Source organism: Erinaceus europaeus, chromosome 9 (genome assembly GCF_950295315.1).
Source record: "Erinaceus europaeus chromosome 9, mEriEur2.1, whole genome shotgun sequence".
In the NCBI taxonomy this organism is placed as follows: domain Eukaryota; kingdom Metazoa; phylum Chordata; class Mammalia; order Eulipotyphla; family Erinaceidae; genus Erinaceus; species Erinaceus europaeus.
In genome coordinates, this window is record NC_080170.1 from 92,074,999 (window position 1) to 92,147,087 (window position 72,089).

Below are 72,089 nucleotides of genomic sequence, written 5' to 3' on the forward strand. Positions count from 1 at the left end.
TCCAGGTTTTAGCTATTACGAATTGTGCTGCTATGAACATAGGTGTACACATATCTTTTTGGTTGGGTGTTATGGAGTCTTTGGGGTATATTCCTAGGAGAGGAATTACTGGGTCATATGGAAGGTCCATGTCTAGCCTCAACCATTCCCTTTAGTAAGTTCTTTCACTTAGTCACTATTTGACTGCCTAGTCACCCTAGGCACCAAGTTGCTAAGAGCATTCCTATGTCTTAGGATCCACAGATGTTATTCAAACAGCCCAAGATCTTTCTTTTCATGAAAACAGAAGAAACGCTTGCAAAAAAACCAAACCAAAACAAACAAACAAACAAAAAAACACAGTTCATCTTCCACCCTCTTTATCTGCCTCCCGACCAACTCCTGTGCTCCCCTATATGCTCTTCTGTACTGTTGCCCCTCTTCTTGGGAACTGTGCATATAAATTATCTTTTCAATGAGAATCACTTTCTGGTCAGTTTGCCATATATAGTTCACACTGTTCATTAACACACCATATTTTAAAATAGTTGGTGATGTAAAAACACGATCTGTGCTTCCAGGTTCCACATTTTTTAAATTTTTATTCTTTAAATTTTATTAGTGATTTAATATTGATGTACAAAAATTACAATATAACAGAGGTACAACTCTGCACCATTCCCACCTCCAAAGTCCCGTGTCCCCATTACCTCCATTGTAAACTTTAGAAGTTCTCCCCAGGTTGCAGATGTGGATTAACTATTATTTCTGAGAAGCAACCACAGGCCTAGTAGGATTGTCAGAACAAACTTCTATGAGAGTAGGAAAGAGGAGTAACATCATGGGGCATGTTGGGGTTTGGCAAAAATAGACTGCCCATGAGAGGTCATTCTCCCCAAGTCATGATTGTTCTTCTAGTTGTCCACAAACTCCTCTCCAGATTCTCAGTTATTGCAATTTAATCCTCAAACACATACAACAAAGGTTTATTTTTTGTGACAATTACAATTTCATATTTCCTCAAAAATCATCATAGAGTTTGCCTATCATGCTCAAACTATGTAACAGTACTATATATGATTAATGCATAAGATGTGACTCTCAGCAGTTCATAAAATAATATACATATCAATTTTGTAATTTATAAGTGCTTTATATAAAAAAGTTACTCATTTTAAAATTGAAATAAGTAAAGAGTTATGATCAAAGCATTATAGGAATAATATCTGAATGTCTGCTTTTGATAGAACTGGAAAAGTTAAGAGTACAAGGTCAAGATTTCTGTTTAGTGTACACCTTAAGGAAATAGAATATGTAGTAAAAGTTTTAATAAAGGAAAAAGAGATATTAGTTCCAGGGCCACAAGGGAGGCACCTGGTTGAGTGCATGCATTACAATGCACAAGGACCAGGATTCCAGCTCCTGGTCCCCACCTGCAGGGGGAAAGCCTTGTGGGTGCTGCAGGTATCTCTCTGTCTCTCTCCCTTTCACCCCCTTCCCTCTTGAATTCTGGCTGTCAATATCCAAAAAAATAAAGGTAATAAAATAAATTTTTTAAAAAGAGAACTATAAAGTTAAAATACATATGAATTATGATTAATGAAAGTCAAACATAGAAAACCTCACCAGTTGAATCAATTGCTTCTTTGGTATGTTAACTATGTTTTTCATTTTGTATATTCAAGTGCTTTGCTATATTGCAGGAACTCTCCTTCCTGGAGCTAAACAATAGTTAAAGATAACAAATAATTCACCCAGGATCAAGCTTTTCAAGCACAAACTAACCAATCCAGATTCCACACCTCAACCATTGCCTTTAGTAAGTTCTTTCACTTAGTCACTATCTGACTGCCCTAGTCACCCTAGGCACCAACTTGCTAAGAGCATTCCTATGTCTTAGAGTCCACAGATGTTATTCAAATAGCCCAAGATCTTTCTTTTCATGAAAACAGAAGAAAGGCTTGCAAAAAAAAAAAAAAAAAAAAAACACACAGTTCATCTTCCACCCTCTTTATCTGCCTCCCGACCAACTCCTGTGCTCCCCTATATGCTCTTCTGTACTGTCGCCCCTCTTCTTGGGAACTGTGCATTTAAACTATCTTTTCAATGAGAATCACTTTCTGGTCAGTTTGCCATATATAGTTCACACTGTTCATTAACACACCATATTTTAAAATAGTTGGTGATGTAAAAACATGATCTGTGCTTCCAGGTTCCATATTTTTAAATTTTTTATCCTTTAAATTTTATTAGTGATTTAATATTGATGTACAAAAATTACAACATAACAGAGGTACAACTCTGCACCATTCCCACCTCCAAAGTCCCGTATCCCCATTACCTCCATTGTAAACTATAGAAGTTCTCCCCAGGTTGCAGATTTTGATTAACTATTATTTCTACAACTGTCTATATTTGTATATATTTGCCTATTTTTTTCCATGGTCCCATCTTCTCTTCCTTTTTAAGTCACACATACACCTCTTACTACATCCAAATATCCCTCTTTTTCCTCTTCTTTTTCCCGGTCTTGATGAAGTTGGAGGTCAGAGCTCTCCATTCACTTTCTCCCTATTATTTCTCCCCCACTGGGAATATGAACTATACTGGAGTACATAAAGTGGGAATTCTGGCTTCTGTAATTGCTTCTCTTTTGGACATGGGTGTTGGCAGCTTTATCCATAAATTGTGTTTTCCAGTACTAGAGCATTTCCCTGGTCTCTCTTTCTTTGCTTCCCTGTGGCCCTGGAACTAATACCTCTTTTACTTTATTAAAACTCTTACTACATATTCTATTTCCTTAAGCTGTTCACTAAACAGAAATCTTGACCTTGTACTCTAACTTTTCCAGTTCTATCAGAAGCAAACATTCAGATATTACCCCTATAATATTTTGATCATAACTCTTTTTTTTAAATATTTATTTTATTTATTTATTCCCTTTTGTTACCCTTGTTGTTTTATTGTTGTAGTTATTATTGTTGTCATTGTTGGGTAGGACAGAGAGAAATGGAGAGAGGAGGGGAAGACAGAGAGGAGGAGAGAAAGATAGACACCTGCAGACCTGCTTCACCACCTGTGAAGCGACTCCCCTGCAGGTGGGGAGCCGGGGTTCGAACCGGGATCCTTATGCAGGTCCTTGTGTTTTGCGCCACCTGCGCTTAACCCGCTGCGCTACAGCCCGACTCCCTGATCATAACTCTTTAAGATAAAATAATGAGAAAGCTGAAACATGGAGAGGGTGGTGTTGGCAGTTTAATCTATACCCCTAGTCTGTTTCTATCTTTTCCTAGTGGGGTAGAGCATTGGAGAGGTGAAATTCTGGAACACATTAATGAGATTATCTACCCAGGGTGGTCAGGATAGAATCATAGTAGTATCTGCAATTTGATTGCTGAAAGACAGTAAGATATAAGGCAGGACAAAGTGCTTAGTAAATGGAACCAAAAACTAGGAATATAGCAGATGAGAATAGGGATCTTCGGGTGGAGAGAAGCTAGGAAGTCTATTTTAGATATGTTCCTAGGGGCCCATGACTTAATCTTCTAGCATTTGCCCTTCTTCCGTAGCCAGTCAATAGCGTCAGGTTGAGCCTGATGTAAAGTTTTGAGACCTCCTTTGAATCTGGAGAGGTGGCAGTCGTTGACTATGTGGGCATAGTCTGTCTGTAGCCGCAGGGGCAGTTCGGGTCATCTCTGGCTCCCCAGCGATGGAACATAGTGGCGCACCGGCCATGGCCTGTTCGATAGCGATTGAGGAGGGCCCAATCATAACGTGCTAGGTCAAAGCCGGGTTGACGTTTGCAGGGGTCTGTGATGAGGTGTTTGTTCTTTACCTCAGCTGACTGCCAACTCTGTTTCCAAGAGTCTGGAACAGAGAAGTTCAGTGTAGGCGTAGGAGACCAGATTGGATGATGAGACGTCAAGCGTTGGACAGGGTGGGCGAAGATATTCGCGTATATTGGCAGGTCCGGTCGAGCGTAGATGTGGGAAATGAACTTAGATGATGCCGAATCCCGATGAATATCTGGTGGGGCGATGTTGCCAAGAACTGGCAGCCATGGAACTGGGGTGGAACGGATGGTTCCAGAAATTATCCTCATGGAGGAATATAATTTGGAATCGACCAAGTGGACATGGGGGCTACGGAACTGTACTGGGGCACAGTATTCTGTAGTGGAATAGCATAATGCCCGAGATGCCTTAATAATCCTTACTTAAGCTTGATAGCTTAACATGGGAATTGACAAAAATATTGTCTAGGAAGATGGTGTTAGAGTTGAGAAAAGAGCTATAAAGTTGGCTTGGGGGTGTGTGTGGAGGTAGTGCATACAGTACACAGCAGTAACGACCCTCACAAGGATCCTGCCTGGTTCAAGCCCTTGGCTCCCCACTGACAGGGGGAATAGCTTCACAAGCAGTGAAGCATGTTTATAGGTGTCTGTCTATCTTGCTCTCTCCCTCCCTGTCTTCCCCTCCTCTCTGAATTTCTCTCTGTTCTATCAATCAATAAATAAGTAAATACATAAATACATAAATAAAGGATGCCAGGAGCAGTAAATTTATAGTGCAGGTACCAAGCCCCAGTGATAACTCTGGAGGCAAAAGGAAAAAAAAAAAAGAAAGAAGGAAAGAAAGAAAGAAAGAAAGAAAGAGAGAAAAAAAGAAAGAAAGAAAAGAGAGAAAGAAATTTCGATTAGTGCAGAAAGTAGCTAAGTAGCTCCAAAACTTGAAAAAAAATCTATGAATAAATTACCTGTTTACCCCATCTACCTGATCCGGGGCCCATATATATTCATATTGAGCACAGGAGCCTGGCTGTCAATGTGAGCTCAAAGTCTGTGGTCACAGCTGGCAACACTGTAAGTGCTCCTGTTTCAGGACCTGTGTTCCTAGAGTGGAAGGGTAGGATGATGCTTTTCTACCATTTTTAGTACGTATTATGATTATTGTGTTTTTGAGGTCTTTGCTCTAAAAATTCAGGATTTATTTTTTTCTGAAAGATTCCTAAATATATATAGACTACTATGTCACCCTAACTATACCCATTATAAAACTAGACTTCAGAAAAAAAAAAAAGACAGTCACTTCTTTCTTTGAAGCTTACTCTGTAGTGGATGCTATCTTAGACTAGTTTCCCAACTTGAGTTGCTTTTTTTTACCTCTTCTTTTCTATGCTGGTGTTCTTATGATTTCTTTTATGATAGTTACTAAAATTTAAGAAAGATAAGTGGGGTTAAATCTTTGAAACTAGAAGATACAGTTATGTATGTACTAGGTTCTAAAGAAATGTCTTCTTTCTTTTCATCCTTTTCATATGAGAGCTTCTCTTAATATTCTGCCCTACTTTGTTTTAATGAAGAATAGAATATGCTTTTGTTGTAAGATTAAGTAAAGTAATGCATGAACCGTTTTTTAAATATCTATTCTAAGTATTAAATACTGTTAGTTATATCTTTATTTCCTTTATTGAGGATTGCCTCAGGAAATTGTGGTGGTACATTAAAAAACAATGACTATATTTAGAAATATATCTGAATTTTCCTATACAGGTAACAATTAGAATAAAACAATGTCATATATTTCTATTACTAATACATAGTTCTTAAGGTGAGAGAGAAAACTGCTAATACTAAAAAGTAACTGTAGATTCAGGTCCAATTGAATGGTAGATACTAGTAGAATCTTATATTTGCACTATAAAAAGATGTAACTTGGAAGATATAGAAAGTCAATGTGTAAATAAAAAAAATGGGTTAACGGGGGCTGGATGGTGATGTATTGGGTTAAATGCACATAGCATGAAGTTCAGGGACCTGCTCAAGGATCCTGGTTCGAGTCTCCAGCTCTCCATCTACAGGGGACTCGCTTCACAAGTAGTGAAGCAGATCTGTATTTGTCTTTCTCTCTCTCTTTCTATCTTCCCCTCTGTATCTATTTCTTTCTTTCCTATCCAATAAAATGGAAATATGGCCACCCAGAGCAGTGGATTCATAATGTAGGCACTGAACCCCAGCAATAACCCTGGAGGCAAATATAATAATAATAATAATAATAATAATAATAATATTTATATTTGGGTTAATGGCTTCGTTTTTGTCTTCATAAAACATTAAGAAAAGTACCAACATGCTGATCAAGGCTCAGTATTCAGAGACTAGAAATTCCCTTGACATTCTTCCCAGGGTATCTGAGGGAAGAAAAAGGACAAGATCTCTTAACTAATGAGCAGAACACACAGGCTTCAGTGTTTCCCCTTTCTTAGTTTTCTAAGGCTGCCATGACAAACTATCACAAACCAGCTAACTTGAACAACAGAAATCTATTGTCTCACAGTTCTGGAGGTGAGTATTGAATTGTCATGATATTGAGAGGGTTAGATTTTTTTATTATTATTATTTATTTCTGAAGGTTGCATGAGAAAATTTATTTGTTGACAACTTATCTTCACTTGCTGCTTTTATTTGGTAGTATTCTCCCTGTGTGCCAGTGCCTATGGGGGACTCCTGTTTTTAAAAGGAATTTGGTGATAGTAAATTAAGTTCCACTTTGCTGACATTGTCTTAATTAAATACATCTGCATAGAAATAATTTTCAAATAATACAGCATAACAAGACGGGCATGCAAAATACAAGCATGAGACTCCAGTGTTTCAGGTTCAGTCCCAGGTACCACTATAAGCCAGAGTTGAGCTGTTCTTTGTTAACAATAGACAAACAGTGGTGAAGCAGGTCTGAAGGTGCCTACCTTTCTCTCCCCTTCTCTGTCTTTCCCTCCTTTCTCAATTTCTCTCTGTCCTATGCAATAAAACTGGAAAAATGGCCACCAGGAGCAGGTCCTTGTACTTTGTATTATATGTGCTTAACTCAGTGTGCCACCACCCAGCCCCCAATTTGTTTCATTTTGTATGCAAAGCTTTATAGTTGAATCATATGAAACTGATGATGTTCAATGACTTCTTACCAACAAAAGTTGCAATATCATGTTTCTATACATGGAATAGTTAAGATTCTGAAACTAAACTTAATATTCCAAGTAATTGATCTGGGACCCATATCACAGCCTTGACAAACCGTGTAACAGTTTATGCCTCATATTTTTAACTGTAAAGTGGTAAGTGATAGTACCAATTTCATTGGGCTTCTGGAATAAACTAATATAGATGAAAATTTATGAGAAGCTATAGTGCTGTTACTGTGCTAACTGCAATGGTTATTATTTTATTTATATAATAATGATTTATCTACTATCAATTTTTCAGTATTGTAGTTACTTTATAAATATTTGTACAAAGACAAAACTGATTGGGGGTAGGGCAGTAGCTCAACGGGTTAAGCGCACATGGTGCGAAATGCAAGGACTGGTGTAAGGATCCCGGTTCCTCGGCTCCCCACCTGCTGGAGGGACGCTTCACAAGTGGTGAAGCAGGTCTGCAGGTGCCTATCTTCCTCTCCCCCTCTCTGTCTTCCCATCCTCTCTCCATTTCTCTCTTTCCTATCCAACAACAATGACATCAGTAACAACAACAATAATAACCACAACAACTATAAAAAACAACTAGGGCAACAAAAGGAAAAAAATAGCCTCCCGGAGCAATGGATTAGTGGTGCAGACACCAAGCCCTAGTAATAACCCTGAAGGCAAAAAAAAAAAAAAAAAAAAAAGAAAGAAAAAGAAAAAACTGATTAAAAAAAACGTCTTCTCATATATGTCTGAACACAAAGCAATTTTAATTTAATTTAACTTTAATCTAACTTAATCTCTATAGCAATAATAACATTCATTGCTTAATTTTCTCGTTTTAAAAATTGCAAAATTTTAACTCCTAATAAGTAAAAGGTCTACTCTGGATTGTAATCCAAATTAGCCTATTTGTCACCTGCAGATTTTGACTCTCCCTCCTTCTAACTAACTGTAGATTTCTCAGTTTTCAGCCTCTGGCCAGTCTCTGCCATACTTTAATGCCTGATGAGTTTTCTTAACTGGAGTTTTTTAGCAGTCTTTGAAATTGAATAAGAGACTTATTTAATGACTGTCTATTAGCCCAAGACAAATTCTATATTTGTCTGCTAACCTCTTATACTAGGATGATTCAATTCACGAATGAAATTATGGACACGACTGAAGGAAATTTGAATTTAAATTATATTATTTCTAGAACATTCCTGTCCACTTTAAAATTAATAGCAATCGGGCTTTATAATCTGAATCCCAGGTGCTCCTTATTTAATCTACTTCCTAAATCCAGGATTTAAGAGCAATGCTTCCAGACAATGATTTATAACTATGAGAGTAGTTCAGTCGTCCCATTTCTATACATAGCTGAGAAAATGGGATGGGATTCATCAGATGGATTTTAGAGATCATCTGGCCAACTGCTGTCAGTTTACACACAAAACTCAGAATAATGTTTTATTGGGTTAACAGAGTATGAGAGATGAACTATAATTAGTACTCTGGTGATTGCTCTGTAGGTCATATTTGCTTTTCAAAGGATAAAAAAGATTGATTCAGATTTAAAATATTGAAAATTTCAGTAGAAAGCACATTTATTGATAGGCAGCCTTCAGATTCTTTTAAAACATTTTTTTCTTTATTATCTTTATTTATTTATTGGATAGAGACTGTCAGAAATTGAGAGGAAGGAGGAGGTAGAGAGACAGTGAGACACCTGCAGCACTGCTTCACCACCTGTGAAGCTTTCCCCCTGCATGTGAGAACCATGAGCTTGAACCCAGGTCCTTGCACATTGTAACATATGCGCTCAACCAGGTGCTCCACCACCTGGCCCCAGCCTTTAGATTCTTAAGATGAATGAGGGAGGCAATATGAAGGACAATGTTCTGGTAACATATGAGCTGGAAAATACACGGCGGTATACATCATTTACAGAAACTTCAGGGTATGTCTTAAAAATCCAGAAAAACAAAAGCACTTATATTTAAAGTTATATATATATATATATATATATATATATATATGTGTGTGTGTGTGTGTGTGTGTGTGTGTGTGTATTATAGATAGACTATGATAAAAATAAAAAGAAAGTTATTTTCTTTTTGTATTCTTTTTTAAAAATAAAATTCAAACCCAGGGAATATAAAACACATATTTTATCATCAAAGCACCTCATTAGGTGTTGAAAATACCTAAGAGCAACTCAATTTTTTTTAAAAAAAGAATGTAGACATTTATAGCAAGATATCATGACACTTAAAATGTGTGTCTACATCATAAGTATCAAAAATATTCACTTAAATCTTTATTGACTCTCGTGAACTAAATGACTGTTTCTCAGCTTTTGATATGAATGATAATGAGATGTAATCATGTATCCCACTTCTGTTTGCTTTATTTCTGTGTGTCTGTGTTTGTGTTGTTTTGTTTGTCTGTTTTTAATAGTTAATACTTTCACATCTGAGACAGCTATAGGAGGTGGTTGTCCAGAAATCAATTGTCTGAATACTAAGGATATAGGCTAAGTATTGGGTGAGAGAGTGATGGATTGTCAGGAAAAAAGAGGCCATCACAAATCATCTGAAAAAGACAGATGGATTTTCCATTAACTGGGAGAAGCTGGTGGCTTACAAAACCTAGGAATAGTGTAGATTGAAGTTTTTTTTGTTGTTGTTTGTTTTTTCCTCTTTGTGTCTAGGAATATAGTTTTCTTTTTTAGGCATTTTGAATCTCTCTGTGACTTAAATCATACTTGTCTTTGGTAGCATTATTTTTCATTATAAGGTTTATGCTCATCATAAAAAAATTGAAAAAAATCTTGGAAAAAAATTCCAAATCATTTATATTCTTACCCTTTAAATGATCTCCGTTTACATTTTAGCATGCTTTCTTTATGAATAAATTTTATATAATTGAGAACAAAACACATGTGCAGGTTTTGGTATCATTCTTTATGAAGCTGAATAAATGTTTCTCAACAACCGCATTTTTAAAAGTGTGCCTCATTTTAGCATAAGATTGTATATGCATTTATTTAATTTGTTTGCTTTGTTATTGTGATTAGAACTGTAGTAAATCGTTGCCTATGTGGCCTACATCTTTCCTTAGGATAGTTAAATATTATTTTTAGGCTTTATTTGATGAAATTGAGGGAATGAGAAAAGTCGAAGCACTGGAACATGCAATGTGGGTATCAAACTTGGGGTCTCATATATGCAAATACTGTTCTCTATGCACTGAACAGCTAGCTATAGGATGTGAATATTTTTAATTGTCTTGATAGATGTTAAGTCTCGTGAGAGATATAGAATCACGTCTCTCTTGACAGGTGATAGCAATCTACTCCTTAAAGTAGTAAGTAAAAGATCAGCCAAGTTAGTTAACTGTAAAGAAGCAATGTAAATGGATCTGAGCCAGGACCTGAGCTAGGAGTAGGCAGGGTGCTGCCAGTACCTGAGGAGAGAAAGAGGCTTGAAAGAGAAGTATGGGGGTTAATATCAGGATTGTCCTTGTCTGGAGTGTTGTTTTTGTTCTGAACTCTGATTATAGAAGGGATGATTTTCTTTTATGTCATTTCTATTATGTAGTAATTATATGTTACATAGAATTAAGAATATAAGGTATACAGAAGTTTTCCCCCAGTATATGGTTTCATTTTACATAACTATAGTATCCAAACCAGGACATTGAGATTGGTATAATCCAGCTGCAGAGTTCTATGTCTTTCATCCTGATTACTGCTACCAGTCAAAATATAACATTATTCCATCACCACAAAGCTCTCCTTTGTGCTAATCCCTTGCAGTTACTTACATGAATGTCCCTCCCACCAATGATCCCTCACCTCTGACAACATCCTTATGATATGCTTATGCATGATTAGTATGAGGACTGCTGACAAATACAGTAAAAATAAGTATGAATGAGCTCATCTGGTACTCATGCAGTGGGAAAAAAATTAAAGCATGAACTGCTTTCGACACAGGACACCTTCAAATTTGAATGGAGATGTAGTCAAGAGTGAAGCATGGGACTGGAAAGATAGCTTACCTAGTAAGGCACACACTTTGTCACACATAGAGACCCAAGTTTACATTCTGGCATCACATGGGAGGTACAATGGTACTGGAGGAAGCTCCAGTGCTGTGATCTCTCTCTCTTACTTTTTTTTTTTTTTGCCTGCAAGGTTATTGCTGGGTCTCAGTGCCTACACCAGAATCCACTGCTCCTGGAGGATATTTTTTCCTTTTGTTGCCCTTGTTGTTTATTGTTGTTGTTGTTATTGCTGCCATTGTTGTTGGATAAGACAGAGAGAAATCTAGAGAGGAGGGGAGGACAGAGAGGGGGAGAGGGAGATAGACACCAGCAGACCTGTTTCACTGCTTGTGAAGCGACCTCCCTGCAGGTGGGGAGCCAGGGGCTTGAACCGGGATCCTCACACTGGTTCTTGTGCTTTGTGCTATGTGTGCCTGACCCCCCCCCCCCCCTTTTATCTATATCTCTCTATCTGTGTGGAAAAACACCCTGGGAGTGAAGCCAATATCATCCTGATACCAAAAACACACAGGGGACACACAAAAAAGAAAACTACAGCCCATTATCTCTGATGAATATGATGCAAAAATATTGATACAAACTCTTGCCAACTGGATACAGCAATATCATAAAAAGATTGTACATCATGACCAAGTTGAATTTATCCCAGGGATGCAAGGCTGGTTTAGTATATGTAAATCGGTAAATGTGATCTCAATAGATGCAGAGAAAGCCTTTGACAAATCCAATATCTGTTCATGATAAAAATGCTACCAAAAATGGGAATAGGTGAAACATTCCTTAACCTAGTGGAGTTCATATATAGCAGACGTACAATGAACATTATACTCAATGGTGAACAACTGGAAGCGTTTTTACTTAGATCAGGTACTAGACAGGGCTGCCCATTACTACTCAACACAGTGTTGGAAGTTCTTGCCATAGCAAGCAGGCAAGAACCATGAATGAAAGGGATACAAATTGGAAGAGAACAGGTCAAATTGTCACTATTTGTAGATGATATAATAGTATAATGGATTAAATTTAGCTGCAGAGAAGGTCAAGTTTTGTTTAACAATATATCTCTGACACATGTAATAATCATGGGACCATGTGGTTAATAAATATTTGAACAAAAGCCAGACAATGTTTCTTAAATAATAGAGATTACCTCTGTTATGGGATGAATTTGAAGCTAAACTATTGTTTTAACTGTAGTGATCTAATGCAGCTGGACTCACTGATCACCGTCCTTCTCTATGAGATGAGTCTATAGATGGATTTTTCAAGTACTTCCTCTCAGGCTTTATTAACAGGGAGTCCTTGGAAGCTTCTGTTTTCCGGATTCATTTAAAAAGTTGGACATCAGGGATCGAGTGGTGGTGCACCTGGTTAAGTACACGTTACAATGCACAAGGACCCAGGTTTGAGCCCCTGGTCCCCATCTGCAGGGGAAAAGCTTTGCGAGTGGTGAAGCAGAGCAGCAGGTGTCTCTCTGTCCCTCTCCCTATCTCCCCCTTCCTACTTGATTTCTGGCTGTCTCTATCCAATAAATAAATAAAGATAATTAAAAAAAAGTTGGACATCATGAAATTGTGGTTTGCTTAACTGTTCTGTGGTAAGTGTTCTGGAACCAAGGTGAGTTGTAGGATTCCGATAGGGATACCTAGCTGTGGTTTGCTTCATTGCCTCTTAAATAATGGAGTGAACATTATTCTCAACTCAGGTTAAGGAAACTGCAAAAAGGATGCATATGTTTCTAGGTGTGAAAAATCTAAGATAGTCAGATAAAGAAAAGACTATGAAAGTTGGATAAGAGCAAGAGACTGGCCCAATTAATGATGGCCTGTTTGGTCAATATCCACCTGATCATCTGGGACCTTAGTTAGGGAATCCTTGGATTCTCATACACATATGATGGGCCTTGACCTCTAAAAGGTCCCTCTCTCCACTACCACTGATCACTTCCATAAGGAACAGCATCTTGTGGGCCATCCCAGGACCTTGGTTCTACCATAAAGCAAGGGAGGCTGGGGATATCCTGCCCTGCCACTTGAAAAAGACTGGTGCTGAAATGAGTATAGCCTGCAATGTTCCTCAGATGTGACCATGAACTTTGTGATTTTCTCTCAGCTGTTTAGACATTATCCTTTGTTGAGCCGAGACAGAGTTAGGTTTTGAGGATCTGTCTTCTTTGGGCCTTTTTGCTATGCTGTCCTGCTAATTTGGTCTAAATGCAATCAATTGCAGAATTTATGATGCCTTCTTTAGGCACTTCAACCACTATTGAGCACTTTGACTTTGAGTTATATGATTGCTCCTTGTTTGTGGATACATGTACACCTGTATCCAGTACCCTAAACCCTAGCCTATTCTGGTATCTGTTACTTAGTTAAATGAGATGTCATCTAATTGGATGTAGGTAGTTCCATGTGTTAGGAAACATCTCAAAACCTGGAGAGAATTTTCCTTCTGTCATGTTTAGCGTTGTCCCTGTGTGCTGCGAAGGCTCATCCATTTGGCCTGTCATTGGCAAGGATTTCTTATTATTCATGAATTATCAGGATCCAAAGTAGGATACAGATATTTCTTTATTTTTACCTGAAATAGTCCTTTCTGTTTATGACATATATCTCATAGGATCTGGGTATCCCCTCTCCATTTGATTTCTTTTTCCCTTACCTGTTCCCTTGTTTTCTCTATCAATCTTGTTCTAATATTATGTGTTTTTATTGGCTAGATATATCTCACACTTGTTTTTGCATTTCTCAAGAAGTACAAATTACTAGACAAATAAGCACCATCTTGTTGATATCCAGCAGCTTTTGTAGAAAAATTTCTATAAATAATTAAGTTTAAGGATACCCTCCTGGGAGCCAGGTGGTGGTGCACCTGGCTGAGCGCACATGCTACAATGAGCAAGGACCCAGGTACGAGTCCCTGATCCCCATCTGCAGGAGAAAAGCGTCACGAGTGGTGAAGCAGTGCTGCAGGTGTCTCTCTGTCTCTCTTCCTCTCTGTGCCTCCCCCTTCCCTCTTGATTTCTGGCTGTCTTTATCCAATAAACAAAGATAATACAAATTTTTGAAGAAAAAAAAAGATACCCTCCCCACCAAGAATGAGATTAGGGAAGAATAATAAAATGAAATAGGTATATGCTGAGCTCCTTATCTCCAGCACTGGTTAATTGAGATTCTCTTCATGATCCATTAGCAGTTTATCATTGCTACTTGGTGTTACTTCTGACCCTACCAAATCCAGTGACCATTCTGTTCTCATGCTATGTAAAAATAATAGTTTCACCTCTGTATTTTTAAGTATACATTTTATAGAACCAGTTATCCTTTAAATCTCTTGCTAGAGCATAAACACATGAATTATCTATGACTACCTTAACAGAAATTTGTGTTTAACAGTGAAAGTGTACTTGTAAAGGCAGAAAGGGACACCATACATGAATGTGCCAATGAACTTTACTGTTGAAGTGTCTTTGTAGACCTTTGAGAGCCACTAACATCACGATGTCATGATATTTAGTTGCTTGGAAAAACATCTGAGATTAACTGCCTGAGAGTATTGCTCTTATTCTTAAGTGAGTTATTGTAAAAAAAAAAAAAAAAAAACTATGTGGTAGGCTGTTTACAAGGAAGAAACAGGATGCTGGAATAAATGCTTAAGAAATAAGGCTTCCAGAAACTGTGCTCTTAGGGTTTATTGGCTTTCTCAGAAGAAAGAAATTATGCAAATATAAGTTGTCTATTCAAAAGTCTATTTAAAGTAACCTCCAGAAGTATTATGTAGCTTTTGTTTTAAAAACATAATAGTATATAAAATGTACACACATACACACTCATTTCTATTTAGCTTTTGTCCTTTCTTTTTCATAAGGAGTTTATTAAATTGTTTTCTGATATTTACTTTTCTGTCTATGAGTCCTATATCTTTGGAAAAGCATATCTCTGGACATTTTCAGAGTTCTATACCCCAAGAAACTGGAATACATATTCCTTTCGAATCTACATGGAACATACTCAAGGATGGATCACATTCTAGGCCACAAAGGCAGTACTAACAAATTCAAGAGCATTGAAATCATCCCAAGCATCTTCTCAGACCACAATGGAATTAAACGAACACATAACAACAAACAGAAAACTAGTGACAGTCCTAAAATATGGAGACTCAACAACACACTGCATAAAAACTACTAGGTCAAAGCGGAACTCAAGGGAGAAATTCCAATGTTCCTAGAATCAAATGAAAATTATGACACTAGCTATTAGAATATTTGGGACACAGCTAAAGCAGTACTTAGAAGGAAATTCATAGCCATACAAGCACACATTTGGCAACAAGAAAAAGCTCAATTGAAATAACTTCACTGTACCTTAGAGACTTAGAGGAAGAGGAATAAAAGAAGCCTAAAGCAACCAGAAGGACTGAAATCACTAAAATTAGGGCAGAAATAAATAACATTAAAAATAAGAGAAACATGCAAAAGATCAATGAAGCGAAATGTTGGTTTTTCAAAAAACTAAACAAAATTGACAAACCATTAGCCAGACTCAATAAAAAAGAAGATTCAAATATGATTGTAAATGACAGGAAAGATATCACAACATACACCACAAAAATCCAAAATACCATGCATGCCAACTATGTCACTAAGCTGGAATTCTGAAAAACATTCCAAAACTGAACTGAAGAACTAAAAAACATGAATGGACTAATCACAGACATATAAATCAAAACAGTTATTAAGAACCTTCCAAACAATAAAAGGCCAGAACCAGATGGCTTTACAAATGAATTCTACAAAACCTCTAGGAAACAGTACCTCTACTTTTAAAGCTTTTTTTAAAAAGATTGAAGAAAAAGGAATACTCCCTTATACCTTCTGTGAAGCCAACATCACCTTGATACCAAATATAGCTAGGGATACAACAAAAAGGGAAAACTTCAGACCAATATCTCCGATGAACATAGATGCTAAAAGTACTTAAGTTTTCAGATGAGTAAACTGATTGAAATTTAACATTGGGCTTAAATTGTTAGTGCATATCTATTACTAACTTTTTTTTTGAGATATTAAATCACTTATAACCTTAGACCTTAGACCAAGGAGACCAGAACCAATAGAGTATGAGGGTAATGTTTTCTAGGAAGTTTAAGAGAGTTTTCCTCACTTTAAAGAAAATTCTATAACACGAAAATTGTTATATCTGGTTATTTTTCCTAAAACTGGTGTCTTAAGGTAGAGTTAATGTGGAGGACAAGTGGTTTGAAAAGAAGAAAAAAAATTGGACTATTGAATCAAGGAGTATAGAGATCCCACTCAGTTGTGGAAGCTTAATGTTCAAATGCATGGAGTTATATTAAGTTCTCCCCCCACTCCTTGATTGGTTAAGGATGAAAACAGGAAGTGATTTAACTGAGTCTTGTTTACACTACATTAAAATTGTAGTGCTGTGGCCTCTTTTCTCTGTTTCATTCCTTCTGAAAAAAAGTTTTTAAATAAGTGATTTGCCTCCATAACATTCTCAACGATTTTTTAATAGCTACATTGCAAAATGAATACTATTCTTTGAATATGATGATCTGAAAAGGAAACATCAAAGGTATATTCTGTTATAAGTTTTATTGAAGTTGGCACAATTAGCACATTGTGGTTCCTTGTCCTAGACCAAAGTACTTTCATATTTTATATGACTGCTAATAAGTCACAACTGGTTCAATTTATTCTTCCTTGACTCACAAAGTTATGTTACTTTCTTGACTTTCTCTTTTTTACAATTATTTTACTAGCTTTATTTACTGGCTAAAGACAGCCAGAAATCAAGAGGGTCATGAAAGAGAGGGGGAGAAAAAGAGAGACATCTGTAGCACTGTTTCACCACTTGCAAAGGTTTCCCTCTTCAGGTGGGCTCAAATCTGGATACTTGAGTATTGTAACATGTGCACTCAACCAGGTATGCCACCACTTGGCCCCCTGGCTTGATCTTTTTTTTGAAAATTTATTTTAATTTATTTATTATTAGACAGAGACAGAGGAAATTTGAGATGGGAGGAAGAGATAGGGAGAGAGGTAGAGAGACATCTACACCTTGAGCATTATTAAAGCTTTCCTCTATAGGTGGGGACAAGGGGCTTGAACCCAAGTCCTTGCACACTGTAGTGTGTGTGCGCTTAACGAGGTGCTCCACCGCCTGGCCCCCCGACTTGGTTTTTAAACATGATGTTCTCATCATTTATTCTTCCACTCTCTTGTCTATAAAATCCTTCTTTAACTATCTGCAAACAAATCAGTTCCCCTACTTCATCATTGAAATCACTTTGGAAATTTAAAATAAAGAGCAGCTGATTCTCTCATGCTTGGATATTTTTGTAAGATATTCAAATTTTATAACAAAAGATACATTTACATAAAGCCATTTTCATGTAATTAAAATTTTAAACTATTATCAAATAGGTAGGTATATTGTTTCTCAAAACACTAACATCATATTTATTTTCATCTTATTCAATAGAAAACATGTAATGGTGGTCCGAGAGGTGGCGCAGTGATAAAGCTTTGGACTCTCAAGCATGAGGTCCTGAGTTCGATCCCCAGCAGCACATGTGCCAGAGTGATGTCTGGTTCTTTCTCTCTCCTCCTTTTTTTTTTATATTTATTTTATTTATTCCCTTTTGTTGCCCTTGTTGTTTTATTGTTGTAGTTATTATTGTTGTTGTCGTTGTTGGATAGGACAGAGAGAAATGGAGAGAGGAGGGGAAGACAGAGAGGAGGAGAGAAAGACGCCTGCAGACCTGCTTCACCGCCTGCTAAACGACTCCCCTGCAGGTGGGGAGCCGGGGTTCAAACCGGGATCCTTATGCCGGTCCTTGTGCCGGTCCTTGTGCTTTGCGCCACCTCCACTTAACCCGCTCTGCTTTAGCCCGACTCCCCTTTCTCTCTCCTCCTATCTTCCTCATTAATAAATTAAAAAAAAAAACTTTAAAAAAAAAAGAAAACATGTAATACTTCAAATTTGAGATAGATTAAAAAAAAATTTTTTTAATATTTATTTATTTTCCCTTTTGTTGGTTGCCCTTGTTGTTTAACATTGTTGTGGTTATTGATGTCATCATTGTTGTTGGCTAGGACAGAGAGAAATGGAGAGAGGAGGGGAAAACAGAGAGGGGGAAACAAAGACACCTGCAGACCTGCTTCAACGCCTGTGAAGGGACTCCCCTGTAGGTGGGGAGCGGGGAGCTCGAACTGGGATCCTTACTCCGGTCCTTGCGTTTTGCACCACGTGCGCTGCGCTACTGCCTGACTTCCTTGAGATAGATATTTTCAAGAATAGTAAATACCTGTGGTTTCATTGTGGTCAAATACAGTATTCATTTGTATTCCTAAATGTGAAACATTTAAAAATTAATTTATATAATTATTTTTTGAGATGTATAAGTTGAAGGGTAACAAAATATCCATATATTTTCAAGTTCTGATTTAATATGTTTTCTGGTACATTTTTTTCCCACTATAATTCATGCTTCTTCGGTGGCACTGATTATCTTGCATTGTTTTCTAGCTCTAACTTCCCCACGTTTTTTTTTTTAACTTTTATTTGTTTTGGGATAGAACAAGGAGCCTTGCACATATACAATTTCACTGCTACGAGCCACTTTCTCATTCAGACAGAGATAGAGAGGGGAGAGACACCGCAGCATTGAAATTTTATTCCATTGTAATAGCACCTCTCTTGGGAGGCTGGACTTTGAACCTGGGCTATGAGTGTGGAAATACAGCACCCTACTTAGTAAGCGATCTCTCTGGCTCAGTATTATTCTTTTAGGTAAGGTTGTCTCTATTTGCAGAGCATTTAAGAAAAATGAAGAAAAATATCAGGGATTTGGGCCATAGCTAGCGGCTAAGTGCACGTGGCACAAAGTGCAAGGACCTCTGTAGGTGTAAGAATCCCTGTTTGAGCCCCCAGCTCTCCACCTGCAGGGGAGTCGCTTTACAAGCAGTGAAGCAGGTCTGTAGGTGTCTATCTTTCTCTCCCCCTCTCTGTCTTCCCCTCCTCTCTCCATGTCTCTCTGTCCTATCTAACAACGACAACAACAATAAAACAATAAGGGAAACAAAAGGGAATAAGTAAATATTTAAAAATGTATCACACCATAGTAATTTAAAATATTTTTTATTGAGGGCATTGCTGCTTTACAGTACAATCACTGACATATGCATACAATTACATTATGCAATAGGCTCCCAAAGTTTTGTTCCCGCCAGCTCCATCCCGAGTAATTTGCTTTTGTGCAATACACCTATGTTCAGTCCATGTTTCATTTTGTGGTCCCCCTCCCCAAATCAAGTAGCATATTTTTAGACAAAGCAATGTTATTTTGTCTCTAAATGATTTCATAGTTTCATTTTTAACTAAATAAACAAACAAATAAACAAAAACAAGGATTGCTTTTGTGGGTTCAGAATGAGTTGCCTTATCTTTAATACTTTCATGTCTTTCTCCACTCCCCCTTCTTTTTTTAACATAAACCAGACTTCCTGAAAATTTAGATTGTGCCCATTAAAACTGAGCTGTACTGTTAAATAAACTGGGGAAATGCTACAGGCTATTGTTCCCTATTGATATTAGTGAAGTACATCTTCATATAAATTGAGTCAGAGAATCGCTGTCTTAAAGAGATTTTGTTTCACCCAGCCTTTAATCATAGGACCATTTCTTTTCTGTCACAGCTGTGAATATACCCTGGTGCTAATGTTTCGTTTAACACTCTTAAGGAAATCTTTTCCTAAATAAGTCTTTCCATCAATATGAAGTACCACTGGAGCTTCTCTAAGGGAATATAACTTGTATAACCATTGTATTATTTTTTTACACGCACACACACACACACACACACACACACACAGACGTTTTAATTGGGAATTGCTGTCACATGTTGTCATGGGAATACTTGTTGACAAAGCCATAGAACCACATCTGATGTCCTGGTCCTGAAAACACGGAAACTTGAGTGGCTATGGAGTTTTTTCACCAATTAATTGCATTTTCTGTCTCTGACTTCATAAGATGGGAAAAGGTAAGATTTGTATCTTCTTTTCAACTCTATCAATTTTTACTGAATATCTTAATTATAGAGGTGGAGAATTAGTCAAACAATTAATGTAAACTGAATGGTAATGATTATTTCAACAAAACCAAGGGGCTTTTCCTTTATGCTAGAGGTCATTTTTAAGGCTCCCTACCACTACACACACACACACACACACACACACACACACACACACACACACAATTGTTATAAGCAAAACATTCTAAGCTTGACTGGAGATGGGAAACAAAGAACATAATGCCAAAAGCTGACCTTCTTATAGCCTTGAGATTCTGAAGATGTGATGTGTATTCACACAAGCTGTCATTAGATGATCTATTGCTTGTTAAAGAAAGAGTCTATTTTCTGACCCCAATTCATTCAATCCTGGAACAGTGTTTCACATTAGAAATTTTAAATTGACCTATCATGTTACCATTAACTTCCTCTGTATATATATATATATATATATATATATATATATATATATATATATATATGCTGTTTCTTAGTTTATTTCAAAGAAAATACTTAGGTGTCCAGTATCCTTTTTCCCATTAAAAAAGCATGTCATATCATTCACTTTTTCCCCCCTCTGTGCTTTTCTTCTCTAATGTTAACTATCCCTTGAGAGAGGTTTTACATTTTGAGATTCATACTCAATAAGGATGTTACTAATGCCGTTTGTAAATTTTATTTATTTATTTTTATTTTTTGTTTTTAACTAGACAGTTGTGTGTCTGAACAGTGCACTGCTCTGGCATGCTTGGGCTGGGGATCAAACTCGAGGTTTCATGCAAGCATGTCCTAACAACTGTCTCCCTGGCCCCTAGTGAAGCATTTCTCTGAGAATTCTAAGTGTCTGATTTTTAGAGATGTGTTTTGAAGTGAATCTTAAAATTAGAAAGTATATCCCAAGATTTGTTTTTCTTTTTAAATTTTAAAATATATCTTAGGTGTTAAAGTTAAAGGCACAAAAAATAAATAAATTGAATTTAAAGAATTTAATTTTGTCTATTTACCTTTTAATAATTTTGGATATACAATCATTCATTTATCTTACTTATTTTCTTAGTCACTAACTCATAAACATTTATAAAATTTTGATTTTTTTCAAACAAAGTTTCTATTGTAGTTGGTTAGATATGCTGCCTCTATTGTGACTTCAAATACTTCAACTCTTCTTCTGCTGGAATTTATCATGCATTTTTTGCCCCTTAACCTTTGTACCTGCCATTTTGGGATATAAAGACTTACCTTTTAGTACATAATCAAAAGGTATGTTCTAATCCCACCTTTTTGAATTCTGTTGTTTCATTTCAATATTTTATAATATTATCTTTGACATTTCACTTTTCCATATAATTTGATACTTAGTATTTTTTTAATTTTAATTTAATTTTATTTATTTATTCCCTTTGGTTTCCCTTATTGTTTTATTGTTGTAGTTATTAATGTTATCATTGTTGTTGGATAGAACAGAAAGAAATGGAGAGAGGAGGGGAAGACAGAGAGGGGGACAGAAAGACACCTGCAGATCTCCTTTACCACCTGTGAAGCGAAGCCCCTGCAGGTGGGGAGCCGGGGCCTCAAACTGGGATCCTTATGCACGTCCTTGCTCTTTGTGCCACCTGCGCTTAACCCTCTGCACTACCGCCTGACTCCCTATATATAGTATTTTATAATTTATTTGTAAAATATTTGTCTTCCTGGTTACATTGTTACACAAAGTCATAGATATCATAAATTCCTATTCTTTAATCTCCCATAGCACAGAGAATACAGCAGATACAAAATTAAGTCTTGTTTATGGACCTTTTTTATTTGTTTGGGCAATGCAAAGTAATTTGAAGGAATAGACTTACTGTCAGAATAACCGAATTAAAATATCATTCCTAACAATTATTTTGGATGAATTGCTTAAATAAAAAAAATGCAAATAAAGACAACACTTTACTCAGATGAGAACATCACACATCAGAAAGGAAAGAAACAACAAATATTAGAGAGGCACTAGGGGTAAAAGAACACTTTTGCACTGTGGGTAGGAATGTAAATTGGTCCAACCTCTGTGGAAAGCAGTCTAGAGAACTCGCAGAAGGCTGGAAATGCACCTACCCTATGATAATACTTCTGGAGATAAATCATAAGAAAACAAACACATCCATCCAAAGAGATCTATCTGTATATATCTATGTTCACAGCATAACAATTTGTAGTAGCCAAACTTGGAAACAACTTAGATGTCCAATAGAATATGAGTGGCTAAGAAAGTTGTTATGTATATAATACATATTTTCATATCTGATGATATATCTGTATATATATACAGATATATCATCAGATATAAAGTGATGACTTTACCTTCTTTACCTCATCTTGGATGGAGCATGAAGAAATCATGTTAAGTGAGATAAACTAGAAAAAGGGTGAATGAGATGATCTCAGTCATGGCCAGAAATAAGAACAGAAAAGAGAAATACAAAGTAAAACTTGGACTGATTTGGTATATTCCACCAAGGCAAAGGACTCTGAGGAAGAAGGACAAGGAGAAGGGTGGGGGGCTCTCAGGTCCTGGTATGGACCTGATGATGATGGACCTAATTTAGTGCAAAGATTGTTTTGTAGACACCTATCATGGCAGGATGGGAAATTGCACTCATCTGCCAACTACTGTACTATCAACCATTAACCTCCCCCCTTAAAATTGTTATTTGTTAAATGAGGCTACTAAGGGACCCCCCCATATACAAATATCATATCAGTTTATTGTGGGAAATGACAAAGTTCATGTGAAATATATTACACAGTGGTGCCAGATATTGTAAAATATTAATGAATAGCAATTGAATTATTAACAATGCAGCTAAAGCAATATAATTTTTTATCTATGTGAAATTTAACTGTTAAAATTAATATTACTATAAAATAAACAAGAATAAATAAACTAGGTAGATTAAGTAGGGGAAAGCATGTGTAAGAGTTCAAATTCAATACTTCACTCTTGGTAAGTCAAGCAAGTAATACCTCTACTGTAGAACAGAGGGAAGCTGTTCAGTAATGTCTTAGGGAGTTGTGTTAAGTAGTAACACTGATCACACCTCTATCAGTTCAGGGTTAAGGCTCGATATTATCTATGTAGTTCATGACTTCTGTATTTGGAAGTTAGAGAAGAGTTCAGATGATGTTTTCCTTTTTGAAGCACCTGCTCTTCATTCATAAGAATTTATCTTTGTGGTATGAACCTCTGTCTAAATAAATTAAGTGTATTTTTTTTATTTTCATGAGACTGATATTATAGAGACCAGACTCGGCTCTGGTTTATGGTAGTGCTGGGGACTTAACTGGGGTTTTTGGAGCTTCAGGAATGAAATTCTTTTTGCACAATCATTGTGCCATCTCCCCCACCCTATGTCTAAATAAAACAATCAATTTAAAGATCCTACTTTAAGATCTTTGAAACATATATACCCTCAATTGAAGGCCAGAAACAACACATAATTTGAGTATCTTCATCAGGAAACAAAGAAATCAGAAATTTTATTTAGTTTTTGCCCCTAGCTAGTTTTAATTTCTTATCTGGTGACATTTTAAAAACTACAGCCCAAACAGGGGAATTGTTATTCACTTTGACAATGATCTGAAACAGTATGATCGATTTCATTTTTCAAAGATTGAGCACTTCATCTTCTCATTTATCTTGTAAATACTACTCTTGATCACAAACACAGCCTTCCATATAATTAGGATTTTGGAGGGAGAGTCTATGTTTATATTTGGTTATATACTGCTTTTGAATTTAAAAGATTTGTTAAAGTTCTCTCAGATGCTTTTGGGAATTTTCTTTTTTTTTTTTTTTAAATTATCTTTATTTATTTGGTAGGGATCACCAGAAATTGAAAGGGAGAAATCTGGATAGTCAGAAATCAAAAGTGAGAGCTAGAGACAGAGAGACACCTGTAATACTGCTTCACCACTCGCAAAGCTTTCCTCCCGCAGGAACTCAGGTCCTTGCTCATTATAACAACTGCACTTAGCCAGGTTTGCCACCACCCAGTCCTGGGAAGTTTTTTTTTCCCCCCTATTTTCTTTTTGAATAAAACAGCTTTACTTATCCATGAACCAATCATAGAAGTGTTTGAGGATGAATAGCAGATCTCCTTGGATGACTTTATGAAAACATAACATAACCTCCTTTTGCTTTTGTGGCACTGGAGAAATAAGAAGGTAGTGCCTTTAAAAAAAAATAAAAGTTGGGAGTTGGGTGGTAGTGCAGCGGATTAAGGGCACGTGGCACAAAGCACAAGTACCAGCATAAGGATCCAGGTTTAAGCCCTTGCTCCCCACCTGCAGGGGAGTCACGTCACAGGCGGTAAAACAGGTCTGCAGGTGTCTATCCTTCTCTTCCCTTCTCCCCTCCTCTCTCCATTTATCTCTGTCCTATCCAACAGTGATGACATCAACAACAATAATAATAACAACAACAAGGCTAAATCAACAAGGGCAACAAAAGGGGAAAAAATAGCCTCCAGGAGCAGTGCATTCATGGTGCAGGCACAGAGCTCCAACAATAACCCTGGAGGCAAAAAAAAAGTTGTTTATAGATAATAAGAATAATATACTTTAAGTCTTTCCTTAAATGATAAACTATCTCTATTCATGTCAAGTTTTAGTGAAATGAAGTAATCAAAATAAGATAAGCCAATACCCTCACAATCTTCATTGATTGTGTGCGCATATGTGTGTGTTTCTGTGTTTGCAAGGTGTAAAATGTCTGTATTGTGCTGAGTTGTTCATCTTTTGTCATTGTAACTTAAGGTTTCTTTGTCCATGAAAGAATGATGTTTAAAGAACCTGTATCTCTACATGTCAGTAAGTTCTCTAAAAACATCTTCAGTAAACCATCAAGTGAATAAATATGTAAACTTAAATTTAGGAATGTTGCTATCTATTTTAGTGTGAAATACTTTGTATAAAGAAGATGATGAATAAATATTTGTCAACTGATTTTTCTTTTCTTTTTTATTTATTTAAGAAAGGAGACATTAACAAAACTGTAGGATAGGAGGGGTACAACTCCACACAATTCCCACCACCTGATCTCCATCTCCATATCCCATCCTCTCCCCTGATAGCTTTCCCATTCTCTATCCCTCTGGGAATATGGACCCAGGGTCCTTGTGGGTTGCAGAAGGTGGAAGGTCTGGCTTCTGTAATTGCTTCCCCACTGAACATGGATGCTGACTGGTCGATACATACTCCCAGTTTGCCTCTCTCTTTCCCTAGTAAGGGGGGGGGGGTCTCTGGGGAAGCAGAGCTCCAGGACACATTGGTGGGGTCGTCAGTCCAGGGAAGTCTGGTCGGCATCATGCTGGCATCCAGAACCTGGTGGCTGAAAAAAGAGTTAACATACAAAGCCAAACAAGTTGTTGAACAATCATGGCCCCAAAGGCTGGAATAGTGCAGATGAAGTCTTGGGGGGGTGGTTTACTCTCTTCAGTCTCTTGTGTACTTCTGCTTTCAGCTATATATTTTTCCCTGGTTTATGAACATGTGTGAACCTATGCTCTATCTCAGGAGACCTGGTCTATATCTAGATTTAGGGACTTTATTGGGGAGTGGACCACCTGTAATGGAATTAGAGAATACTATGAAAGGAAAGGTCTCACCTGAGTGATGAAGCTGAAGGGTTGTCATTCCACTCCTGAAGTCTCTGGACACAGTCTGAAGTGAAGCATGCTGGGGTGACACTTGTTGTGTTGATTAGGTTGTGATCGGCAGATGCAATATTATTTGATATGAATTGAGAGAAGCATGCAGGAAAGTGGGACCCACCCTAAGGTTCCAGAACTGGGGGAAATATGGCTTTATAGTGGAAATATGAGGTTCCTGCTGTCTTAGGGTTTAAGAAGACAATGGATAGTTATTGTTATCTCATTATTTGGTAACTGGGTTAACTCTGAAAAGTCCTTTTGTTAGGGTTTGCTGTATAACACCCAGCAACTTGTATATAGCAGTGCCACTGGTTGTTTCTGTTCTCCCTCGTCTAGGCTTTTGAGAGAGTCAACATATCAAAGACTCAGCCTATGTATTCAAAAGACTCGGTCTGTGTTTTAAAAAGTTCTAGACATATGATCAACTTTTCCCCTCTCATATTAATTGAATAGTGGTTTATATGACTACACTTTAATAGGAGTGTACATAAACACCATTTCCACCACCAAAAGACTGTCCCATCTCACCCAACCACCCACTCCCATCCCCCACCCCCAAAAACCAGTTTATAAAGGCCTGAACGGTTTTTAGCTATTCCCATAATCACATCTATGTTTTCATTTTATAACTCTTTAATTTTATAAAAATAAAGTTTTTGTCTGATATTTAGACTCATTTTCTTGTAAATTTGTATGACCTACTATCCTATCATAGAAAATTGGCTAAGAAAGGGAAGTCTTAGATCACCTCATTTTCCTGTATGAACTTTATTGACAACATTGATATTACGTGGGAAACTTGTCTGAAATGCTAACTCCGGGGGCCGGGTGGTAGCACAGCAGGTTAAGCACAGATGGTGCAAAGCCCATGGAATGGCATAAGAATCCTGGTTGGGGCCTCTGGCTCCCCACTGCAGGGAGGTCGTGAAGCAGGTCTGCAGGTGTTTTTCTTTGCCCCACTCTGTCCTTCCCTCCTTTCTCTATTTCTCTTTGTCCTATCGAACAACAACAGCAATCACAACAATAACAACAAAAACAACAAGGATAAACAACAAGGGCAACAAAAGGGGAAACCAGGAGCAGTGGGTTTGCAGTGTAGGCGCTGAGCCCCAGTGATAACCCTGGAGGGAAAAAAATGCTAAGCAACAGGAAAGGTAACATAATAGTTATGCAAAGGACTTTCATGCCTAAAGCTCTGAAGTTACAGATTCAATTCCAGCTACCAAGAGCCAGAAATGAGCATTGCTCTCCTCCCTCCCTCCCTTCCTTCCTTCCTTCCTTCCTTCCTTCCTTCCTTCCTTCCTTCCTTCCTTCCTTTCTTTCTTCCTTCCTTCCTTCCTTCCATCCTTCCTTCCTCTTTCTTTTCTGTGTGTCATTCTCTCATAATGTGTGTGTGTGTGTGTGTGTGTGTGTGTGTAAATTTGCCAAATTGCAGGTCCCACCTCTAAACTACAAAATTAAACTTGAGAGGTGGATCCAACAACTGATGTTATTAAAATTCACTTTACAGAGGGGGGTGATTTAATTGGGAATGGTTGTTTAGTTGTCACACATGTACAGTTTCTTATCTCTGCATGATAGGTGCCTGCACTCCTTACCCACAACCCACTTGACACCTCACTCTACTGTAGTACACTGCATTTCCAGCCCAGCTTTGAAGTTTTCTGTCACCAAGCCTGAAATATTAATCTTCCAACTCCAATAATCTGGTGAGGCATTTCCTAACACATGGGACTACCTTGCTCCATTTTAAATGGCACACTCTCTAACAAAGTTATAGACCCTAGATATAGGCTAAGGCCTAGGAGGTTTGGTAGATAAATACATATAACCAGTAAGTTAGGGACAACTATATACCTCAGAGGAAAGGTGCTGTGGTTAGACTTAGACCTAGTTAGCTCAGCAAGCAAGTAGAAAGGCCTAAAGAAGTCACCATAGATTGTTTAATAAAATATTTTTTACTTAGGCCTAGGCATCCTCATCTCATAATCCTCTACTTCACTTCCTTCAGTCATTCCTTCTACTTAAATAACTACAAAAAGTACATATCTCCTAATTTCTTTTGACAGTATCAGCATTATTGTCACCTATTGATAATTTTTAGAAGAAACATTGTATACAATTGGTCAAGAGATATACTGGCTACACACACACACACACACACACACACACGATATATATAAACTAAGGGACAATTACTGTCCCTATGACAGACTAGATTAAAATCATGACAGTACATGCAGTATAATTAGCATAATTTAAGGTTAACTTTGACTCCACTAAGTCCTAGGTATGTTTCCTTCCTAATTTGAGGACAGACGCCACAAGACTAATTTGGTATGGATACAACAAATAACACTGAATGGTTTAACAGCTGGAAAACGTCTAAGCTCCTCAGATAATGAAAGGACTACAAAAGCTGGATAAAGGCAAGAGACTGGCCCAATTAATGAAGATCTTTTTGTTCAATACCAGGCTACCCTATCATCTAGATCCCTATTCAGGGGATCCTTGGATTCCCACATAGATATGCCCTAAACCTGGAATAAATGTAATATTCCATCATTACATTTCCATCAGGACCATCATCATAAATCCTCTTGTGAGCTTCTCCATGATCTTGTAAATGTCAGGAGAAGATAACCAAAGAGCTATAAACTCCAGTTTTATCAGGATCCAGAGAGAGAAGAAGGGGGAGAGGAAATAAAGGAAGAACTCTCAAAGGTAGTAGTTGTGACTTAGGAAGAGAAGGGTAGGTCTATAGGAAAAAAATGGGCAAATATATATCAATATAGAAATAATAGTCAGGGGGCCAGGCAGTGGTGCACTTGGTTAAGCACATAATACATTAAGTGTGCTAAGACTTGGGTTTAAGCCCCTGGTTTCCACCTGCAGGAGGAAAGTTCTACAAGAGGTGAAGTAGAGCTGAAGATATCTCTCTGTTTCTCTCTCTCTCTCTATTTCTCTCTCCTTTCTAAATTTCTTCCTGCCTCTATCCAATAATAAATAAGTAAAAATTAAAAGAAAGAAAAGAATTAATAGTCAACCCATATCTGTGACTGTGGGAGAATTACTGCAGTTTCTAATGGAGGGAATGGGGATGTACAACGCTGGTGGTGGGAACTGTGTGGAATATACACCTGTTATCTCATAATTTTGTAAATCAATACTAAATCACTATTAAAATAGAAAAAGTGCTCTTAAAATTATTCTGAGACTTAGCTAATTTAAGAATTGATAATCATATATAACCTCTCTTTTTAAATTTTTTATTATATTTATTTATTTATTTATTGGGTAGAGACAGCCAGAAATCAAGGGGGATAGGGTGATAGAGAAGGAGAGAGACAGAGAGAAACCTGCAGCATTGCTTCATCGCTCACAAAGCTTTCCTCCTGCAGGTGGGGACAGGAAGTTCTTTTTTTTTTATTTAAGAAAGGATTAATTAACAAAACCATAGGGTAGGAGGGGTACAACTCCACACAATTCCCACCACCCAATCTCCATATCCCACCCCCTCCCCTGATAGCTTTCCCATTCTCCATCCCTCTGGGAGCATGGACCCAGGGTCATTGTGGGTTGCAGAAGGTAGAAGGTCTGGCTTCTGTAATTGCTTCCCCGCTGAACATGGGCATTGACTGGTCGGTCCATACTCCCAGTCTGCCTCTCTCTTTCCCTAGTAGGAAGGATCTCTGGGGAAGCGGAGCTCCAGGACACATTGGTGGGGTCTTCAATCCAGGGAAGCCTGGCCAGTATCCTGATGGCATCTGGAACCTGGTGACTGAAAAGAGAGTTAACATACAAAGCCAAACAAATTGTTGAGCAATCATGGACCCAAAGCTTGGAATAGTGGAGAGGAAGTGTTAGGGAGGTACTCACTGCAAACTCTAGTGTACTTCTGCTTTCAGGTATATATTTTGCAGTAGTTTATACATATGTGTGAAGATATGCTCTCTCTCACAGAAACTGGTATATATCTAGGTTTTGGGACTTTGTTAGAAAATGAACCACCTGAGATGAAATTAAAGTATACTATGAAAGGAAAGGTCTCACCCGAGTAATGAAGCTGAAGGGTTGTCATTCCACATGTGAAGTCTCTGGACACCGTCTGAAGTGAAGCATGTTGAGGTGGCAATCGTTGCGTTGGTTAGGTTGTGGTCGGCGGATGCAATATTATTTGATATGGATTGGGAGAGGCATACGGGAAGGTGGGCCCTATCCAAGGGTTCCAGGACTGGGGGATGTAGGGGCTCTATAGTGGAGATGTGACGTTCCTGCTGTCTTAGGGTTCAAAAAGACAATCGATAGTTAATGTTATTATCACATTATTTGTTAATTGGGTTAACTTTGAAAAGTCCTTTTGTTATGGTTTGCTGTACAGTACCCAGTATCTTGTATATAGCTGTGCTATTGGATGCTTCTAATCTACTTGGTCTAGGCTTTTGAGAGAGTCCACATATCAAATACACAGCCTATATATTAAAAAGATTCAGTTTGTGTTTTGAAAAACTTTGAGACATACAATTGTTTTTCCCCCTCTCAAATTAATTAACTAGTGATTTATATGACTACATTTTGCTAGGAGTGTACATAAACACCATTCCCACCACCAAAAGACTGTGACCCATCCCTCCCACCGACTCCCACCCCCCACTGGCCCAGGAAGCTGCATGTCTATCCCTCACCACAGGGTTTTTACTTTGGTGCCCTACTTACAATTTGGTCAGGTCCTGCTTTTAGTTTCCCTTTCAGATCTTCTTACTCAACTGCTGTTGTTGAATGGGATCATCCCATACTCATCTTTATCTTTCTGACTTAGCTCACTTAACATAATTCCTTCTAGCTCTGTCCAAGATGGGTCAGAGAAGGGGGGTTCATTGTTCTTGATAGCTGCATAGTATTCCATTGTGTATATATACCACAGCTTTCTCAGCCACTCATCTGTTGTTGGGCACCTGGGTTGCTTCTAGGTTTTAGCTATTATGAATTATGAATATAGGAGTACACACCTCTTTTTGGTTGGGTGTTATGGAGTCCTTGGGGTATAAGCCCAGGAGGGGAATTACTGGATCATATGGAAGGTCCATGTCTAGCCTTCTGAGAGTTTTCTAGATTGCTCTCCACAGAGGCTGTACCAATTTACATTCCCACCAGCAATGTAAAAGGGTTCCTCGGGACAGGAAGTTCTAACATGGGTCCTGTGCATTATAACCTATGAGCTCAACCAGGTAGGATACTACCCAGCCACTCTAATCTCTATTTTACTATAATGAAACTGAGATTGGTGTTACCTAAGCTTTCATATCGCACATGATTTCAAGTACTACCTACTACTTCTGAACTCCAAATTAGTGTGTCAAGACTTCTCTCAAGACTCATACTGCCAACTTCTTCCTTGACACTTCTACTTGAATGTTACATGTAAAATTTACAGGTGCAACCTCTAATTTCTGCAATGTTATACGTCTCAGTAAATGTGTACTCTTTTGCCCACCTGTTCTATCAAGAAACTTGAGGATCTTCTTTAGTACTTTTCCATCATTCTTCTTTATTTAATTCAACAAAACATTTATTCTACTTCTGAAATTGCTCAGTATCATTCTCTCTACTTCTCAGTTGCTTCAAATTTGGTGATAGCTAGTATCATGTTCCCTTTTGCTTCTTTAGTCCCTCTTTTTATCCTTCTGGTATTGTCTTGAGGATCCACAGTGATCTTTAAATAGTGGCATGCCAACTCTGTGTGTAATAATTTTCCAATACACTTAGGATAAAATAAGAAATACCTCAGAATATTTATAGAGGAACCCAGATCCAATGACCCTATGTAGTTTATCTAATTAACCCAATGCTTTATTTTTAATGCTTAGTCATTGCAGGCTCTTTCTAATTCTTGGAAGTAATATTTTTTGACAAATATTCTTTCTATTTTGAAAAGTTTTCCTTCTTCTCTGTACTCAACCCCTCTCTACTTTCCATTATCAACCAATAATACATGGTCATGCTTGATGGTGGCTAAAATGATAGACAACTAATGTTTTAAGAAATAATTCTGCTGGTCTTCACTCTTAGACAAAATTTCCTTAATAGCTTACAGGCAGTGTCAAATATATATATATATATATATATATATCTTCCAACTGTAAAATTATAAAACTAATTAATGTGCAAACTATAGAAATACTGATTTAAATGTCCCTTTCTCAGAGAGGCCTTCTCTAATTACCAGTTCCCCTTTGTAGAATGTGTTAAGAACTTTGCTTTGAGTTTACTGTACTTATTTATTTATTTGCCTCCTGGGTTATCACTGGGGCTCGACGCCAGCACTATGAGTCCATTGCTCCTGGAGGCTATTTTTCCCATTTTGTTGTCCTTGTTGTGGCTGTTACTGTTGTTATACCCATTGTTGCTGTTGGACAGGACAGAGAGAAATCTAGAGAGAAAGTAGATACCTGCAGCCCATCCTCCTATTGTACTTACTCTATTTACATGAACATATTTAATATTATTCAGCCCTGCTTGACTATAAGCCTTATGAGTAGAAAAAAAAAATGCTTCCTTTATTTGCTTCAACTCCATCACTAAATAGTGTCTGACATTTCTTTGGTTGATGTTTCAGAAACTATTGTTGACTAAATTAATAAAGTAGTTTTATAAGGGTTTAAGACTAGCATATAATAGAAGTCAACCCAAAAACAAGCTCATGTGACTTCTCATTCTTTTTTTCTATGTTTTCTTTGTCTAAGAATGTTAGAATGTGGAGAAGCCAATCAATATCTTTCAGAACTTTCACATCTAACCATATATAGTTCTAATCAAGATTGGTTTCATCTGATAGAGGATTACATTAGTAGACTGTGAGTTCTAATCTTACAAGTAGCAGCCCCACAACATATGGGTACATACTGCTTCATTTCTGGTTGTTAAATTCTAGATTGGTTCTAATGTCTCCTGAGAATATTCTGAATTTCTTAGTAAAAGAAGCACTACTGAATTTTTATGAGACATGTGCTTTGACATGAGTTTCAGTTTAACACTTGTGCTATTGAGAGTCATCACGAAATAGTAGCTCTTTAGTTAAGTGTTGGTATCAAAAGATCAGCTAGTTCATAGTTACATATGCACTATTTTCCTCTTCGGGGTACCATCTTATATCCTGTTGTATTTCACCAATATACATGTACTCAAAGGGTAAAAACATTAAAACAGTTTGATACTCCTTTGGAAATGACAAATTCATACTTTTAAAATAATACATAATTCCCCCCCCCCATCAAAATAATATATCCATGGTTGGCGGATAAGCACTAATTGTGGACACTATTACTCATTAAGTCCTGGTGTTTCTTTTTTCTTTTTTTTTTTTTCTGAGAAAGAATCTACAACCAGTGGCTGGTTCTGAGCCCTCTTGCCATCTTCTGTTGTAAACATGGCCCATGTTATATTATTAATTCATCCACTTGTGCTGTTTTAATATCAGATTCCTAACTTCTACTGGAGAAGGCTGATTTCAAAAATTCTGCCATGTAGTACTGTAAATGCCCAAGAATTCAACAGTAACAGTGAATTGACTCAAATCATAGGCTAATAAAAGATAAAATATTCACAAAACATATACTATATAGGGACTTTAATATGTTTTCCTAGCCACACCCTTTGTAAACAGTGCCCTAATGTGATGGCCAGAGCAGTTGTTGCATTGCCAAACAAGGAAAGCTGAGTCATTGATTTAAGGTGATAAGGATGGCAAATGTTCCAAGTGTAATTGAAGGCAGTTATGTTGTCTACATTGCTGGCACTCTTTGAAGTGGGTTCAAAAGAAATTACATTCCACTTTAATGTCAAAATGAATGAAAAAAATTTGAGAAAATGTATGCTTTTAAGGTAGCTGGATAAGCAGAATATCCCATTTTAAAAATAACCAGTAATCACAAGTAATATTGTGCACACTGTAGAAGTGAGATAAATATTACTTGTGTTGAAAATTTGATATGTCTTTATATACTTAGATTAAGAAAAGACCAATTTAGTTTAGGCTCTTCTTTTATGAAAAAATAAAAAAAAATAGCAAAATGGGAGACTTTTGGATAAATATAAAGACCCTTTTCCTACTTTTCAAGGAAATTATCTTTTAAGTAAACATGCCTTTAAATCATATTTTAATGGGTATACAATGAAGTAAGTAGAAAGAATAAAAAATGTGAATACAATGTCTTGTGTATAAATTTTGTTACAGAAATTTTTCTTTATCTGAATGACAACTCTGGACATCAGAAAAACATGTATCTCTGTAATGTTAGCAATATAAGTGGAAGACACAGACCAGTCATTATTTTTAGGAGAATGTTTTAAGTTTGGACTTAAGTTTTTACTAAATCTAGTCAGATATCATTAATATTCCTAATAGATAAATAAGTAAACTCCTAGTTATGAATTATCATTTTATTAAGTTTTGTACTGCATTTTATGCAATTCTATTTGAGGGTGTGTGGACAGTATTCATGTGGGTGATGCAGTTTATATTGTCATTGATCTGGAATATTAAGTTGTATACTTGGAAAACTTTTTTTGTTAAGATTTTTATAATAAAACATGCAGATAATAAATGCTATGTGATAAATCTATTTTAATCTAGCTCATCAGAGTAAATTAAAGTCTTACTTTGAGTGAGGGGTGTGTGTGTGTGTATCTGTGTGTGAGTGTGTGTGTGTGTGTGTGTGTGTGTGTGTGTGTGTGTGTGTATGTGTTGTAAGCTAGATAACTTATTATCTCTAAGGAATGACTACTGGGTCAGGACTTTTAGGCCTAAATATCAAAAGTACTTAACTTAGTAAGACCCAGGGACTATGTTACATGATGAGGCATGCAGAAATATCCAGAAATGCCCCCACTTAATAAGAGGATCTCATCTAATGAAGAAAGCACCATGAAAGCCACATAAACATAGTGAGGGGCTGGGTGGTGGTGTACCTGGTCGACCTCACATTACAATGTGCAAGGACCCAGGTTTGAGCCCCCAGTCCCCACCTGCAGGGGGGAAGCTATGTGAGTGGTAAAGCAGTCTTGCAGGTGTGTCTCTGTCTCTCTGTGTCTATCATTCCCCCTTCCCTCTCAATTTCTGGATGTCTCTATCCAATAAATAAATAAATATAATACAAAAATGAGAAAAAATGCATTAAAACATGCTGGTGGGATCTAACAGTGAGCAATAAAAACAAGACATTTGGAGATGAACAGGTAAGGAAAGTTAAATTTTCCTGAGGAAAACTGGTTACCTAGTGCTGGTATTTGGCTAAAATAAAATTACTATTCCAATTCTCATGCTTTCAAATAGAACATCTTGGATATAGTAGGTGCTTAATTACTATGCAAAATCGAAGAAGTCAGTACAGATACTCAAGTCCACTTACTCTGAGTATGATGAAGCAGGACTCTGATAGTGTGTGTGTGCTTTAAGAGAGAAACCAGATGTCATAAGGATGCCGGCCAGGCTTCCCTAGACTGAAGACCCCACCAATGTGTCCTGGAGCTCCGCTTCCCCAGAGACCCACCCTACTAGGGAAAGAGAGAGGCAGACTGGGAGTATGGACCGACCAGTCAATGCCCATGTTCAGCGGGGAAGCAATTACAGAAGCCAGACCTTCTACCTTCTGCAACCCACAATGACCCTGGGTCCATGCTCCCAGAGGGATAGAAAATGGGAAAGCTATCAGGGGAGGGGGTGGGAAATGGAGATTGGGTGGTGGGAATTGTATGGAATTGTACCCCTCCTACGCTATGGTTTTGTTAGTTAATCCTTTCTTAAATAAAAATTTAAAAAAGAGAGAAACCAGAACATGCTTAGATCTGACATCTGTGGTACTGGATATTGGACATGCCACCTATGGGCCCTCTGGCATGAAAGTCTGGTGTGTTGCCTCCATGAAATAGCCCTGGACCTTGGTGTTTGTGTGTTAATATTTATTGTCAAGAAAAAGAGAGTCAGAGCACTGGTCAACTCTGTCATAAGGTAATGTTGGGAAATGAATTTCTGAAATCTCAGGCATGTGAATTTGCACTCTTTAATTATCGGAGCTATCTCCTTTCTTTCACTGTTTTCAATATAGGTCCTTGATCACTGTAATTTCACTCACAGGACCATTTTGTTGTTGTTGTTTGTTGTTTTTTGGGGGGGAATTAAATTTTTTTATTAGTAATTTAATAATGATAAACAAGGTTGTAAGACAAGAGTACAATTCCATACAGTTCCTACCACCAGAATGATTCCCTATTTTTTTTAATTTATAGAAAGGAAACACTGACAAAACCACAGGATAAGAGGGGTACAACTCCAAACAATTTCCACCATCAGAACACTGTATCCCATCCCATTCCTTGATAGCTTGCTTTCCTATTATTTTTAAAAAATTTTTTATTTATAAGAAGGAAACACTGACTAAATCATAGGATAAGAGCGGTACAACTTCATACAATTCCCACCACCAGAATTCTGTATTCCATCCCCTCCCCTTATAGCTTTCTTATTCTTTCAGCCTCTGGGAGTATGGACCCAAGGTCATTGTGGGATGCAGAAGATGGGAGGTCTGTCTTCTGTAATTGCTTCCCCGCTGAACATGGGCGTTGACAGGTCGAGCCATACTCCCAGCCTGTCTCTCTCTCTCTTTCCTAGTGGGGAAGGGCTCTATGGAAGCAGAGATCCAGGACACATTGATGGGGTTGTCTGTCCAGGGAAGTCTAGTTGGCATCATGCTAGCATCTGGAACCTGATGGTTGAAAAAAGAGTTAGCATATAAAGCCAAACAAATTGTTGACCAATCATGGGCCTAAAAGGCTGGAATAGTGCAGATGAAGAGTTGGGGGGTGGGGGGCTCCATTTTGTAGCTAGCTAGTAAGCATATTTTAGTTATATTTCAAAGGGCCTGTGGCTATACTAGTTTTTTTTTTTTTTTCCTGAGCCTGAAAACTGATATGCGTGTGGATCCTAATTATTGTCTGGGGAGGTGATGTCATGGCTGTCAGAAGGACCAGAAAGCTGGATCAGGGAGGAGAGTAGCTCCCTAATATGGGAAAGGTGTATAAATACTGTAAACCCCATGGGATTGATGTAATCTGGGGCCTATATTCAGTTTAGGAGCTTATGTGACCTCTGCATCCCTGTAGATCTGAGCTCACATTCTGTGGTCATAGGTAGGAACATTCCAAGCTGCCCCAATATCAACTCATCTTCCTCAGGTATAGCATAGAGTATATTGTCCAGCCTCTCTGAGAAGAATGGAACATTCTCTACCATTGTTGATCCAAATTGAGGGAAAGGTATTATGGGGGCCCACAAAGGAGTCTATTGTGTTGTTCCTGATAGGAATGACTGGTAACAATGAAGAGGGGGATTTATTTAAGTTCTACACCCATCATATCTGTTTGGGAATCTCAGGACTTCCTGAATAAGGCCCCAGCTGATGGGGTGGCCTGATAATGACTAACGGGTCATCATTAAATTATGCTAGTCTCTTGCCCTTATTCAGCTTTTGCAGTCCTTGCTTTGATGAGGTTAGCTTTCGAGTGAGAGAACTGTAATAGGAAGTAGGTGAGGAGGGTATCTAAGTCTAATTGCATACTATTTCATTATGAACTTTATACTGACTCACTACAGACTATTGTGTATTTTTGCTTTCAGGTATATATTTTGTCCTCATTTATGGATACTTGTGAACATATGCTCTATCTTATGGGACATAGTCTATATCTAGGTTTTGGGATTTTGTTAGGAAGTGAACCTCCTGGAATGGAATTTGAGAATACTATTAAAGGAAAGATCTCACCAGAGTAATGAGGGATTGGCGGATGCAATATCATTTGGTATGAATTGAGAGAAGCATGCAAGAAAGTGAGCCCCACCCTAGAGTTCCAGAACCAGGGGAAATATAGGCTCTGTAGTGGAAGCGGGAGGTTCCTGCTGTCTTAGGGTTTAAGACAATAGACAGTTATTTCTATAATCACATTATTTGGCAATTGGGTTAACCTTGAAATATCCCTTTGTTAGGATTTGCTGTATCATACACAACATCACCATAATTTATGTCCTTTGACATTATTTGTATATAGCTGTGCCACCAGTTGTTTCTATTCTCCCTAGTCTAGACTTTTAAGAGAGTCAACATGTCAAAGACTCAGCCTATGTATTAAAAAGACTCAGTCTGTACTTTAAAAAGTTTGAGACATTCAATCAATTTCCCCTCTCATATTAATTAGTGATTTGTATGACTGCAAATTGATAGGAGCGTACATAAACATCATTCCCACCACCAAAAGACTGTGTCCCCCCCTCCCCCTTACCCCCGCCCCTGTGAAGTTGAATAGCCACCTTCATCCTCAACCCAGGGTTTTTACTTTTGTGCCTTACTCCAAATTCAGTTAAATCATACTTTGAGTTTCCCTTTCTGTTATTCTTTCTCAACTTCTGTTTATGAGTGGGATCATCCATACTTATCTTTATCTTTCTGACTAACTCACTTAACATAATTCCTTCTAGCTCCATCCAAGATGGGTCAGAGAAAGTGGGTTCATTGTTCTTAATAGCTGCGTTGTTGTTTTTTTCCAGGCTAGCTTCTCAAGTGGGAGATAGACGACCAGGGACTCATGGCTGAGTGGGACACAGTTCAATCTTTATTGATGAGCAAGAATGCAGTGCAATCAATCTAATCTGCCTTCATCAGAAATTCCTGTCCTTTATATCTCCTGAGGCGGAAGTGTCAGGAAGAGGAAGTACATAGGATAGGGGGTGTGGAGAAGGAAAAAAGCACGGGAACCAGTGGGGATTAAATAGTGGAAAACAGGATGTGACTAGAAGAGGAGGCAGAGTGGAAAAAAGTGCAAACCAGTGGGGATTAAACCAGTGTGGGTCTCAAACAAAACAATGATTATGTAAATAGACCACAGTGTTAAGCAATGCAGGGGAACCTGGCATGACACAGATTGAAACAGAAGCAAAACTAGCCAAAGGAGAAATGTTGACCAATAGTTGTTTGTTTTTTTAAACTAAGTTTACCAGCAGATATATATCTCACAATTTTCTCCTAATATTTTCAACCAATGAGTAGGAAAAACTTTAAATAATATCTGAAAATTGTTTATCTCAAAATATCTTTTTCATCTTTATTTTTTATTTTAATTTTTTAATTTATTTAATAATGATCAACAAGACTATAGGATAAGAGATGTATAATTCCACACAATTCCCACCACCAGAACTCCATATCCCATCTCCTCCATTAGAGACTTTCCTATTCTTTATCCCTCTGGGAACATGGACCCACGATCATTATGGGGTGCAGAAGGTGGAAGGTCTGACTTCTGTAATTGCTTCTCTGTATGGCATTGGCAGGTTGATCCATGCTCCCATCCTGCTTCTATCTTTCCTTAGTAGGGCAGGAGCCTGGGGAGGTGGGGTTCCAGGACACATTTGTGACGTTATCTGTCCAATGAAGTCAGGTTGGTGTCATGTTAGCATCTGGAAACTGGTGGCTGAAAAAGAGTTAAAATATAAAGCAGAACAAGTTGTTTAATAATCAGGAATTTAAAGGTTAAACCATAGCCAATGAGATTTGGGTTCTCCATCTTGGAAGAAAACTAGTAGATGAATTTTAGGTATATTCCAAGGGGCTCATGACTTTACTAATTTTTGCCTGAGCTTGACAGTTAACATGCAGGTGGTCCCAAGGTATTGTCTGGGGAGATGGTGTCACAGTTGGAAAAAGGACTAGAAAGCTGGACCAGGGAAGACAGTATCTCCCAATTATGGGGAAAGTATACAAATATGCTGTAAAATAGCTGTAAACTCCATCAATTTGATCTGAGGCCCATATTTAGGACAGGAGCATATACAACCTCTGCATCCCTGTAGTCTGAACTCGCATTCTGTGGTCATAGCTAGGAACATTCTAGGCTGCACTCATTGCAGGACATTGTGTGGTAGAGTATACTGACCCAGCCTCCCTTCAGAGAATGGGGCAGTCCCCACCAATGTTGACCCACATTGAGGGCAAGGTCTTGTAGAGGTCCACAATAACGTCCACTATGCTGTTTCTGATGTAGATGACCAGTGACAGTGGGGAGAGGGATTTGTTAGAGGTCTAGGCCGATCATGTCTATGTGGGAATCCCAGGATTCCCCGACTAGGGCCCTGGATGATGGGGTGGCCCAGTAGTGGTAAAAGGGCCAGAGGCAGACTGGGAGTATGGATCGACCAGTCAACATCCATGTTCAGCGGAGAAGCAATTACAGAAGCCAGACCTTCCACCCTCTGCAACCCACAACGACCCTGGATCCATACTCCCAAAGAGATAGAGAATGAGAAGGCTATCAAGGGAGGGGATGGGATATGGAGACCGGGTTATGGGAATTGTGCGGAATTGTACCCCTCTTATTCTATGGTTTTGTTAATGTCTCCTTTCTTAAATAAAAAAATTAAAAAAATATTACACACACACACTCACACACACACACACACACGGGCCATAATTAAAATACACCAGTCCAGCATACCTATCCAGCTTTTGTAGTCCCTAACTCGTCTGACAAGTATAGTCTTGGAGTGCTTGAGCAAAGTGAAATAGGAAGTAGGTGAGAAAGGTATCTAGGATTAAGTAGAAACTATTTGGTGAAATACTTTATGGTACCTAGTTAAAAAAAAGTGTCTTTTTTTTTTTTTTTTTTTTTTTAGCTCTTTCTACTTGTGTGCTGCCCTTGAGTCACTGCAAAGTATTGTGCACTTTTACATTAAGGTATATATTTCCCCCTAACTTATGAACACATGTGCACATGTGTTCTGCCTCATGGGCCCTGTTCTATATCTAGGTTTTGCTATTTTGTTAGAAAGTGTACCACCTTATATGGAATGAAGGAGTGCTATGAGCTAGGAAAGGTCTCACCAGACTACTGGAGCTGAAAGGTTGACATTCCACACCTGGCTTCTCTGGACACAATCTGAGGTGAAATGTGTCGAGGTGGTACTGGTTGCATTCATTAGGTTGAGCTCAACAGATGCAGTATCAAATGGTGTGGATCAAGAGAAGCATGCAGAAAAACGATCCATGCCCCAGAGGTTCCAGGACTGGGAGAAATGTGGGTCTTATAGAAAATGGGGAAGATTCCTGCTGTCTTAGAGTTTGAGAAGGCAATGGATAGTTATTACTGTAACCAAGTTATTTGGAAACTTGGTTTACTTTGAAAACCCCCGTTTAGGATTTGCTGTAGCATACAAGACCTTACCAGGATTTATGCCATTCAATGCTATTTCCATATAACTGTATTTTATATAGAGACACAACCAGTAGCTTCTGGTCTCCCTGGTCTCCTATAGGTGATTTAAAATTTTAAATAAATAGTCATTTTTAGAAATGTATAAACATTTTTAGCCCACTGTTAAATTTCAGTCAGGTTAGCAATTTGAAACCGTACATGCTTAGATAAGGAATAGATACTCAGAAATGGGATCTATGCATCCAAAAGTTTGAGACTGTCAATCTATTTTCCCCTTATATTGATTAAATAGTGATTTATAAGATCATAAGTTAATAGGAGTGTATATTAACACCATTTCCACCACCTAAGGTCTGTGTCCCTACCCAGTGTGCTTGTTTCCCCAGGCTTTCAAGACAGATTCAAGAAAGGCAGTGGAGGACACTTGAGTATTTTTGTTGTTTTTCCCCCCTCTCTGCCACTATTTCTTACCATTTGGAGAGCAGGGTGGGTGGAGTTAGCCAGGAGCTGCAAAACAAAACAAAGCAAAGCAAAGCAAACCAACCAACCAAAACAAACAAACAAACAAAAAATAAGACCTGAATTTCCTTGTTAGATTCTTGACCATATTTGAATGTCAATATGCCTGGGAAGGATCACACATCATTCTGTTATAGTATTTCAGGGAGAGTCAATCAGTTTCTTTTCATAGCACTAGTGCCAGTGAGCTATAGCCAGGGAACTTGCAAATGTTCATAGACAGGAGGGTTATGGCCTATGTGAAGCATTAAGAACATGAAGGGTAAAAAAAGAAAGAGGAGACATGTTTGCCAAACCTGCCTCAGGCCTGTCCTAATTATAAACTTGTGCCACATGATATAAGTGTCTGTTAAATCTAGTTACTGCATTTTATAAACTCAGATCCTTGATTTATACTAATTGAAAGCAGATTAGACTAAAATCAGAATAATTGAAATTGAGATAAAATAGCCATTCTATAGGCTGTGAACCTGGTTTCTCTTCCTAGTAGGTTAACTTATGCAGGTCAGATTGTGAAGTTTTGTAAGTTAAGGAGTAGTATTGGTTACTGACAGCAGTGTCTGGTCAAGCATATAGTCATATTGGGGGTAGGGTGGGATGCTCAAGGAGCTTCATACATCAGAGAGAGTAAGGTGCTTTTGCTTTTCCAAAGGAAGAAGAGCATTAACCTCTTAAAATAATACTGTCTTCATATTTTCATTCCTTCCTAGTAGTAATAGCATTCATACTGTGTTTTATATGGAGAATCAGTAATATAATTTATATAAATAGCATTTATTAAACACCTATCTTGTGTGATCGCAATACCTGTTAAACAGTATGTGATCTGATTCTCATCGCTGAAGCTAAAATCAAGTGACCTAGATTCATACTCGTAATATAAAGCAGAAGCCAGATTTCAAAACAGGGCAGTCACAGTCTGATGCAGAACTATTAATCAATGCAAAATTGCCCTCAGAAATGGATAGAAATAAAGACTATAGGGCTCCCTTTCTGCCTGAACTTTACTGTCTTTGAGGCATTATAGTCATTTTAATCTAGAAAGCTAGATTATACAAGTTCATCAGCTCTTGTAATCAATCATCTTATATAGTTCTTTTTACCTTGAGTTCTATTAATAGGTGGTAATGCAGTGGACTTTATCCCAGGGAGAACTTTAATCTCTTGCTTCACATTAGATGTATTTGGCAGAGGAGAAGAATGGGCCATTTGCTCTCTTGCCCATAAGAGGCTCACTGTTTGTGACCTACGGTGTTCCAGCATCTGCTTTCTCTGGCAAGTCCCTTGGCTGTGAATCACAGGCCATGACATTGCCCTATATGGATAGTTCACTGGAATGCAGGGGTTAACGGGGATTACTGATGACTGTAGTGTTGATGTTCTGATCCCCAGAAATTCTGCTTTGAAGCTGAAGGGCAGGGCACAAGCATACTTACACATCTTAATTTGGTAATAATAGCGTGCTTTTCTGATGACAAAGCATGCTGTGAATATCTAAGTTTATACTAGGCATACTGTTCATATTTGATATAATATTAAGTTAAACCATAGCTTATCCATATGTCTAAATTTTGTCACTGAAACTCCAAATATTTGTCAGGATTTGGCTTGGGAAACTTCTAACTGTGGTTAGGTCTTGAATCTGTGCCTTTCTAGCTCAATAGTTACCTTTCAGTTTGTATTGGTGATGTGCTTTATCTTTATTTACTTTTGGCTATAAGAATAAGGTGAAAGGGGTTCGGGCGGTAGTGCAGCGGGTTAAGCGCACATGGAGCGAAGTGCAAGGACCCGCTTAAGGATTCGGGTTAGAGCCCCCGGCTCCCCACCTGCAGGGGAGTCACTTCACGAGTAGTGAAGCAGGTCTGCAGGTGTCTATCTTTCTCTCCCCCTCTCTGTCTTCCCCTCTTCTCTCCATTTCTCTCGGTCCTATCCAGCAACGACATCAACAACAACAACAATAATAATAACCAAAACGATAAAAAAAAAGGGCAACAAAAGGGGAAAAAGTAGCCTCCAGGAGCAGTAGATTTGTGGTGCAGCCACTGAGGCCCAGTAATAACCCTGGAGGCAAAAAAAAAAAAAAAAGAAAGTGAACAGTAATTTAAATTGCATTATTTTGATGTTACTTTGGTCAATAGGCAAATACTGGTGAATAGATTTCTAAACCGATTTTATATCAGTGCTCAAAGAAAAAAAAATTAGGGATCATTTAGCCTAATTTACTAGAAAATTTATCCCTCCCCATATAAAAACATTTCTATATTTTCACATCAGAATTGCATTTAAATTATTTCTTTGTAGTACTGGCAAGTTAACAGACTTCACTTTATAGTTCCAAGTAATCTGTGTGAAGAAGAGTAACACAGTGAATGCTTAGCTTCAGGGCTTGAAACAGGTGTTAGCTCAATGATTATACTTTCTTCTTTGCACTTTTAACCCTATAATAACATACTTTTTAGTATTAATTTAATTTTACATTACATGGCTATATGTTGAAACATTTGAATAAAACTATAACATGTACTACCTTTATAGGAAACTTCTTATTTCCTTTATCCCGAGAATAGCTGCGTGATTAGATTTAGAGGTCTAGATGGTAAAGAAAACTAAAAAAAAATGAAAAAGTATCTGTCTTATTTTTAAATTTTCAGAGATTAGAGACAGGAATAGTAATTTGAAGGAGGGAAAGTAGTAAGTTCTTTAAAAATTCCTGAATAGAACTAAGAATGAATTTATGTAGAGACCCAAACTATAATTTCAATAATGCTATTAAGAAGAAAGATGTAGTACCATGAAAAAAAAATTTATTGATTCTGTAAACCTTGTTGAATTTTTCCACATTCTGAGAACCACGAGGAAGATGAGAGTGAAAAATCTGAAGTAAACTCAAAGTCAAAATCATTATCTAGAATTAAGTAAAGAGGATAAGTGGCAGTTTTCCTTTTGTGGTTTTTTTTTTTCTGGGATATAGAATATAAATTCTCAGATTTACAAGAAGAGACTTTCAAAAATTTCTAAACATGAGTGTTTTTCCTTAAGGAAATCTTACTGATCTAGTTTCCATCATTTTTGCATGCATACAAACTTGTATTCAACAAATATTTATTGATCAACTACTAGACATGTCCAGGGAGACAGTAAAAATGGACAATAACTGTATTTCTGATAGTGTGAACAATCCGTTAGAAAAGCATTAATTATACACACACACACACATATATAGTTATAGTGATAAATAAGTGCCTAAGATAATTTTTTGTTTTCTATACTGCACTGAGAGCTTGTGTGTGTGTGTGTGTGTGTGATTTAATCATTCTCAAGTTAGCATTTTTCTCTTTTTTAACTTCTGTATATGTACATGCATATGCATATGTATATACAGAGAGAGAAATATTACAGCACTAGATGTGGTGTCAGGGTATAAGTCATGTACTCTTCTGGATAGTGATTTTCCATCTTGAGCAAGATAAATTAATTGAAGGGTAGCAATGATTGGGAACAGGAGCAAAAGAAAAAACTAGTTTTATGTAGTTGGGTTAAGGAACCACAGATTTGAATGTGCCTTGCATTCCTTGAGGGACAGCTCGCCCATCAGCGCGCTTTGAGCTGAGCTGGTAATGAGGGTGTCTGTAGTCATAGGGAAAGGGGTCAGAGATAATTTGAATGATGTCATGCAATCTTTGAAGGCATTGCAGGAATTTTGACCTTTACTAATGTATAACATTAATGTATCCTATCTTTTAAGACTAGCAGCATAAAGTGTAATCTAACAAGTCATCCCAGAAGACCCCCCCATACTTCATATATCTTTATATCCATGCTCCCCAAACCTTGACGTTTAGCCCCATCCAACCAGCTACCAAGGACTGAATTTCCTTTTTTTTTTTTCTCCTTTGACACTGTCTGAGTCTTAGTCCTTATCCTCTGTCATCTGGAGTCCTGCATTAATCTCTTAACTCCATTCTCTGCTTCTGTCTCTACTCTTAACTTTATCTTTCTCACAGTCAACTGTTATCTTTCAAAAACTTTAATCTGGGTTATGCTGCTGAAATAGCCTTTGAAGTTTCCATTTTTCCTTGAGTCTGAATCCTCACCAGGGTTTCAACAGTCCAGGTCTGCAGCACATTTCTTATCTCAACTCTGCTATTCCTCTTATAAATAGTCCATGCTCCCCAAGTATTATCTGAGATGTTGTACCTCAGGGCTTGTCTGTGTTCTCTGATTGGAATCCTCCCATGTTTTAAGTCTATCATACTCTTATTCCCGAGGAACAGTTCCTAATATTTTGCAGATAGAACTAATTTGTCTTTATAACTGTTTGTTTTAGCAAGTATTTAATTATTTTTACATATATCATTTTTGGCAGATTCTAAATTCTTAAAGCATAAATAGTAAGTTTTGTTCCATTCTGTATCCATGCTACTTACACATCATGCCTAGCAAACTTAGAGATGTGCATTAATTTGTTCCTGTGAATAGAAAAATATATTAATTTATGACTGCATATAAGTGGATATTTAGACAAAACTACATAAAATAGGACTGAAGCAATAGCTCCCTAGGTAGGGTCTATGTTTTGCCACATGCACAGCTCTGGTTCAACTCTGGCCCCACATGAGATGTGCTGCAGCACTGGAGACAGCTCTGATGCTGTGGTGCCTCTCCCCTTTTCCAGTCTCTCTCTCTCTCTCTCTCTCTCTCTCTCTCTATATATATATATATATATATATATATATATATACTTAATGAAAAAGCTGCTGGGAGCAGTGAAGTCATGTATGCATGTGAATTTGACTTAAAAAGAAAGCACTACAATAAAATAAGTGATACAGATAAAAAGAGGATTATCTGATGTGTTTATTATTAAAACTTTGGGACAATTCATCCCAAATGACCAAATATGAGTTTTTCCTTTAAAAAAATGAAGGTTTAACTAGATTCTTCCCCCAGTCTCCTGGAACTCCAACACTTCATTCATCTATTCATTTAGACGAGTTTAAGTATCTGTAATGTTCAAAGTATGTGAATTCACCAAATTACAAATCTTTTTGCTTTGTATTTTGATTATTCATTATTATGATGAACAGTAACTATGTGTTTAGTATTTCTTTCCAATCTTTCATAGTTTGTAAGATTAGAGTGTTTTCAGGTAACATAAATAGAGAGCACTAAGGGATTTCAAAGTAGAAGATGATACTAGAAATTTAAAATAGCACTGATACCAACTGACATCTTAATTCCGTTGAGACATGGAAGAACTTTTGTCATCCTTGCTACATAAGATAAAGGAATTTGGAATCCTGTTACCATACGTGCTGGAACACATTCATAAGATAGCTATAATATAATAGCATTGCAGCATTCTAAAACAAATTATTTACATTTAACATATGAGAAGGAGCATTGATGTCTCTACTGCCTGAGCTTGAACAGGGTGAAAGTATGAAATGATAAAAAACAGGCCTAAGAATAGTCTCTTTTATTTTTCCAAAAATGTAATTTCTTTTTTAAAACAAAGAATCTTAACCTTGAGGACTGCAATCAACATGAAACCAAGAGGAACAAACTAAAATTTTATTTTCTAGAAGTGAAATTTGAGATTATTTTCAGATGAAGAAATATCAGATATAGATAGTTCTTGTTTTTCTCCTCCAACTCTCCTTATGCTCTTCCTTTTAAATTTCTCAAATAGAAATATGCTTAAATGGAAATGACTGATGTTATACTTTGGGAATGTGCTATCTATAATCACTCTAATAAAAATGTTAGGTGGTTTTTATGAAATTAAATTTATAACTATTTTATAACTTAGCAATTATATTCCAGCTACTTTTGAAAGACAAATCAAGATGTATCCTTAAAGAGTATTTATATATGAATGTCCATACCAACTCAATTCATGATAGCTCCTACTAGAGATATTCCAAATACTCATTAATAGAACAATTTATAAAACAAGTTAGAATAAAGTCATGCAACTTTTACATGTATGAATTTCACATACATTCTGAGCAAAAGAAGCTGGGGACAAAAGGATGTAAGTTCCATGATTTCACACAGGTAAAATTAATAAAAGAAGAGATAATTTATGGTTAAAATACACACTCACACACATACACACACAGACAAAACAGAGAATTGATATATAAAAACATAAAGAGGAATTTACTTGGCTAGAGCATAAAGGGTCTTAAGAAATGTGATAAACATTCTCTATATTTATAAAACTGTAAATGAAAATATGCAGATGTCAAAACTCATCAAATTATATGATAATTGCATGTATTTCACAGTATATAAAATTTAATTTAAAAAACCTATATACAAATGTTGAAACCAAAGGTCTGGGAGCTGGTGTAGTGGATAAAGCACTGGATTCTCAAGCATGAGGTCCTGAGTTCAATCCCCAGCAGCCATGTACCAGAGTGATGTCTGGTTCTTTCTCTCTCTTACATTTCACATTAATAAATAAATAAAATCTTTAAAAAAAGAAAAGAAAAACAAATGTTGAAACCCGATTAGGAAATTTATTTATTTATTTATTTATTCACTTTCGTTGCCCTTGTTGCTTTATTGTTGTAGGTGTTATTGTTGTTGTCCTTGTTGGACAGGACAGAGAGAAATAGACAGAGGAGGGGAAGACAAAGAAGGGGAGAGAAAGATAGACACCTGCAGACCTGCTTCACCCGCTGTGAAGTGACTCCCCTGCAAGTGGGGAGCCCGGGTCTAGTATTGGTATGCTTCTAATTCTGCTTTTAAAAACCCCTTCTGTTTCATTTGGTTTAATCCCCCCTGCATTCTATTTACATAACACTGTATTCTGTTTAACATAACCTCCGTTAACAAGCACCACCCTCCCTCCAGGGCATTGGTGGTTCAGTGGTAGAATTCTTGCCTGCTCCGCCCCCTCTCCTTGTCATACCCTGATTTTCACCAGTCACTTTTCTCTCCACCCTCTCTGCGTAGCATCCTGTTCCCACCCTACTGGGCTAGTATATTTATAAGGACAAGATTGTTTGTAGTTTTTAGTTTAGCTTAGCTTGGTATAGATTGCGCTGCGTCCTGCATGAATAAAGAGATACTGCGTACAACCCAGCCATGAGTCCCGGGTCATCTGTTACCCGCCCATGAAGCCAGCCCATCAAAAACAACAGTCTAGAACTGGGATCTTTACGCTGGTCCTTGCGCTTTGTGCCTCCTGCACTTAACCTGCTGCGCTACTGCTCTACTCCTAGGAGATTTCTTTTGTGTGGTAAGGTAGTTTAATATTTCTAGAACTACTATCTACAAATTCTAGGATTAATCAAATGAATAGATTTGAAAACGATAATGGCAGATGAGTCTGTAAATTAAAATATATATAAAAGTTGAGGATAACAATTAAATGTATATTGTGGTTTTGACTGAATTCATAATAATAATACACATAATGCATACTTAAGCAAACCAGATGTCAAAAGACAGATGAATGGCTAAAAAATTGTGGAATATACATACATGATAGAATAATACTCAGCTGGGGAGTCCGGTAGCGCAGTGGGTTAAGCACACGTGGCACAAAATGCAAGGACCGGCAGAAGGATCCCGGTTCCAGCCCCTGGATCCCCATCTGCAGGCGATTTGCTTCACAGGTGGTGAAGCAGGACTGCAGATGTCTTTATCTACCCCTCTCTGTCTTTCCTTCCTCTCTCCATTTCTCTCTATCCTATCCAACAACGATGAATACAAGTATAACTAAAACAATGGAACAACAAGGGCAACTCGAGGGAGTAAATAAATAAAATAAAATAAAACCAGAATACTACTCAGATGTTAAAAATGAACTGTTTCCTTTGCAACATCTTAAATCAAACTAGAAAACATCATGTTAGGTAAGATAAGCCAAAAAGAGAAGAATAAATACCAAATGATATCACTTATATGTGGGACATAATAAATAGGGTCAGGGATGAAAAACACAAAGTGAAATGTGCACTAGGCATGGTATTTTGCATGAAAGCAAAGGACTCTGGGGAAGAAGTGGGAGAAGAAGGTGGAAGAGTAGGGGCCTCGTGAATAATTAAGTCGTGTGCCTCTATCAATGACTTCAACGTAAAGCATGGACTCCCTCTCTCTCTATATATATGTATCTGTTAAATGGCTGAGAGGCCCTAGAACAGCACACAAAACTGTGCCCACATAGTGTTTACTTCACACAATTCTCCACTAGCAGGAAGTAGGACCTTTTAGAGATATGAATGATTTCATTATGGAACACAAATATTAAAGACAAAAGACATATGATCTGAAGAGAAACTAGAATATTGAGACACAAATATTAGAAGAGCCTGGAAATTTGTGTGGAACCATTAAAAGAGTTATGGAGTTATAGTAAAGAACACATGACCTATTTGGAAGGAAGACTCTCTAATCAAACCTGGAATATTTTGAACATTAGGATCAATGATAATGGTAATGTACTAGAAAATCCATTAAATGAAACAAGGTTGTATGGGTTCATATTAGCACAGATAAGTAATTGAATTAATAAACGGGGAAGAATATAAAATTTATTAACCATAGATTGGTAGTTAATAAATGTAGAAATAAATAAAGTCAAAGAATGCTAAAGACATATGAAAGTTGTATGAAAATTAGGATAACCATATCCTAATAAATTGCTTTCAATTACAAAAAGGTTTTTGATAAAATATAAGGCAGGATAAGATAAGTTAGAATGTAAGATAGGTTATTTATCAGACTAGATGATCAAAACAGCATGTCCAGTATTGGAGCAAATTTATTTCATGTGCCTTCTAACGTGATACCATGAAAAAGACATCAACATTTCTCTTTTCTTCTTGTCCAAGATACCTGACCTGAACTTAATCATGAGGAAACATCAAACAAATCATATTGAACATTGACGTTAAATAAAAATAGCTTTTGGTTTTCAGAATGAAAAGTTGATGTGGCTTCCCAGATTAAAGGAAACAAAAATGACACCAAATGCAGTATGTGATACTGAAGAGAATTCTGAATCAGTCAAAAAAGAGTTGTAAGATGTAAAGAATATTATTTAAACAATTGCTGAAAATTCAATATGAACTGTGTGATTAGATTATAGTTTTTTTTTTTTGGTTTTTTGCCGCTGAGTAATCACTGGAGCTCAGTGCCTGCACAACCAATCCAGCAGTGTTTTTTTTTTGACAGAGAAGAAAGAGAGAGGGGGGAGAGGAAAAAAGAGATAGCTGCAACACTGCTTCATCACTTACGAAGTTTTTCTAGATGGGGACAGGGTCCTTACACATGATAATAGGTATGCCACCACCTGGCCCCAGATGATAGTGTGTATGATACTGAATTTCTTGGTTTTGATTATCATATTGTGTGACCTGTGATTATGTAAGAGAATGTACTAGCTCTTAGGAAATATATACCTAAGCATTTATAGGCAAGTGGGACATTATGTATACTCTCCAAATTACTCTTGACTGATTTAGAATAATAGAATAAATATGGCAACATAAAATTTATTGGTGAGTTTTATAGGTGACAGGCGCATAGGAGTTCCTTGTGTTTTCTAGGAATTCAGGTAACCTTGTTGGGAATCATTTGTGTGTGGGTTGCCTCAAGTACCTTTTTAAACTTTCTTGATAATTTCCACATTATCGTGTTTCCTAATCAATACCTGTGATACACGGCTTTCTTTTCTTAGAGACAGGGAAATACTGAGTAGAGTGAACTTGCTTTTGAGTTGATGTAGACTTTCTTTACTGTCATAAGAGCAAACTCTCTTTCCTGCGTCTATACACATTGTTTCACCTCATCCATACAATTTTAAAATTTGAATTCTGTCATGTCTTGAACAATCCCCAAGTTGTTCAAAGGACTTGAATAGTAAACAGCAGAGTTGTAATTTGAAATCTGGTTTATTTAAAGATAAAGCTCAAGCTCTCATCTTAACTGACACATTCCTTTCCTGACCTCAGGTCCCAATTTTCACACTGATTTGCAGTCATGTATCTCTCTACTATGGAGGGTGATATGCAAAATCTCTAACTTTCTAATATAATTTTCATTTATCTCCAGAACCCAGGGCAGGGCATTGCTTGGTTCATAAGTATTTAGTCGTGTGTGTGTGTGTGTGTGTGTGTGCGTGTGCGTGTGTGTGTGTGTGTGTGTGTGTGTGTGTTAGATCAAAGATTTATAGTACTGATTTCATAAACTTTGAGTAGCTTTACTTATTTATTTAATTAATTTTTCACCACTCTTATCACCAAAGATCTGTGTCCCCATTCCTACCTCCATATATAACCACTATATATATATATGACCTTCAAAAACAAAGTTCATGTAATAAACACTTTTATAATATATAGCAATATATAATATAGTATATATTTGAATTAGTAGAAAGTTATATAGATAATTTGGTTGAATTTATTTTACTAATACATGCAAGTGGAAACCTTTCAGTGGTCCTTAGTTTAATTTTAGCTACTGAAAAAAGCACAGTAGCTCATTTACTCTATATATTTTAAAAAATAACCAACTTCTATTAAAGAGACTTCACTGGTTTTGCTTTATTTTTCATTGCTGACTAGATTTATAATTTAGATTACTTATTCAGTTTTTCATCTGACTGCCTGGGATTTAATCAGCCACAGGGACTCTTGTGTAGCAGAAATGGTGCAATGGACATTTCCACCAGTCCACAGATCATACACTTCTATGTTTATCATCCAGTGGCATAACTTTCTGTCTTGCTGTTAAGAATCAGTGTGGATATTTTCTCTGTGAGTCAAGACCCTTTGCACATCTGTATACAACTTGCAGAAGTGCAGAGATGTCAAAACCCAGGACACATGCAGCCCCAACACTTGACAAGCAGAGTGTTATTAGCATTGGTAATAAGACTACCTGTGTCTATCTGCAGAGGGTCCCTCAGCTTGGGATCATTTATATTCACTGCACACAGCTTTCAACCTGGTTCTTAAATGAGCCAGCTTCAGAGAAGACAATGGAAACTCTGACAGTAAGCTAAAAACTGAGGGGACAAATCCATTTATCCCAATTAAAAGAATTTCTCAGACCTGCCTCCTGGCAATTAACACAGCTGTGTGTGGTCCTATTATTTAAAATGACAATAGCAACAGTAAGTTCCATAGGCTCAAGGAGCCTTCTCTTCTCAGAAAGTTGTAGCCCTACTCTCTGGTCTGTAAATAGATCCTCTTTAACTTGCAACAGCAAACACTTCCAGCATTTGCATTTCACTCATTATATGTGCTGCCACAGGCTGAGCATGACCCTGTCATAAAAACACACTCAGCTGAAAACCACCTAATAGTATTGCTTATAGAACTATTAGACATCCTAGGACCAAAAGAAAGAATAGTGTATTTGCCATAGTTATTAAATCAATAATACTAATAAAAAACTGTGAAAAAATAATGTAAAATAAATCTTTAAAAATTAAAAAGCGGGGGCCGGGTGGTGGCACACGTGTTAAGTGCACTTCCCCCCCCCCCCTGCAGGGGAGAAGCTTCAGAGTGGTGAAGCAGTGTTGCAGGTGTCTCTGTATCTGTCTCCCTCTCTATCACCCCCTTCCCTTTCAATTTCTGGCTGTCTCTAATAAATAAATTAATTAAAAAAGATAAAAAAAAAAAGAAGTATATTTGCACCATGGGATTAACTTGGTTCAGTCTCATTTCTCTTAGCAAAACTGTTTTTTTTCCTTAAACTTCAGTTAGTAAAAACAAAACAAACAAACAAGAAAAAAAAAAAAACCTCAGCTTGCCTTTAGTAAGAAGTTAGTGGGAAGTCAGACTTTGTATTAGAAAGCATGATAGTAATTTACACCAGTTTCTAATGCCTTTTCCCTTGACAATTATTATTTTGACAGATGGAGATTTGAGTATTTAGGAATGGTTGGCAAGTAAATTTTTGTGTGTATGTTAAAATATGTCTAAAATTAAAATTTTAAAATCTCAACTGGTGCCCTTCCTTTAATCTGTCACTTTGTGTTACCTGCCATCACATTATTGTATAACTCCTCCAATTTAAAGGAACAGCCTTTTCTTTTTCCAGGTCAGATGCTAAATTAGAAATTTGGTGTGAAGTAATGATGAATAATGGATGAACTGGCTTTCTGAATTGGAGCCCCAGATTCTGTGGAACTTGGAAAAATCTCAAAGCAAGCTGGAATGTGTGAACCTGAATGCCAGAGAAGGACTCACCTGGAGAAGCACTAGTTTTTCCACCTGCTGGGGTCTCTACTCACTGCCATTTGGAATTTGTTCCCCTGGGTTTTGAGAACAAATCAACTTGTCACATGTGAATATGGTAAAATATTTTTGCTTGTTTTTAGAAATGTTTTTTAAAATATTTTTGATTTATTTATTACTGGATAGAGACAGAGAAAACTGAAGATAGGAGGGGAAGATAAAGAAGGAAAGAGACACCTGCAGTCGTACTTCACCACTCATGCCACTTTATCCCTCTGCAAGTGGGGACCAGTGGTTTGAACCTGGATCCTTGTGTACTGTAATGTGCGCACTTAACCAGGTGCACCACTGCCTGGCTCTATTTGGTTCTAAGTTCTATTTTCATCTACAAATCCTCATTCATCATCTGCTAATTCATAGACCTGGCACGGCTTTGGAATGTGGACCACATTTTTTTTTTAGTAAGTCTTTTACTTGCCAACAATCTCAACCATAATTCACATTTGCTTTCTATTGATGCTTATATAGACTTCACATTGTTTTCAGAGAAAGTTATTTGCTTCTCTAATGAAAATAATCACACTGAATTGATTTTTGTTTTTCTTTAGGAGACTTGCAATTCTGCAAGGGAGTTGAAAAACACTAAATATTCATCTAGAGTATAGTGTTATTGACATTTGAGTTTTTAAAATATTGCTTGAAAGGACACTAGATGATTTAGAAATTTCCACCCAAAATATTTTATGGTTATCTAAATTTTCCTCCTAAAATTTTTTAGGTTAGTTTTCTGAACATGAAGTAGAAATAGAAATTATTGACAACATTAACTAGAAGATCCTTAACTAGTTGCATTCCCTAAAAAGTGTAAGGATCTGTCTACATGTTCCTTATCCATCTGTGAGATTCTCAGTAACATAATTGAGCCTGGGTTACTAATTTATCATCTATGAAAATAGTGAATATTTTATTGGATTTGTAAATGACTGAAAGAATAATAATGATTATACCAAGTGTTAAAATCAGGATTAAAAGTATCATCATAAGCAGAAATAGAGGGTCAAGTCTATCAAAATGAATAAATATCTTTGATCCAAAAAAGCAGGATTAAAAATATTTCCTGAGTTAATAGATGTGAAAAGAAGGGATCTTGATTCAAAGCAAATATAATATGAGGCAACAAGGTGGTGAGGTTATCACAATAAACTTGCACTCTTAGTTATAATTAGTTGATTTTCCCCCCTTAGGTTCAAATATGCACATGGGCAATACAAAGAGTTAAGAAAATGATGGTGTTGGGAGTCGGGCTGTAGCGCAGCGGGTTAAGCGCAGGTGGCGCAAAGCACAAGGACCGGCATAAGGATCCCGGTTCGAACCCCAGCTCCCCACCTGCAGGGGAGTCGCTTCACAGGCGGTGAAGCAGGTCTGCAGGTGTCTATCTTTCTCTCCTCCTCTCTGTCTTCCCCTCCTCTCTCCATTTCTCTCTGTCCTATCCAACAACGACAACAACAATAATAACTACAACAATAAAACAACAGGGGCAACAAAAAGGGAATAAATAAATAAAATAAATATTAAAAAAAATGATGGTGTTCACTAGTGGTATTATTTTGTCTTCACAATTTGTGAGACAGGAAGATTAGTGAGATTCAAGTCCTAGGTCCACAACTGCAGGGGGAAGTTCACAAGTAGTGAAGCAGTGCTGAGTCTCTTTCTCTCTCTTCCCTTTTCCTCTCAATTTCTCTTTGTCTGTATCCAAAAGGAATAAATGAAAAAATAAAATTTAAAAAATGAATTGTGACAAGCAGCAAGCTGCAAAGTATTGTATATGGAAGTCAAAGCATCTAGAGAAAATTAACTTAATGACAGTGTTTGTAGGTAATATCAAATGGAAAAACATTGTCTAGAAATTCACAGTGATAGAACTATGAGCAGTGGACAGAAAAACCTGTTCAACTTAAAAGGGAATCCTAGTATAGCTGACAAAAGATGCACAGGCTATCTTGCTGGAAAGCTACTTCATTTCCTTAAAGAAATTTTGCAAGGAAAATTCAGATGGGCAATGAATCTGAGCAGGTTGTGGCTTAATGATAATGTGCTCAGTTGAATTTGATTCTAGGTAAAAAAAAAAAAAATCACATACCCATTATGTGTAAGAAAAAAAACTATGATCTCATGGTGACAAAACAGTAATGCCAGTAATTTGGAAATCTTTACAAGGAGAAGAAACCATTCCTATCTGAAACATTGGTTGTTTCTTGAGTGTAGCAGGAATTTGTAGTCTCTCTTTAAACTTGCTGTTGGCTTTTCTAATTGTCATTCATCAATAATTTCATTTTATAAAATAGAATAGACCCGATAATCTGGTTCATGTCAGCAGGAAGAAAAATAAAGCATATGATCTCTTGTCTCTTTCCTATGGGTTGTTTCTCATCCTTCTCATCTTAAAAGAATCTGAGTTCCCTGGAGTCCTGGTGCAGAACGAAATTGTACCCATGTGTCAATGTTTACACTGTTAACAATTAACCCCTCCCTCCACACACAGTGAAAAATGATTAAAGAAAAAAAAAACTTCAAGAACTTGGGCTGGCAAAAGAGTTCACTTGGGTAGTGTGCTGCTTTGCCATGTGTGCCACCCAGGTTCAAGTATAGTCCCCACATATGGGAGGAAGCTTCACAGTGTTATGGTCTCTTTCACTGTCTCTCTGCTTCTTTGTGTATCTGAGAATGTCACCCTAGAGTGGCAAGGCTTTCTTCTTCTTCTAGCATTTGCCCTTCTTCCGTAGCCAGACAACAGCGTCAGGTTGAGCCTGATGTAAAGTTTCGAGACCTCCTTTGAATCTGGAGAGGTGGCAAGGCTTTGATGACAACTAATAAATAAATATATAATTAAAAAAAATCAAGAACAGTGCCAGGCAGTGGAGTACCTGCTTGAGCGCACATGTTACAGTGCACAAGGACCCAGGTTTGAGCCCCTGACTCCCACCTTCAGGGGGGAAGCTCACGAGTGGTGAAGCAGTGCTGTAGGTGTCTGTCTCTCTCCCTCCCTATCACCCCCCCTTCCCTCTCAATTTCTGACTGTCTTTATCCAATGAGTCAATACTGAGGCAGCATGGAAGTTCCTACTCATAACCACAGAATGTGAGCTCAGGTCTACAGGGATACAGAGGTCACACAGGCTCCTATCTAATTATGGGTCCCAGATCACATCAAAGCGACAGGGTTTACAGTCAACAATATTTATACCCCTTTCCCATATTAGGGAGCTACTCTCTTCCCTGATCCAGCTTTCTGGTCCTTTTCCCAGCCATGACATCATCTCCCCAGACAATAACTAGGATCTACCTGCATATCAGTTTACAGACTCTGACAAAGAAAAACAAAACAAAACAAAACAAAACAAAACAAAACAAAAAACACTAGGATAGCTACAGGCTCTTTGAAATATAACTAAAATATGACACTAGCTATCTAAAAAATGGAGGACCCCCCCAACACTTCATCTGCACTATTCCAGACTTTAGGTCCATGATTGTTCAACAATTTGTTTGGCTTTGAATGTTAACTCTCTTTTCAGCCACCAGGTTCCAGATGCTAGCAGGGTGCGACCAAACTTCCCTGGGCATACAACCCCACCAATGTGCCTTAGAGCTCTGCTTCCCCAGAACCCTCCCCACTAGGGAAAAAGAGAGACAGGTTGTGAGTATGGATCGACCTGTCAACACCCATGTTCAGCGGAGAAGCAATTACAGAAGCCAGACCTTCAACCTTCTGCATCCCACAAGGATCTTGGGTCCTTACTCCCAGAGAGTTAAAGAATAGGAAAGCTATCAGGGGAGAGATGGGATACGGAGGTCTGGTGGTGGGAATTGTGCAAAGTTGTACCCCTCTTATTCTATGGTTTTGTCAATGTTTCCTTTTTATAAATAAAAAATTTAAAAATATAAAAAGAATCTGAGTTCTATATACACATTGATATTCAACATTATTGTGAATTTTATTTATTGGAAAAATACCTCCATGACACTAATATTATGATTCTTTGGGCTCCTGGTCCCAGCGGTGGCCATCCCCAGCTCAGGCTTCAAGCAACTGACAGGATGAACAAAGTGGGGAAGGAGGTCCGCTTTGAAGTACAACACAGATGACACCATCAGGGACTTGAGGAAACTGATCGTGGCCCCAATGGGCACCTGCTGGAATAAGATCATCCTTAAGAAGTAGTACCCCATCTTCAAGGACCACGTGTCTCTGGGTGACTATGAGATCCACGGCTGCATGAACCTGAAATTGTACTATCAGTAGAGATCCCTACCTGCCCTTGCTTAATGACCCCCTTCACCCTCACCCAGCTCCCATGCTGCTATGGGCACCTGTTTATAATGGTGCATGCCAATAAAACAATTAAGAGCCCCTTCTCCCTTAAAAAAAGAAAGATTCTTTGACATTACATAATAAAAAGAAAGTAATAATAAAATTTTCCCTACAACACAAGGTGAAATGTGGACTTTGGGGTGGTGGTGGTGGCGGTGGTGTTGGTACATTTCACCAAAGCAAAGACCTCAGGGGAAGGAGTGGATGGGAAAGGATGGAGAAAGCACTGGGGTTCTGGTGCATGATTGTGGAAAAGGACCTAAGTTAGGGGTGAGACTATTTTGTAGACACCAAACATGGGGAGATGAGAAATTATACCCATGTTTCAACAGCTGTACTGTAAGCCATAATCCCACCAACAAAATTATTTGGAAAAGAAAAAAAATGAGTGGGGAAGTTTCGCAGCAGGTTAAGCACAGGTGGCACAAAGTACGGGGACCGTCATAAGGATCCTGGTTGGAGCCCCGGCTCCCCACCTGCAGGGGAGGAGTCGCTTTACAGGCGGTGAAGCAGGTCTGCAGGTGTCTTTCTCTCCCCCTTTCTGTCTTCCTCTCCTCTCTCCATTTCTCTCTGTCCTATCTAACAACGACGACAACAATAATAACTACAACAACCATAAAAACAAGGGCAACAAAAAGGAAAATAAATAAAAGAAAATTAAAAAAAATGTTAAAAGGAAGCTTTTCCATAGTTTCTCTTTATTATTTATTTTCCCTTTTGTTGCCCTTGTTTTATTGTCGTAGTTATTATTGATGTCGTCGTTGTTGGGTAGGACAGAGAGAAACAGAGAGAGAGGAGGGGAAGACAGATAGACACCTGCAGACCTGCTTCACCACCTGTGAAGGGACTCACCTGCCTGCAAGTGGGGAGCCGGGGACTTGAACCGGGTTCCTTAAGCTGGTCCTTGCGCTTTGCACCACGTGCTTAACCCACTGTGCTGTGTCCCGGCTCCCCATAGTTTCTCTTTTTTCTTTTGTCATCACTGGGGCTTTACAATGTAGAACTAACTTTCTCAGAGAAGAGAAAGGCAGAGACAGAGAGAGGAAAGTAGGGGAAGTTTCCAGAGCATGGAAGTCATGGCCAAACCTCAGTCATGTGCATAACAAAGCAGACATCCTTGCAGTAGTGATCTGTCTCAGTAGGCCTTCTCTTCCACTCTTTCATATGAAGTGTTCTAGCTTTGCAAAATAAATAAAAATAAGTCTTTAGAAAAAGCAGCCAGGAAATAGGTCATGGCTTATAAATGTTCTGACCTGTATGTTTCCATGCTTTATTTCTTAATTCTAACCTATTAATGGGATTATCTGGTATTTGTCTTCTTTCTCTTTCTGGCTTGTTTCACATAGCATGAATCCCAACAATTTTTATTAATGTTGTAGAAAAGCTTCTCTTTAAAGGTTTCTTTTAAAAATATTTTTTTCTTTTACTTATTTGTTACAAGAAAAGGATAGAATGTTAGAGAAGAGAAAGAGACAGAGAGGGAGAGACCAGAGTATTGTTTACAACTGGCATCTAAAGAATGTTTTAAAGTGTTGAAGCTCCTTCTTTCCTTCTTTTCTTTCATTCCTTCCTTTCTTCCTTCCTCCTTCCTTCTTCCTTCTTTTTTCTTCTTTCTGTTTCTCTCATCTCTCTCTCTCTCTGTCTCTGTCTCTCTCTCTCTCTCTTAGGTAGAGACATAGAGGCAGCAAAATAAAAAAAAAAGTATGGCACCAAAGCTTCCTTCAACGCCAGGCTTAGGACTGTGTTGTATACATGGCAAACTAGTTTACTATCCAAGTGAGCTATTGTGCTGGTTCCTAAGTTTTATCTAAATGTTTATTGGTTGGTTTTATATTCTCATGTTCCAGGCATTAACCAAATTTGAGTTCATTTTTATGTACTGTGTAAGATAGAGTTCTAGTTTAATTAATTTGCATGCACTATATTGAAGAGATTTTTTTTTTCATTCTCCTTTTTTTGTCCTTGTATACTTTGTTATAATTGTGTGGAGTTGTACCCCTCTTATCCTATGGTCTAGTCAATGTTTCCTTTTTATAAATTAAACATTAAAAATAATAAATTGCATTTTGATGCAATTGGAAATGAGGTTATTTTCTTAATTTCTCTTTATTTTTATTCTTGCTTTTGATTATAAAACACAATTTTTTGTGTATTGATTTTGTGACCTGCAACTGCACAATAAGTGTTTATTACTTCTAACAGTTTTACTTAGAGGGTCCTTAGGGTTTTCTATGTATAACGTCATACTAAATACAAATAGTGTTCATTTTACTTCTCCCCTTCTTATGATGCCCTTTCTTTTCTTATCTAGTTATTCTGGCTATGATTTCTAATACTATATTTAATAGTAATGGTAATAGTTGTAATTCTTGCCTTGCTTCTGTTTTTAGAAGAATGGCTTTCAGTTTTTCATCTTTGAGCATAATGTTAGCCATAAATATGGCCACTGTTATGTTGAAGTACTTTATATTGCCATTTTATTGAGTGACTTTATTTTTGCCATACATTAATCACAAGAACACTTTGCCAAAAGTCTTTTTTTCTGTATCTGTGGAGATGATCATGTGTTTTCTGCTTCATTTTGTTGATGCAGTATACATCCTGTTGATTAATATGCATACGAAGAGCCATCCTTTTGACCTCCAAGGCTGAATCGGGAAAAATCACAAATCTAAACAGATGAAGCACTAAGTTAATACATTGAAGTGACAATAAAAAGCTTTCCCCCCAAATTCAGGACCAGATGATATCACTGTGAATTCTACCAATCTTTCAAGGGAGATCTAATCACCATCCTTCACAAACCCTTCTAAAACATTAAAATAAAGAAACGTATCTTAAGTTATTTTATAAGGTCATCATTCTCCAGATAACAAATCCAAGCAAAGACATCACCAAAAAAAGCTGTAGATTAATATTTCTGATGAACATACATGCAAAAATCACAAACAAATTCCCAGTGAAGTGAATTCAGTAATTCATTAAAAGTTTTCATATACCATCATTCATTTAGTTTTTATATACCATAATTGAGTGGGATTTACTTCAGGGCTGCAAAGGTAGTTGAAATACATTCATTCTGTCTAACAGTAATTAATTGCCACTATTGCTTTTCTTCTTAACATTCATGTAACTTCTGTGCACTTCTCTTTGTAGTTTGGGGGGCTATATCTCTCCCTCTTATCTAATCTTAAACTACTTTGGCTTGTATAAGTTAGGTCATTTCTTGAAAACCTGTATTTAGTCAACAATCAGTAAATAGTGACTTGTCCATGAGTTATTCCAGGTGTACGACTTGTAGATCAGTTTGTTTAACTGACAGCTGAGGTTCTAATTAGTGAGGCCTAGGAAATTAGATGCAGATGTGTAAGTAAATTAGCCTGGGACACAAAGAAGCATAAAAACCAACACATATTTTCAATTTATTAAGCTCAGGGGACATTTATCAATTTGGATAATATTTAGGAAACTTATGGATAAAATGTTAAAAGTTTTGAAATACAGCAGGTTGGTTTCCTATGCATTGGAGAACACGCTCTAACATACATATGCAAATTAAAAAAATAATGTGACTCTTATTTTTAAATATATATCATAATCTGAACTATCAGAAGTTTGTACTGGATGAGTATTATGTGAAACTATTCTAGAGTTATGGAAAGAAATAAGTATTACACCTAAATTGTTCTGGTTTAAATCTGGGAGGGCTCTAGAAATTTACACCAGGAGGCACTTTTTTTCAAGCTTACTAAAACCTCTCTCTTTAAAATTATTCTACTATCCCCACTGTACAATGAATTATGTCATATCATGTAAATAAACTGCCTACTGCAAAATCATTGATCAACCCCTTTTCTGTTGCTCCTCATTTGTTTTTGGGGCACTATTCTTAGATATAGCAAAAAAGAAAAAAAAAATCAGGCTACAGATTGAAATTGCAGAATGTTAGTTAAAATGTACTTTTTGGGTTAATACATCCCCTGATTCTTTTTTGTTCGTTCATTTTCCCCCCTCATACATTTACTTATCTATCCTATATTAAGCGATTACAAAGTGCGGTGCTGTTTGATGGATGAAGGCAATAAGGAACATAGTTCTGGAACTACTGACTTAGATCATAAAGTTTGTTAGACTGACTGTAGTCCAGATCGAGATCTGCACTCCTTCCATACATGTTTTACAAAATAATATTAATAAAAAACCAAGAGTCATACAAGTGAATCAAGAATGAACTCTGTAAAATAGTTGTGATTAAAATTCAAACGATTCCCATTCGTGCTTCAGGTATCTTTGCAGTCAAGCTAGGGCTGTGATGGGAAATAGGAGCTAGGGGCCTTTAGCAGACAGAAAACAAAAGACAAATTTGGGGAAAGTTGTGGAAGTAGGGATTTTTTTTTTCTTTTACTGAAAGAGAGAGAGAGAGAAAGAGGAGAAAGAGAAGCTTCCTTCAGTGTGGTAGAGGTTGGGCTTGAACCTGGATCACACATCTGACAAAGCACTGCATTATTCAAGTAAGCTATTTCAGCTGCCCCTATGTATATTTATTTATTTATTTATTTGCCTCCAGGGTTATCGCTGAGGCTTGGTGCCTGCACTATGAATCCACTGCTCCTAACAGCCTTCTTTTTTTCTTCTTCTTTTTTATTAGACAGGACAGAGAGAAACTGAGAGAGGTGGGGAAGATAGAGCTGGGGAGAGAGAGAGACACTTACAGACCTGCTTTAACAACTGTGAACAGACTCTTCTCCCCCCACATCCCCCTGCAGGTGAGGAGCCGGAGGCTCAGACTTGGATCCTTGTGCAGGTCCTTGGCTTGGCACTATTTGTGCTTTACCTGGTACACTATTGCCCGGGCCCTGCCCCCATGTATTTTTATCTAAAGATGAAATGGTCCAGTCTAGTGAATGGAATTTCAGAATATAATATCCTGAAATAAGGTTGTTAGGCTTAGGGAAAGTCCAGTTTAGGGTATCTTGAGAATTTAATAGTTTTGTCAGAACAATAATAGCTAGTATGTATTGTTTATGAACTGCGTACCAGACGTCATTCTATGTGATTTTTTCCTTAACCTCTTTAATCCATGTTGCAACACCATGGCATAGAATTTATCATCATTATTCCTGTTTCATGGGTGAGAAGGCTGAAACACAGGAGTTTGGAATCATCATACCAAGACCTTGTTGCTCATTCAGACATTGTAGGATTGTGATCTCCATTCCAACAGTCTTGCTCCAGAATCAATGCACTTATCTTCTCTGCTACATATCTGTTAAAGGAACTGATATAGGTTTAAAATGACACTTTTTGATCAGGGAACTGATACAATCAAATCTACACATTAAAACATGTATATAGGGTAGGGGATAAGAATCAGGGATCTTGAGTAGCATTTTCATGTAAGTCAACGTATCTATTGCCTAGAGTGAAGTTAGTGTAATGACTTTGGCTTTGGGAACTTATTTTTATGGGCTTTCAGGAAGAACATAATTCTAAATTGACCCACAAAATTTAAGCCTGACTGGAAAACAGAAGGTACTACTGATAAGATAAAGAAGTTAAGGCTGGTGGCAGCTTTTGGAAAAATACAATGAATTTGGCTTTATATGCTCAGAATATGACTTAGTTTTCAAAAATCCGAGGCTAGCACTTGGAAAGAATTGAGAGATGGATACATAGCTTAGGGATCATTAGCAAAGAGGTGATGGTAAAACTCGCTCAGGGAGAGACCATGAAGAGAAAAGAGCAGATGGCAGGAGCAGGTTAATGAATAACACTGACTAATAGCTAACCAAGGGTTGCCAAGTGAATTACCTGCCAGATTTGTTTAAACAATGTTTTTTTAAAATTGTGTTCACACAACTAATGTGCTCAACAAACCCTGTTTTCTACATAGTTTGCAGGGAAACTAGGCAACTTGGAATCATTTTCAACAATACAAATTTAAGAGTTTTGAGAGAAACAAGCAGATGCAGTTTTTACTAAACTCACATATAAATTCCATTCCTGGTCATCACAGTTTGCTTTTAAATATATTCTCTTTTTCTTCCTAAAGGGACCATCTGTATGATGACCAATCTCATTTTGTACCTTTCTTGTAATTTCCTCTTTTTTTTTTTTTATCATAAAGGACCATTAAAATGAATTCAGTGGCTCAGCATTTTCACCCACCATGGGTCGAGTAATACTGATTTATTGAGGAATTTACTTGTATTGTTTTCTTCTCTTTCCTCTTAAAATATTTATGTTTTACTCACTGTGAATTTTTAAAGTTCTCAGCTTTCTCAAGAAATATGAATTTACTCCATGTACCACCTTTTATTTATAACCACTTTGTCCTCAATTCTCCCCCTTTTTAAAATCAGAACTATCTATAGAGCAGAACAGATCTTTCACGTAGATGAAAATTTCTCCTAATATTGATTTTCTTTTTCTTTTTAGTTGCTTTGATTCACTTTAGGGGAAAAAAAGAGATCTATGCTCCCCAAAATGTGGTAGATCCAACCGAGCACCTAAAAACCAAAAGCAAACAAACAAACAACAACAAAAACTCTAAAATGCAATACACATCAATAGAGACGATAGGTACAGGGTTCAAAACTGTGGCTACCCAAATGCAGCTTCAGCTGCATTCTAGAGCTTGTTCTGTCTGACCTTTTGTCTTTCTTAAGGTTCTTGAGGTTCTTGCACAGAATTCCAGGCAATGTAGCTGCTAGGAGATAAAGTGACACTCAGTTTGTAGTTTTTGCCCATGACTTTCTTTGGTTTCCTGGATACTAGTATGCCTTAGAAAAGTTTAGATAGTGTGAGTGAATTTGTTTGTCCCTTATATCTTTTCATTTTCCTGTCAACACGGGGTCTTCAACCTTTATGGTAATTTTTTTTAGATAGAATGAGGATTGATAGATGATTGATTGATTGACAGATAGATAGATAGATGATAGATAGATAATAAATAGATAGATGGAGAGAGACTGCTATAGCTTCCTTCTTCCAGTGCATTGGGAGAAGGGCTTGAATCTGGGTGGCACAAATGGCAAAGTAGAAACACTATCCAATGAACTCTTTTACAGGCCCTGAACTTTATATTCTCTCAATGAGCAATACTTGAGTTGCTGAATTTGATTGGCAGATGAGTTTTCTAGAGGCTTTGTAACAAAGTACACAAATTAAGTGACTTAAGGTGACATAACTGTTGTCTTTAGTAAAAGAAGCTATATGTTTGAATACAATGTATTAGAAGGGCTATACTCCTTTCTAAGACTTTAAGGGAAAATGGTCCTTTGCTTATTTATTTTTTTCTCAATATATATATTTAAATTTTATTTATAAAATTTACAGAAAAGGCTTTGAGCTCAGTAATATTTTAAAACATGAAATATACATTAAAGAAAAACAAATAAGATAAAAGAAGGCAGAGGCAAGAGTTTATTTGTACATAATGTTAAATATAAATAGAATACACCAAAGACACCATGGTGTATCTTTAGAGTAATATTTTTCCAGTGAAGTTGCCCAAAGTAGTGCTTTATGAATTTCCCCAGATCCTATGAGAAGACCAAATTGTATGCAATCTGAAAACCCAATGTCAATGATGTGGGTTTAACATATTTATTCAATATATTCTACATTTAGTTTAATTCCCTTGTTTACTTTTCCTTGTAAAACATTTTTGTAATACAAAATACAGTACTGTCATTAAAATGTTTAACTATAACTTACAGAGAGTGAAAGTTGACACTCTCTTTTTAAAATTTAATTTGTTTATTATTGGATAGAAACAGAGAGGTGGGGGGGAGGCTAGAGAGGGGGTGAGGCAGAGACACCTGCAACCCTGCTTCACCACTTGTAAAGTTTTCCCCTTCAGATGGGGACCAGGGACTTGAACCTGGGTCCTTGCACACTATATGTGACACCACCTGGCCCTGAGAATTGACACTCTCAATGGACAGATAATAGGGCAAAATGTCTTTCTCCAGGAAAGCAGTTTTTAAGAGAGTGTAAAACTAAACAAGCTGCCAGTATAAGAAATCAGACACTTTGGGAGCTACTTTCTGCCCTAATCTGGATTTCTAGTCCTATTCTCAACTCTAACTCTATCTCTTTCATTCCCTAATGGGATAGGGATCTGTGGGGGTGTGCTTCCAGGGCACATTGGTGAGATTGTCTGCCCAGGGAAGTCAAGATGGGATTATGGTAGCATCTACAACTTGGTGGCTGAAAGGCAGTAATATATATATATATATATATATATATATATATATATATATATTATATATTATTAAATTATATATATATGTAGTTTAATAAACAAGAACCTAGAGGTAGGAATAAAGAAGATGAAACTAGGGGTCTTTATGTGGGAAGAAGCTAGGAAATCTATTTTAGGTGTGTTCTAAGGGGCCTATGACTTTAGTAATTTTGCCTGAGCCTGACAGCTAAGATTCAAGTGGACTAAAAGTATTGTGTCTTTGCTTATTTCTAACTTCAGTGGGTGCTGCCATTTCTTGTTGAGGTTGATTGCCTTGCAGCTACAGTACTTTCATTTCTGTTTCTATTCTCATATGATAGCCTCTCCTTCTGTACCTGTATATTTTCCCTCTATATCCTACAAGGAAAACAGTCATTTAGGATTAGTGTCACTCTAATGCCCCAGTTTTAGCTTGATTACATCTGCAAAAACATTATTTCCAAGTAAGGGCTTATCCAATATCCAGGTTACAAAAGCAAGTACTTCAAAAATCTTTTTAAATCTATCTATCTATCTATCTATCTATCTATCTATCTATCTATCTATTTCTAATGAGCAGGTGATACAGAGAACAGTACAGAGAAAAGAGTACAGATTAACTAGGGCTTATGCTGGTGCGGGGGACTGAACCTGGGATCTCAGAGTCTCAGGCATGGACGTCTTCTGCATAACCATCATGCTACCTCCCCAGCCCTGGATTTAAACAGTCTTTGGGGGATGGAGGGATGGAGACACAATTTAATCCATCATGGCATAAGAGTTGGATTTAAGACTTAAATTGTTGAGAAGGTATTCTATCAGTATCTTGTCTTGAATATATATGTTCCTGTCTTCCAGTACTTCATTTATTCTCTCACATAGCTCTTTTTTTTTTTTTTTAAGAATTCTGCTTCTTAACATGGTAGGAAAGTAATGTGTTGCTATTCCCCATACTTGAAAATTAATTCTGTTCCATTAGTGATTTCACTGGAATACCTAGACATAACACATGGATTTCTTAAATCATAGATTACACTTTAAAGATTTGTTTATTGATTTTTTCAGTTTCAAAAATTAAAGATCTTGAATAAAATAACAGATACATAAGGTTACTTTCTGAAACAAATTTATTTTTATGTTCCAGTAGAGATTAAAATCCTATGATCTGAGAAGAAAAGGAACACGAGTAGTTAGAAACAATGGAAGGATTCACTGACTAATCTCTGAAAAGATACTATACCTCTGTTCTTTTGATGACTTTACGAGAATTCTTAAATCAATTTGGAGATATAGGAGTAAAAAAGATTTGTGCCCACTTGTTTTCTGGGAGCCCTGGACATAACAACCTAAAAGATATACCTGCATTATCACAGAATCAAATCACCCTGGAAGAGAATTTCAGAAGATATTGTAAACAGAGATCCTGAGACACCCTTAAAATGCGTAAGTCTATAGGGGAAAAATATCCTATAGACTTGATGAAGTTTTGAGGGGTACATAACCATGTAGGTAGATCAAATTCAGTGAAATTGTATGATCATGTTGTAGAAAGATTATAGTAGTAGAAAAAAATGGAGGAGAAAACATGATAAAAGTCTTTCAGTGAATGCTGAACATTTCAGGCAAATGTTCCGTCTAGCTAACAATAGTTTTAGAAAGTACTTGTAAAACTCGATGAAAAGAGAAAAGAAGGAAATCATGAGATGAGAGTTCCTTCATTCTACTAGACAGGATGAAGTATCATACATACACACACTATGCCCATTTGTGGGCAGAGGGGGAGGCTCTGGGAGATAGATCATGTTAGAATAAAAAAAAATGTGTAACCAAGGCCCTTCTTGCTTCAGATTCAATCCTAGTTCCACCATATGCCACTGCGTAGTACTTTGGGCACTTTCTCTGTCCCTCCCACTCTCAACTACCCCTTTCCAGTAATAAATACAAATAAATCTTAGGGGGTAGAATACAGTTAGCTTTTTGTATTCATAAGTGCCTGACCTTAAATTTCATATTCACTATAACATTTTTGTAGTAAACAGATGATTAAGGGCACATTTTATTCAGATTTTCTGGAAAAATTAACCATGTTTTCCCAATAAACAGGTCCCAAAGCACTGTGCTGTAAGACACAATGGTTAGACTATCATTTATAGAAATTCCCTAGGAATACAGGCCAGACTTTCTGGCAGGATTATCATTCAACTGCACAACAAAAGGTGTCTTCATAGAGGACTTAATTTCAGAATAATGGAATCATTAATAAATACTTAGTAGTTACAAAAGAATCCTATAGTATGACAAAACTAAATGTAACATAATGGTGTAGTAAGCTAAGTTTCTCCATTTTCCTTCAGCAAGAAATTGCCAAGATTGTACATTTTTAATAAACACTGGTTCAAGAAATAATAACATCCCCTTTAACATTTCTCACCCTTAATTGCTTTACATATACTCATGTCTTAACTTTTTTCTTTGTTATGCATTGTAACATGTGTGCTCAACCAGGTGTACCACCACCCGGCCCCATCTTAACTTTTTTCTAGTTATCTAATTTTAAAAAAACTACAACAACAACTAGTATTTATGGTAAGCATAAGCATGTTAAACTTGGTATTTAATACTTTATCACATTTAAGAAGTACAGGAATTCTATGAAACTGTAAATGTTTTCATTCCCATTTTCAGATAAGGAATAGAGGCTGAGAAAGGATAAGTGTCTCAGAAAGTTATAGTTAAGGGTAAGACACAAATTTTTAAAATTTCTTTTAGCCATCATACTGTCTCCAAATTGTAGAAACTATATTTAAAAGTCATTTGATTTTTAATTTTCAAATAATGCTCATGATATATAACCATTTTCCTTTTTAATTTTTGTGTATATTTACATTTTATCTATATATTTATTGGGTAGAGACAGACAGAACTAGAGAAGAAAGAGGCAGAGAGGGAGACAGACACCAGCAACACTACTTGACAGCTTGTGAAGACTTCCTCCCTGCAGTTAGGGACTGGGGGCTTGAACAAGATTCTTTCACATTGTAACATGTACTCTCAGCCAGATGTGTCACTGACTGGCCCCTAACACCATCTTTTCCAACCTACCTATATAGCAGTGAGGAAAAGAACATTTCTGCCTAAGAGATCATTGCAAACTGGGAAATTGATAAAAATTATTAAGGCCACTGAGGAAAAGAGATGTGAATCACTGAAACTCACCTCTGATTGTGCTTCTCTGGTGATTATAGAATGGAGTCTTGCTGATCATACCTGGACTGAAGAACATGCTAAAGAAAGCTTATCCATTTCTACAGAACTCTATGAGTCAGACCATCTGCTCAAAGGAAGTATCAAACAAACGTGCCTTTTAGCTCTAGCGTTTATCTCCTCCAGTCTTGTTGGGGGCTGAGCAGTGCTCCAGTGCTGCACCTGTCTCCTCTTCACACTCATCACACATGGTTTCAGGTACCACAAAACACCAAATATGAGTATTTGGTTTGCTTAAATGGCTGGGATATCATTTCAGAAAAGCACTTCATGTAATATTTATGTGCTCTTTTTCATTCTAGCTTAAAATAGGGCTTTAAAATTGCCTACTGCATTGTTTTCCAACTTTACCTTGTGAGTTTACCCACCACTTTCCCAACAACATGCAATTCCCAGTAGTGCCGCAGCTAGATATGAATTTGTCAGGCATATTATTTCTGAAAATTTGCTCCTCCTTTAATAGCATGGTTCTCTCTGTTCCAAGTGTAGTCTGCTGAAATGGTCACTTTCCTTCTTTCTTTTCTATCTCTCCTGAGGGAATACTGGCATGCTCTTGGGGTGGGAATTTTATTGCTGGAATGAAAGCCCTTCTCTGAAAATGCTGCTGATGTTTCATGACTGGGTAGTCAATAGTGAAGCCATGTTTCAAGTTCCTCCCTCCATACATACATTGTAGGGTCCTTCTTTCAATGCTCAGTGCTGGGTGTGCATACTAGAGATGACATTATCCAACTTATACAGAACTCTCTTCTCCTCCCTCCTTTCCTTTCTTCTTCCCTTTTACTTCCTTCCCTCCTTCTTTCCTTCCTTCCTTCCTTCCTTTTTTCCTTCCTTCCTTCCTTCCTTCTTTCCTTCCCTCCTTTTTTTTCTTTGTCATTGTCACAGGGTCTTCCCTGCTGCAGGATGATTTTTTTTTCAGATAAAAAGAGGGTGAGATAGAGAATGAAAGGAAATGATACCCCAGCACCAAAGCTTCCTCCAATGTGGTATGGTCAACATTGAAGTGGGATTGTGGGCACAGCAAAGCAGACAAGCCATCAGGATGAGCTATTTTGCCAGTCCATTCAACATTTTCCTTTTTCTTTTATTAGTGATTCAATATTGATTTGAATCTCAAATCAAAATTATGAGAGAACAGGAGCATAATTCCACACTATTCCCACCACCAGAGTTTTGTGTTCCCACCCTCTCCATTAGAAACTACAGTAATTCTCCCAAGGTCACAGATATGGGTTGACTATTATTTCTTGTGAAATGACTCCCCTGCAGGTGGGGAGCCAGGGGCTCAAACTGGGATCCTTCCACCAGTCCTTGTGCTTTGCACAACATGAGCTTAATCTGCTGTACCACCACCCAACTCCCACTATATCTATATATATTTGCCCACCACCAAGGCCCCACTTTAATATTTTTACCTGAGCTTTATAGTTAACATTCAAGTGGAGCAAAAGTATTTGTCTGAGAAGATATAGTCAGAGCAGGGCTAGAGATCTCTGGATTAGGGCAAATACCAGCTCCCAAACTTGAAGAAAGTATATAAATACAATTAATTGCTTATTCCATCTATCTGACCTAGAGCCTATGTATGTTCATATTTAGCACTGGAGCCTGCACTCAGCATTTTCTTTAAAGTCTTTGCTGACCATAGTGTATCAGTATATTAGGTATCAGAAAATTATAGCCTGTGGAAGAAATCTCACCCAAATGCCTATTTTTGTAAATACACTTTTACTTGGACACAATCACATGCATTCATTTACATACTGTGTTTGATTGCTTTTGTACTACATGGAAACAGTGAGTAGTTTTGACCGAGGATATATGGTTGTCAAACCAAAAGTGTTTATTCTATAGCAATTTAAAACAAAAAGTTACCTGCTCTTGGAGTGCACTATTGCAATCACTCTTATTGTAAATATTTGTTATGACTCCATGGTCAGTGTTCACTGGACCAAGTTAATCTCTCCTTTTCTATTTATATTTTTATTGGGGGATTAATGGTGTAAAGTAAATACAGTTGTTGATAATGTGTAAAATTTCTCAGTTTTTGGGAATAGGGCGGTAGTGCAGCGGGTTAAGTGCAGGTGGCACAAAGCACAAGGACTGGCATAAGGATCCCGGTTCAAACCCCAGCTCCCCACCTTCAGGGAAGTCGCTTCACAGGCAGTGAAGCAGGTCTGCAGGTGTCTGTCTTTCTCTCCCCCTCTCTGTCTTCCCCTCCTCTCTACCCTATCCAACAACAACAACATCAATAACAATAACAATAATAACTACAACAATAGAACAACAAGGGCAACAAAAGGAAATAAATAAATATTTTTTTAAAAATTCTCAGTTTTCTACAAAACACTCTCACTCCCAGTCTAGGTTCTTCTTCACCATCATGCACTAGGATCTGAAAACCCCTCAGCCCTTTCTCCGTTACTTTACGTTACTTTACTTTACTTTACTTTACTTTAC

General features: G+C 37.3%; 1 long non-coding RNA gene across 1 annotated transcript; it reads left to right on the forward strand.

The window, feature by feature from the left end:
- Window positions 1-19,993: 19,993 nt before the first annotated feature.
- LOC132540242 (uncharacterized) lies at window positions 19,994-58,247 on the forward strand. Its single transcript, XR_009551449.1, has 2 exons — window positions 19,994-20,061; window positions 57,825-58,247. It is a non-coding gene; the product is annotated as an uncharacterized LOC132540242 (long non-coding RNA).
- The last annotated feature ends 13,842 nt before the right edge of the window (window positions 58,248-72,089 follow it).